Raw genomic sequence first — 70110 nt, 5'->3', positions numbered from 1 at the left:
TCTGTAATGAGATCTGGTGCCCTCTACTTGTCTGCACCATATATGTAGGGAAAATGCTGTATACATAATTAATAAATAAATCTTAAAAAAATATATAAAGCTAAGGAGGGGCTGGAGAGATGACTGACCTCTGGCTTCCACACGTGTGTGCATAGATGCATCCCCACATATGAACATGCAAACAATAAGCACATGAATTAATGAAATAAAATTCTGGTTGCTTATGGACTCACTTTTCTCAGTCTGTCCTTTCTGATGCTTTTTGTCTGTGCCTGACTTTGCCTGGTGCTCCTTGCTAGTTCCACAGAGCATCATTGTAGCTCACCAAGTCTCTCTTCCGCTGCCTTGAAGCCATCCATTCTGGGTTGGCGATTGTTGGTAAACTCCAGCAACTGTGTGTTTTCCTTTTTAAAATGTTTTTATTGTATTTATTATTAGTGCATATGCATGTGTGTGTGTGTGTGTGTGAGAGAGAGAGAGAGAGAGAGAGAGAGAGAGAGAGAGGCATATGTGAATGCAGTTGCATTCGTGCCACACAGCACGAGAACAACTCGTGGGAGTTGGTTATTTCCACCGTAGGTCGTCGGGTTTGCACAAGCACTTTACCCCAATGAACCACCTCATTGTCCCATATGGTTTTGTTTCTAGCATTTATAGCTGATTCTTTTTCAAATTGATTTTTAACTGCTCCTTGTCTGTTTTCAATTATTTCATCTCTTTTAAGTATTTCCAAAGTATATTATGTTCTGTGTCACTTAGATACCTATAAAACCTATACCAACACCCAGGCCCCCCCACCCCAAACAACAATTTCCCAACCTCTGTCCCTGGCTGAGGTCAGGTTGCGCATGTCTGTGTTGGGGTGACCTCATCCAGGTACAGAGACCTAGCTAATCATGTTCCCCTCCACGCGAAAGCACACAGGCTCTTGGGGCACTCGCTTAGAACTGGAGCACGCCACACCCTCGTTTTGTCCGCCAAAGCAGGCCACGTGGCACCTCTATGCCATATCTGAACTCCTCGGGGCTCTGCCCTTTGCTCTTCCTGATGTATGGACAACTTCTTTCACAAACACAAATTCACATTCATGTGGGCTTTGTCCTTGACCTTCTGTGTGATGTAAGTGGAGAGAGTTTCCCTCTGAGAACGTGTTTGTTTCCATTGGGTGTCTTGAGACATTTCCATTTGGGACGGCTTCATGTTGACTCTCAGGGCGAGTTTCCTTGGCCACACCACACTCATCCCCACATCTGCCTCTCCACCCACTTCAGCAGGTTACTCAACCTCAAGGAACATGAGTTTTCTCCATCGTTGCAGCGCTCTCTCTCTCGCTCTCTCTCTCTCTCTCTCTGGTGTATATGTGTGATGTGTGTGGTGTGTGATGTGTGTGTGTGTGTGCGTTCAGGTGTGGAAGCCAGAGATCAATGTGAGGTGACTTCTATCACGCTCCATTTTGTTGTTTAAGGATTTATTATGTGTTTATTTTTAGCTCTTTACACGCACGTATGTTTGTGTAGGGGCATGTGCACACAAGTGCAGTTTCCCTCTAGGCTGAGAAGAGGGAGCCAGAGACCCCAGAGCAGGGTCCTCTGCAAGAGTGGTCCATGCTTTAACCACTGAGCCATCTCTGCAGTCTCTTGAGACAGGGCTCTCACTGAACCTGGAGGTCACTGATTAACTAGGCTGGCTAGGTAGAAGGAGCTGCCCCCACCAAGCCCAGCTCCTTCTACAAGTGCTGAGGCTCTAAACTCAGTCCCTCACATGTCGGCACTTTACCGACTGGTTGGTTTTCCCAGACCCTCTGTAGTTGTTTCCCTAAGAGAGAAACTGAGGAGATGGGAAACACAGGTTATTTAAATTAAAGTCTTAGGGATGGGAGAGATGGTTCAGTGGTTAAGAGCACAGGCTGCTCTTCTGGGGGACCCAGGCTCACAATCACAACATCCAAATAGCATCTCACAGTCGGCTGTGACTTCAGACACAGAAGATCCAACTCTCTCTTCTGGTCTCCGTGGGCATGCTCATAGTGTACAGACACACACACAACACTCTCTTCTGGTCTCCGTGGGCATGCTCATAGTGTACAGACACACATACAAAGACATCCATATACACAAAAACTTGATTAGAAGTCAAGGAATTTTCAATTTCTTTAAACAAAATTTTAGGAAAATAAACTTTCAGAGGGATTGTGAAGACTATTTTTTGTGTATTTGTGCGGCATGCATGTGTGCACATATATGTTTGCATATGTGTAGGCACACATATGTGTGCAGGTGTTGGGGGGCTAAAGGTGAACATTTGAGTCTTCAATTGTTCTAAACCTTATGTGTTGAGGAAGAGGTTCAGTTAATCTCACTTGCCAGCTTGCCTCAGAGACCCCATGTCTCCACCTAGAAAGCACCGGGAGTGTAAGTGGGCCACCTACTTGTAGACAGGCTGCTTGTTTGTTTCCCAGCCGCCCAGACCCAAAATAATCACACAGAAATTATATTAATTAAAACACTGTTTAGGCTATTACCTCAGACTTCTTGTTAACTAACTTTTACCCCTAAAATTAACCCATTTCTATTATTTTGTATTTTGCCACGAGGCTTGTGGTTTTCTGGTAAGGTTCCCAGGCGTCTGTCTCTTTTGGCAGCTACATGGTGTCTCCTCAACTTCGCCTTCTTTTCTCCTCTATATCTGCTTGGAATTCCCACCTTGCTCTATTCTGTGCTGCCAAGGGACCAAAGCAACTTCTTTATTAACCAGTGGTAATAAAACCTATTCACAGCATACAGAGGGGAATCCCACATCACCTACTGGTCTTTACTTGGGTGCTGGGGAACTCCTGTTCTCACAATTGCTTGGCAAATGCTTGTCCACTGGCCATTGCCCAACTCTCAAAGCTGTTTATTGGCCTTGGCATACCATAGACATCACCTAAACAAACACCAGGGGATGTCCAGGGAATTTGATCTTCCTGGAATCCCATCCGCTCACGTCATTTGTTACCTGTGGCGTTAGCCCAGAGATTCTTGTGTTGTTTCCATCTCTTTTGAGGTCAGGTCTCACTATGTAGCCCAGGCCAGCCCCGAGCTTGCAATCTTTCTGTCTCTGTTTCCTGAACTCTTGAGACTACCATACTTGGCTCGCTCTAAGCTTGGGTAACTGTCCCCTCTATTTATTGATTTGCTTCCCTTGCCTTCGTGGTTGGGTTTGGTTTGAAAAGTCTTGCTGACTGGCATGTCCTGAAACTAATACTCCCTTTGTGGGGTTCAATGACCGTCACATCTGTGATGTGCTTTCCTTACATTTTTTTTTGAGACAGGGTCTCATGTACCCTTAAACTGGTTCTGTAGAGAGACTAGCCTTGAACTCCTGATCCTCCGTCCGTCTCCTGAGTGGTCCTGAGTATCCCCAACACTTTCGGTGACCTCACTTCTCTTCCAACATTTCCATCCTGCTCTTTCCTGTGATTTCCACTTGCCCGGTGAAGCACAGGGCATATCTGTAAGCTTCCCACCTCTCCTGATAGACTCTTTAGCTTAGTGACCACAGCCATTGCACAGACTGCCGCTACTAACAGTGGGGTCACCCCAGACTCCACTCCTTTTGATCATTTGGGGTTCCCTCTTGGTTTCTTTATTTGTCTTAGTTAGGGTTTGGGGTTTCCTTTTGTTTTTATTGTTTTGTTTGCTTTTTAAATATTTATTGTTCTGCCTGCATGTATGACTGCACACCAGAAGAGGGCACCAGATCTCATTATAAATGGTTGTGAGCCACCATGTGGTTGCTGGGAATTGAACTCAGGACCTCTGGAAGAGCAGCCAGTGCTCTTAACCTCTGAGACATCTCTCCAGACTTCTTTGGGGTTTTTTTGGTGAATGGCGTGGTTGCTGTTGTTTGCTTGTTTGTATGTGTTTGGTTTGTTTTGAGACAGGGTCTCGCTATGTATCCCAGGCTGGCCAGGAACTCATGCACCTACCCCTGCCTCCCAACTGCTAGGATTGAAGGTGTGTGTCACCACACCTAGCAATGATCTGAGTTTCATGTAGCTCAGGGGGCTGGCCTCAAACTCACTATATAACATTAAATTCCTAAATCTCCTGCCTCTACCTCCTAAATGCCACGCCGTGGTTCGTGTGGTGCTTGGGATGGAACCCAGGGCTCTGTGCATTGCTAGGCAAGCACTCTACCAACTGAGCCACACCCTGATTCCCAAGGTTCCTTCTTCATCGTCAACAATATTTAGCTGCTTCCCTGGGGGCTAGAAGTGGAAGGTTCTTCTCTGCTCTCCTTCTCTGTCAGTGGACACAACCTCAAACTCCTTGAAGGCTATGTGAGCAAGAATAGGTGGGAACTTAACACCCTCCACATCAGGGACTCCCCGAGACCCTGATTCCTCACAGCAGCCCACACGGGTGTACCCAACATTCTGTGGGTGGAAGCATACTTGGGATCGGCCCTGCAGCACGGCCTCCCTTCCTGGACTCTGGCCTGGTCACTCTTCTGTGGGAAGGAAAGGACTCATGTCTAGAATTCTGTTCTTTTTGTTTGTTTTTGTTTTGTTTTTCAAGACGGGGTTTCTCTGTGTAACTGCCCTGGCTGTCCTAGAACTCTCTCTGTTGATTAGGCTGACCTCAAACTCAGAGACCTGCCTGCCTCTGCCTCCCGAGTGCTAGGATTAAAGGTGTGTGCCGCCACCACCACCCAGCTAGAATCCTGTTCTTTTGTGCCTGTGTGTCCTTATCTTCCTTGAGATGTCCTAAACTTACCTGTGGTGGCTTCAAAGGTGTGCTGAGCCAGCAGATTCACGGTCCTCCTGGTCACACATCCTCTCTCTGGAGGTGTGGTATGACTCCATGGGATCCAAGGTTCAGTGTCTCACCTTCAGACTCTGCTTCTGAGATGGGCACATCCCCCACGGGGCAGCCAAAGCTCAGGGATCTTACCCCTTCCCTTGCAGACCTGAGGAGTCAACTTTCTTGTCCCCGGATCTCAGGTTGCCCCTTGAAAGTTTTCCCTCGACGGCTCCTTCAGATTGAGGATGAAAGGGTAGGGCTCTTCAGGGATAGAACCCACACTGGCATCATAGCCAAATCGGGTCTGGCTTTTAGCATCCTCATGTGTAGATCAAATGGCATTCTACATTGCCTAGTCCTAAGGAGCACCCAGTGTTGGCACCTCCAGCACTGTCTGTGCTGTCTGTGCCGGGAACCAAGCAGATGCACCCCTAAACCCTCCTCCCCCACCGTCTGTGTATCTGACTATAGGGAGCCTCAACACCACACACCAGGCCTGAAGATGGCCCAGGCCTGACTTGCTTTCTCCCAAACCTCACTCCAGGTCCTGAAGGCTTCCATGCTAAGCAGCTTCCCTCCCCACATGTAATGGAGAGACACGGACAAGGAGGGTAGCCTTAAACCTTCAGCAGGCAGTGAAAGTAGTTCCGGGGGAGGGGACGGTAAGGTTGCCATGACGGGGCTCCCTACAAGGGCCTGATCTCCCCAAATTAGCCTATGTATTCCCACAGTAAGACAGCAAGAGCAGCCTTCTCTAAATGCAGTCCAGGAAGACAGGCAGAGCCTGGGTAGTTTCAGACAGACTAAAAGATAGGAATAGCAAAATAAGGAACCTTTCCTTTCCCATTCAAACCTAGCAGGACCTATGAGGAGAGGGAAGAGGATAGAGGAGAGGATGCCTAAGTTGCATAGTCCCCCTGTCTCCGTTCCCTGGTATCCAGCCCTCACTGTGTGGTGAGCACTAGAGCCCACAGCACTGTACACAGACACCAGTGCAGACATAACCAGATCCCCAAGGCTCCACAGGGGGGCTAATGGAGGAGGCTGAGCCCTGTGTTTCTCCCCAGGGAAGCAGCTGCCCCTCTTAACTAGCCGACTACGCTTCTCCCAGGAAGAGAAGACGATTGTAAAACGAGGTAGCCTTTGCCTTCCCTGCCAGGCAGCCCTGAGGAGGTGGGCTTGGCATCTGGGCCTGTTGCGGGTAGAGTAACATAGATGGGCAGAGAGTCCAGGAGGGGACAGGGAAGAGAGGGACACCAGTCTCCAGTGCCTGTTGTATGTAGAATGTTTGGGCACAGTTGGGTACCACCCAGGAGGCCAGCCTGGTGTCACCTTTGGGTGTACTGACTCCAGGGTAAGGAGAGGGTGGGATAATGCATTCCGTTAGAGCTGGTGGGACAGCAGGGTAGTTATGAGCAGCCTCAGATATGAGGGTGCTGGGTCCCAATAGGGGTCAGCTGGAGGCAGAGAATTTAAAGGGGATCCCAGGTCACTGCTGTAAGGAAAAGTCACACTTGGGATCCAACTGGGGACCAGTGATGTGCTTCAGAGCTCTCCTGGGGGTGTCCACGGAGGGTGGGGGAGAATGGAGGCCCACCCCGTCTACTCTGCCACATCCACCCCAGCTTGCGCTTCACCAAGCCCTCCCAGGCCTTGGTCCTCTCACCAAGGCCTGTAAGCTGTGCAGCCAAGCCTCTGTACCAGTTCATCTGATGCTCTGCACCTCACATTCCTCCCTCTGCTCCTCCAGCCATCAGAGAGCCATCACAGCAGAATGACGTCTGCGTCACCCCAGGCTGCGTGATTGCAGGTGAGCCCCTCCCCTAGCTGCCTGGAGTCCAGCTGAGCAGCCCTGTGGGCTGGTCAGCTCCCACCTGCAGGCCCCAGGCAGGTTGGGTTGCAAAGACCCAAGAGCCCTCATCTATGTTTATAGAAAACAAAGTCAAATCAAAGGATTTCTTTTTTATTTCAAATTTTCTACCAAGACTTTGTCTTAAAATTGGGTGCCACAGACTGCCCTCTGCAGGAGGAAAAATGAAGTTTTGTGGGGTGAGGGTGGAACAGGTTGTTTTGTCTGAGTGAGTCCTGGAGCCCCACAGTGATGCTTCCTTTGAAATCTCCCACTACAAAAGCCCCAGACCAGGCGGTTCCCAGGCAGAGTGAGCAAAGCCAGTGAGCCCATAGCTCAGGCCCCTGTCACCAACATGCTCTGGATCCTAGGGTGGACACAGCTGCCCCTTGTGATAAAGAAAAACCTCAAGGCAATAGCCAGGGTGGGGGATCTTTTTCTCCCCCATAGGACAGAGGACCTGAGGACTGAGAGGTCACTAGGACTGCATGGGGCAGAAGGGCTATGGCGAGGAGGCCAGGAGGCAGGGCTGCCAGCTGGGCCTTTCTATAAGCAGGAACCATCTTCCAATATCAGGAGGGAGAAGACAGGGGTATTCAAGATCCTGTAGCTTATAAGTAGCTGCTGTAGCCCTTGAAGACACTTGGGTCATTCTTCCAATGTTACTAGCCTCCTCCCTCTGACTCAGGGAGAGTGAAGTGACTGACTTGCCCAAGAACAAGTTAGAAGCTGCCACCAAGTTAATAGTTGATATTAAATCTCAGACAAACTGTCCCCAAAGGGAGGATACCGTCTCTCAGACTCTGAGATAATATCAAGATGTCTTTTCTCCCCGCTCCCCTCTCCATCCCCTCTGGATAAACAGCTGCCAGAATCCTCCAGAACATGGACAACTCACAGGAGCCCTGTGACAACTTCTACCAGTATGCCTGCGGAGGCTGGCTGCGGCGTCACGTGATTCCCGAGACCAACTCCCGATACAGCGTCTTTGACATTCTCCGGGATGAGCTGGAGGTCATCCTTAAAGGTGAAGAGTAGCCACCACCTAGGGGCATAGAGGTGTCACTGAGCCTTGGGTTGGTCCCTGTCTGACCGCTAGGTATCAGAGTCAGAGTTGGAGTGGTCTATGACTGTGCTGAGTCTCAGGGCAGCTTGATGATGCTAGCCCAGGGCTAGACAGTAGACATCAGTTGTCCTGGGGCCCCAGCAGCCACCTCCACCTCTGTGAAGCTTTCTCCTCTGCCCACAGGGGTGCTGGAGGACTCCTCTCTCAAGGACCGGCCGGCTGTGGAGAAGGCCAAGACACTGTACCGCTCCTGCATGAACGAAAGTGAGTAGCGCCACCTGTTAGGGCCCAGTTAGCGCTAACGGTACACTACACGCGGAAGTATCTCGGGGCGGGGGTACATGAGAAGGAGCTGTGTGCTGTGCCTCACCTGGCCTAGCTCATTACCAGCTACCCTGGGTTTGGGGCTGTATAACCCTAGCCTGTAGTTACATTACCCAAAGGTACCACTCTGGCCGGCTGAGCTGCAAGTTGGGGCCACCTGCCTTCCCTGGACATCTCCTGAAGGTTTGAGGTTGATCCCTGTGTACCAACAATGCTACTTAGGGGGACTGTGATTTTATGAGATTATCTCTGTTGAAACCTGTACTTGGGCATGGCCAGGGCTATCTTATCTCCACAAACCATGTGACCAATATCCACAAGTCACAGACAACTTCCTTTAGATTCTCACATTTACTTAATTTCTTGCCTCAAGGGTTGGGTGCCCAAGGCAGGATGGCAGCAGTACGTGAATAGAACCCTGAGCCCCTTCCTCAGCTTCCAGCCCACTGACCACAGTAGCAGCCCAGCGGCTGCACAGAATCCTGCTCGCTTTGACCCAAGCAACCAGGACTTCATTTATAACTACCAGTTTCTCTAACTTTGTCCCTACTTCCAAATGAAGCCCAAGCAGAGAAAGCCAGAGAGACCACAGTCCAAACCCATGGGAGGCCTCCTCTTTTCACAAACCCACAGCATCTTGAGGCTAGCGTCCTCCATCAGACTCACCTGGTGCCTTCCTTACCATTTGTCCTTTCCCTGCGGCCCCTCAGCCCTGCCACACGCCGGGACAGTGGACATCAGCCCCATCTCGTTACCAGCTCTGGAGTCCTGCCCTGAAGTTCTCCCAAGTACCCCGTCAGAGAAGCACTTCCTTAGAGGGAAGCCTCTCTGGGCTTCAGCCTATGCCTTTAGACTGCCATCGTGTGCAGAAGCAAGTCACATGGCCCCTGTGTGACCCGACTCTTGCCCAAGCACATTCTGTGTCTGGGCCTCCCTCCTGGCCACCACTCTTCGCTAGGCTTGTCACCTGCTGCCGAGCCCCATCCTCTGTGTGCTTTATCAGCAAGCCCTGAGCTAAAGCTTAGCCCGTGGAGCAGCAGGCATGTTCCCGGTGGGTGCTGTGGCACCTGAGCCACTGGAGTCTGCGTAAGCACCCACTCCTTCCCTCCTCAGGTGTGATAGAGAAGAGAGACTCTCAGCCTCTGCTGGACATCTTAGATGTGGTAGGAGGCTGGCCTGTGGCCATGGACAAGTGGAGTGAGATGGTGGGTAAGTATAGACAAGTTTGCCGACTTCGGGGAGAGGCCGCTCAACCCCACAGCTGCCCACAGGTTGCCTGCTCTTAGGGAAGCCCCAAGAGGCTCATTCCTCCCAGAGATAACTTAGGGCCCCCAAATCTGGCTTAGGCTCCACACTAGGGAGTCAGTGGGATCTGTGATGGGTGCTCACGATGGCTGGTCCCCTGAAGTGCTGTACTGGATCATTCCTCCTATCATCCAAGATGCCAGTCTTCATATCCCCGTTCAGCCCTCAGACCGTGGCTCACTTCTGACTCAGGGGCAGGGATGATGCCTGGAATAGGGCATCTCCCATCCACAGCCACTCTTTCCCTGTGGACCTTTGAAGAACAGTCCCTAAGCCCCTTTTGGAGAATCGTTCCTCGGTCCCCAAAGTCTCACAATGAGTTCACTACCCGAGCCTGGCGGGGCTCCCTATACTCCCAGAATGCTGTGCTCAGGACGTACAGTTCCCTGTCTGGAGAGGGGCTAGCTGGTCTCCAGCGTGGGTACTGACTCCTCAGGCCCCAAGTGGGAGCTGGAACGGCAGCTGGCTGTGCTGAACTCACAGTTCAACAGGCGCGTCCTCATTGACCTCTTCATCTGGAATGACGACCAGAATTCCAGCCGGCATGTTATCTACGTATGCAATACCCTCAGTGGGTAGGGCGGGGATTGGGTTCCCTGAGTCGAGCAGGAGACAGACAGGGTGGTGGCTGGGGGATCTGGGAGCCTGACGTTTGTGTCCTGCAGTGTATGCTGTGCTAAGCAGGGCTCACAGGGGGCCTCGTGGCCCCTGCTGTGTTCTGAGAAGCTGGCCCTGTGCTTACCCTGCTTTTTTGGCCCCTGGCTGAAGGGTCCGAGAAGCACACAGATGCCACTTCGGGAAGGCTGTGGTGCAAGTCCCTCCTGTGGGGACTTGAACCCCAAACAGCCCCTCTCTATCAAGGAGAGGCTTGGGTTCGGAAGCATCTGACTTGCACAGGGAGCCAGTGTTGTTATCAGGCACAGTCTGGGGGCAGGGGACTGCTGCCCCCCTCAGCCAGGCTGCAGGGATTCCCCACCACCCGTAAGGAGTCACACACTCTGTGTTTCCAGATAGATCAGCCCACCTTGGGCATGCCATCCCGGGAGTACTATTTCAACGAAGGCAGTAGTCACAAGGTAAGCAGGGAGCCTCGGGGCCCATGTCAGATGCAGTTCCCTGCACATATACTGTCCCCCCTCCCCCAGAGCTCGGCTCTCCTGCTTGCCCACTAGCCTTGCTCCCCACAACCAGCCTCTGGAAGCACTTGTGGGGCTGTGGACAGGCACTGAGCACTGGGGACACAAACATGGACACCCAGTGTTCACACTGCCGGCCCTGAGGTGAGTGAGATCATCTGGTCAAGCAGTCCGTTCGGCTTGACCCATCCGTGCAGAGCCAGGCCCAGTGTCCTGAGCCTGCTCTGCGGAAAGAAGTCAGCTGTAGCCCAGGAAGGCCAGGGTAGCAGGAAGAGTTGGGATGGACAGAATGAAGGCAGGGACAACAAAGGCATCTGGCCAGGAACAGGGTAGGAATGACCCTCACAGCAGGGCTGGAAGTATTAGTGGGCACGTGGGTAGATCAAGAAGGAAGGATGGTAGCAGGAGATGGAAAATCAGGACCAGGATCATCCCAAAAGCTCATAGGTGTAGCCCCCAGTCCCACCTAGCAGCTGGCAGAGCAAGGTCTCGGTGGATGGAGCAGTCTGAAGCCTCCCCCTTCAAGAATAGACACAAGAAAGGGTGTTCAACTGAATGGACATAACCCACCCTATGGCTGAATCATGGCTGGGGCAGTCCTATCTCACCCTGGCTCCAATGGCTAAAGAGTTACTGAGCACCTGTGGAGGCCAGCGTGGCACTGGGCAGCCCTGAAAAACTGTCTCCACCCTCAGAGGCCTGTGCATGGGTCTTTCAGAGCAATGGATTTGGGACCAGAACTTGGTCCTGAGCTGTTTGGCATGGCCAGAGCCTTATGATTCCACACCAAGTTCAGGGAGTAGACCCAGACTACAGAATACGGAGGCCGTGGTGCAGGCTTGTCCCTAGAGAGTGAGATGGGGATGGTAGTCACAGCGGGGTGTGGTATGGACAGTCTCCACGCTCTATCCCGGGCTGTCTGTGCCAGAACTTGTTGGGGAAGCTAGAGGGGCAAGTTTCTAGGGGCCACTCCATGTCACATACCACCCCCACCCCACAGAGTGCTCCATGGTGGCCAAGGTGGCCAAAGCCGCCCAGCTCCATCCATCGTCCTTTGGCCCAGGTGCGGGAAGCCTACCTGCAGTTCATGGTATCAGTGGCCACCATGCTGAGGAAAGATATGAACCTGCCCAATGACAACTCTCTGGTGGAGAAGGAAATGGCGCAGGTGCTGGCGCTGGAGGCACATCTGGCCAATGTGAGGCAGGGCCACGCTGGGAGGCTCGGGCTAGGTGCTGAGTGCCACGCGGTGTGACCCCTGGTCCCCACGCAGGCCACAGTCCCCCAGGAGGAAAGGCATGATGTCACCACCCTGTACCACAGGATGGACCTGGTGGAGCTGCAGGACAGGTTTGGTCTGAAGGTGAGACCCGGGCACCGACCAGGAAGTAGCACGGGCTCAGCCCCAACCCACCTGGATACTCATTCCCCCTCCCCCGCCCACAAAGCTACTCCGACATTAAAGGGACAGTAGGGCTGGCATCCAGGCAGATAATGCCGTTAAATGAGCACAGTGAAAACATTCTAGGGGCGGCGTCCATTGTTGCCCTGCGACAGGCCTCCTCTGTAGGTCAGGCTGCAGCTGGTACAAAAGTAGGTGACTGGGCCTGCGGCCTCTTCCTCCCGACTAGAACATATAAATAAGCACTGGGATCCATAGCTCTGCACAAGGATAAGACAGACGAACCCCGAGAGAGCCCTGGTTCCAGCTTGTGTTCCACATGCCACCAGGTCCCTAGATTTGAAGGTCAGGGCTGGAGAAAAGGCTCAGCAACTAAGAACCTGCACTTTCAGAGGACCAGAGTTCAGTCCCCAGCACCCACAGCAGGCAGAAGCTCCAGGAATTCGGTGCCTTTATTCTGGCTTCAGAGGGTACCACAGACACACGTGCAACCACCACACCACCATCACACATTAGAAAAGTTAAAATAAACCTTTAATTAAGCAGTAAATTCAAGCCCGGCCTGGTGGTGCGTGCCTTTAATCCCAGCACGCAGGAGGCAGATTCAGGCAGGTGGAACACACACACACACACACTCAGAAAGAGAGAGAGAGAGAGAGAGAGAGAGAGAGAGGGGGGGGGGGGGGAGAGTATTGTCAGCTACATAAAGAAGTTCAAGGTCAGTCTGATTAGAGACCCTGTCTCAAGATATTTTTTTTTCAAAGTAGTTAAAGTACACCACTAATCTCAGCAGTGTGGCCGATTCACTGAGAGCAAACATGACTGTGGGACTAGGAGAGTTTAATGTAGTGCTTGGCCCTTGCATACATGAGGCTTATGTTAATTTTCACATAAATACTGAAAAAAGTTGTACACAAAATAGATAACTACCCAGCTTATGTAACATATACGACTATCATATTTTCTACTTTGATCATTTTTGCTAAATCGTGTTTGCCAGTGATTTCCCCAACTACACTTCATTTTCAGATATTCTGCATAGGTTCTTAGCAATCTCCTAGCCCACAGGCTCTGGGGAAATGTCACTCTTTGTCTTCTTCACATCCCTTTCTCACTCGTTTCTCAAATGTTCTTCGGTGGAAGCGGAGTTTCTCAGATGCGCAGAGGTCCACCCTCCCTTGTTTCTCGCCACCTCTCTCTCCACAGGGGTTTAACTGGACCCTCTTCATACAAAGTGTGCTATCCTCTGTCCAAATTGAACTGTTACCGGATGAGGAGGTAGTGGTCTATGGCATCCCCTACCTGCAGAACCTTGAGTCTATCATTGACATCTACTCCGCACGGTGAGGCCGGGAAGGGGAACCTTGTGCCTGCCCCACAACACCACACACACACACACACACACACACTTCCTGCTTTCGGGAGACGATACCACTGAGAACTTCTCAGGCGTGAGGGACACAGAGGTTCGATTCTAGTGCCCATGATGCCTCACGCTGGCAACAGGAATCCTATCAAGCATGAGGGATAAACAAGCCAGTTCTTAAGAGAATCTTGAATTCTGCTTGATGTAGCACCTGCTGGCTAACCTGCCCCTTACACCTCTGCTTCTTCCAGGACCATGCAGAACTACTTGATCTGGCGCCTGGTGCTGGATCGTATCAGCAGCCTGAGCCAGAGATTCAAAGAAGCGAGAGTGAGCTACCGCAAGGTGAGTGTGTTCTTCGCCCACCGAGCCGGACGTGCACTGTCATTCACCGGGATCTGAGAAAAGGTTCCTGCCCAATAGAAGCCAACAAAGCAGAAGATGGGGCTGTGGAAAACCAAGTGTGACCAGAGGAGGGACCAGGCAGGGTAGGGAGTTACTCAATAGAGGTCAGTTTGACTCTGAAGACATGAAGAGATGAGGAGAAGCTTTGGGTAGTGTCCAGGCAAACCACCAGGTCCAGGGGGTGAGGACAGGGTCTGAGTGGGACCCTAGCTTTTCCAGAGTAGTGGTCTTCTCATGTCCACAGCCAGCATCTGGTCTGAGTCATCCTCTGGGTACCCTGAAGCCTGTGGTGGGAGGATCTGCCTGCCTCACCTCACAAGCTCAGGGACCCACATATGACCGGGGAAAGTTAAACATTGGCACGTGGGATAGGATGCGTGACTGACTGAATGAATAAACACGCCAGGCACTGTATGGCACAACTGTGGAGGAGGTACGCTGGCGGGAGTGTGTCAGCTATGTCAATAGCAACATGGAGAGCGCCGTGGGCTCCCTCTACATCAAGGAGGCCTTCTCCAAGGACAGCAAGGACATGGTGTGTAACCTGGACTGCAAAAGGGCACTGTCCGTGGCAGCTCTCAAGCTCACCCTGGGACAGCTTCCTGGCAAGGATACCAAGCCCATCACCACCACCCTACCCAGTGATTCCCATGTGTGGCAGAGGGACATGCATTAATCCCAATGCCCACCAGAGCAGAGGAAGGCCAAGAGAAACCCTGCCCCCAGGTGCTCGTGACCATGAACTCCAGTCCTGGACCCTGTTAGGTCCCTGGGAAAGGCACAGATTGTATGTGTGGGTTCTGAGCCCTGGGCAAGCAAACCTCCAACCCACCCGTGAGGCTCCAATTCTGAGCCAGAATAGTTACCCCCTATCAATGCCACACCCCTCTAGGAAGTCAGGGACAGAGCAGCAGTGGTCTCATCCTAAAGGTGAGACCAAGCCTGGTGTTCTGGTCACGCCCCCTAAGCCAGCCCAGGACATGAGGATATGCATTCCCCCAGGTCAAAGAGCTGATTGACAAGGTAAGATCCGTGTTTGTGGATACCCTGGATGAGCTGAACTGGATGGATGAGGAATCTAAGAGGAAGGCCCAGGAAAAGGTGGGTGAGCTACAACCTGTGTGAAGACCTGAGGGAAAGCTCCCGCGGTCAGGACCCCATGCTGGAGAAACAGCCCTGGTGGGAGGGAAGTACCCTGGAAATCCCCAGGAATCAGGAGGCTCCGTGGTCTGGGGCTAGGATCTACCCAGGCTCCTCTAGCTCTGGTGACAAGCCACCGTCACTGGACTCCCGAGAACCCACACAGAGCCCCACCTACGTGTCTGGTTCTGCAAGACGATGGAGGGAACATGCCTGTTATCCCCTTACTGACACAGCAGGGAACAAAGCTAGCATGTAGGACAAGGGACCTCCCATGGTGTATGACCCTTGCTGCCCCTCTTCTGTGCAGGCCATGAATATCCGGGAACAGATCGGCTACCCTGACTATATCTTGGAGGAAAACAATAGGCACCTGGATGAGGAATACTCCAACGTGTGTACCCTTGGGCACTCTGCCTGGCCCCACCCCTCACCCTGAACCCCTGGAGAGTGGGTTCTCCATGTCAGGCATCTTTCTGTTCTTACAGTGCTCACTAAGACACACTTCTACACCCTAGAGGGACTCTAATCTCACTCTGCTAACAGACAAACTGAGGCCCAGGGAAACTAAACTTTGCCCTTAGCTGCTCCAGGAGCCTGAGCGCCACATGCCAGCTGAGGGTCTGGAGACCCTTCCCCAACCTTCAGCCCTTCCTCTTACACTCTTGGGGACTTAGCCTGAGTGCCAGTCATGTCAAGCTCTGTTCTCCTCATAGTTGATATTCTCAGAGGACCTGTATTTCGAGAATGGGCTTCAGAACCTCAAGGCCAGTGCCCAGCGGAGCCTCAAGAAGCTTCGGGAAAAAGTGGACCACAGCCTGTGAGTGGAATGCCTAAGAGACTTAGCCTGGCATGCAGGGGTGGCTACGGGAGTCTGGCCTGATGCCAGCTCAAGAGGACACTAGACCTAAGCCCTCCCCCTCCTCAGATTTGGGGGCTTCTTCAGGGCAGGATCTGGTCAGCCAGGGCAAAGGGAACCATAAGGGAGGGTTCTGGCAGATGTGGACTCCAAATGACCAGTATATTCACCACAGTTGGATCATCGGGGCTGCAGTGGTCAACGCCTTCTACTCCCCAAACAGAAACCAGATTGGTAAGCCCATCTCGCCTCTCTAATGCCAGAGGACAGCCCCTGCCCTTGCTTAGAAACTCCCTCAGTCTAACCTCAGAAAGGAGAGTGGGTTCCAATCTCTTTCATGTTGTCCCAAGGGTCACAGGTTGGAAGGAACACAGAGGAACCATCAGAGAACTTTCTTAAGAAGGCAGCGGTGGGCGGGAGGAAAGTGGGCACGGATCACCAATCCAGCATTCCCGTTTTAGCCTCCGAGCTCAGTGTCCCTGTCTGCACACTGGGCAGGGAGTCCTAACCTCCCTAGGCCACAGCATTAGATGGCAGGCCCAGTAGAGGTGCCCACCTGAGCCTGGCACCGTCACTCACAGCTTCTCCTTGTCACCCTTCCGGGACAGTGTTTCCTGCCGGTATTCTCCAGCCACCCTTCTTCAGCAAGGACCAACCACAGGCCTTGAACTTTGGGGGCATCGGGATGGTGATCGGGCATGAGATTACACACGGCTTTGACGACAATGGTAAAGGGGCATGGGGGAGTGCCCCAATCACAGGTACACTGTAAGTCACACGCACACACACACGCACGCACACACACCTCTACTGAGCGGCCAGGGATCCTCCATTCAGTCTCTCAGTAGATTAGTTGGACAGGAGCTTTGCCTGGTCTCCATCCCTGGAGCAGCTTCCCTGTTTGACTGTTAGGGCCTGCTATGGTGTCTGAGCTGGTTTTCCCATGTGGCTCAGCCAGGGGTATCATATGAGGTTAGCCATGTGCCCCCCCTTACCTGGGTTTAGACCCCCTGAATTTGAGACTCCTGGTCCTAATCAGGGGCAAGGATGGGAAAGATGGCATGGAAGCTCTCCTGAGCAGCCCTCAACATGGTGCTGTGTGCTCAGAACCCCTGAAATCTAGCACTGGCCTGGCCTTTGGAGAGGGGTGCAGGAGGGCAGTGAGAGCAGGGCCTTGGGGGACAGTGTGTGTGTCCTCTGCTGCCGCCCAGGTCGGAACTTCGACAAGAATGGCAACATGCTGGATTGGTGGAGTAACTTCTCGGCCCAGCACTTCCGCAAACAGTCGGAGTGCATGGTCTATCAGTACGGCAACTTTTCCTGGGAGCTGGCCGGCAACCAGAACGTAAGCATGTCACCAGGACTGCAGTGGCCCTACACTTGCACGCACACCAGCCAGCCCCGCGGGACAAGAGGAGGGCCAAGGCCAGGCTGCCCCCCCTCATTCTGTCTCTTTCATGCAGGTGAACGGATTCAGCACCCTTGGGGAGAACATCGCTGACAATGGTGGGGTGCGACAGGCGTACAAGGTGAGCCCTGGCGGAGCCCTCGGAGAAAGTTGAGGCAGTCACAGCATGGCAGGGCAATGCCCAAACTAGGGCTGTGTCCTAAAAACACTCCAATTGGACGGGGGGGAAGCAGAAATCCAAACCCCATGGTTGTAAACATGATATCTCACCTGTTTCCCACATGAGCAAGTGTAGGAACCTTTTTTGTCTCCTAAAGAGTATTTAGGGCAGAGACAACATGACCATGGGCTTGAGCAGCCCACATCTCCAGCCTTGGGAATAGAACACCGGGTACCAGGAGCCCAGATGGGTGGATTTCAGGTGGCAGCTATATGGCCAAGGGTCCCACAGCGCTCTGTTGGATCAGTCTTTTGAGGGCTGCAGAAGAATTATCTGGCTGCTACACAGCAGCCCTAAGCTAGGGAGGCAGGGGTCCCATCTAGGGAAGGTCCTGGAACCCGATTATTCTGCATGGGACTCTCCGAGAGCCTGGCTGAACCAATTTGGTACTCACAGGCTTACCTACAGTGGCTGTCTGAAGGTGGCAAGGATCAGCAACTGCCGGGATTGAACCTGACCTATGCCCAGCTTTTCTTTGTCAACTATGCCCAGGTAACTTCTAGTCCTGCTCCTCACACCCACAGCTTTGGAGGGCCCACTCTAGGGTATATCCAAGGGCACCATGAGCTTGCCACACTCCAAAACCAGAACCAGTAGGCTTGGCAGGCTTCCGAGAGAAAGACTGAAGCTGGGGACTGGGAGCCAGCTGTGGAGGAGGCAGCAGATACAGAAGGAAGGAAGGAATCTGTTGGTCTCTCTAAGCAGAGCGCACTGCTCCAGCCCTCAGGCCGTAACCAAGCCATTCATGCCCCTCTAGGTGTGGTGCGGGTCCTACAGGCCTGAGTTTGCCATCCAATCCATCAAGACGGATGTCCACAGTCCTCTTAAGTACAGGCAAGTGTACAGTCCCCAAGCAAGCACGCATGCCTGCCCCTGCCCTGGCCCCTTCCCTCATCTCAAACCTCCTTGGACTTGCTGGTCCACAGGGTACTGGGCTCACTACAAAACCTGGCCGCCTTCTCTGAGGCATTCCACTGCCCACGAGGCAGCCCCATGCACCCCAGGAAGCGGTGTCGCATCTGGTAGCCAAGGCTGAGCTACGCTCCAGCCCACGCCCACCCGCCACCCAGAGGCTTCGTGAAAGGTGCAGCTGGATGTGCAAGTCCTTGCCTGAAGGCCACTGGAGCCTCCAGCCAGCCCTCCGCACCGGCCTAGAGTGCAGCTGCCCGCCCACACCCGGGACGAGGGGTGCCTGGTCCTGCGCCCCTTCAGGCCAGTGAGGGTCATCAGTCCTGTAGGAGCTGTCCGCTGTCTTCCGCCCTCTCCATAGTGCGTGGCTAAATGTCCTCAAGCTTCAGACTTGAGCTAAGTAAATGCTTCAAAGACTTTGCGTTGCTCATGTAAGGGTCAGGAGGGTGGTCAGGTGGAAGCAGCAGGGTAAGCTGTGGCCAGGGCGAGAATTACAGCTGATGGGGACAAAGGGCGCCTGACCAGCCTCCCAGTTTTCTGTGCTAAGAACCCCAAAGAGACCGGGATGCCTCTAGAGGTGACCCTTTGGGTCTCCAATTCAGTGAGTTGGGCTTCCAGGACCGCACTGGACCTATACATATCCTGGTGACTCACATCAGTACCTGGCAGAGGGACCTCAAGACATGGGGAGCAACCGGTGGAATCTGGAAGCCAGGGATGGTCTAGATCGCAAAGGAGGCATTACCTGCTGTTTACAGATAGTCCCTGGATATAGGGAGGACATCGAGGTGGACATGGCAGTCACCCTGGCTTGGTCTTAGAAAGTGCTAAGCTGGTCATCAGAACCCACCTAAGGGAAGAACCGTTGAGAAGGGAAGACCCTGAAATGGTGGGGTGTCTGGAGTTCTGCTCAGACCTTAGGACCCCGGAGAAACAGACATGCTTAGCCAGACCCAGGCTTCTTCCAGGACAGCACCAGCCAATCAGAACCGGAAAGGGTTTCCAGCTCCGGAAATGGTCCCTCAGTCTTCGCCTGCCACCTCTTCCCTGAGTCCCATTAGCCTCCACCCTCCACCACAAACACAAGCAGACACCTGCCTCCCATTCCCCACAGCTGGGCTCCAGCTGGGAGCTGAGTCCAACAAACCCTCCTCTCTGCATCCTCCAACGGAGTGAGCCACAGTGTCAGGGTGACCTTGTAAGGAAATGACACTGCTGTCCCCAGGGTCCCACAACCAAAACCTGAAGTCTGTCCTCTGGAAGATCACACTTCGAGTCCCTCCTGCCCACAGGGACAACAGCAGGAACCAGAGGATGCAGAGTGTGGAAGCAGTGAGGACACTCACTGCCCGGGACCTGTACTTTAATGGCTCATTGCTGTTCGAGGAGGAGACAACGTCCAGTATCATGTCCCAAAGGCTCCACAGCGATTCCTTCTACTCCAGCTACACCCAAGGTTGCAGACGCCTCCAAGTCCTCAGAGGCCAGGCGTCACCTCCCACACACCTCTTCGTCACACTGTAGGGGAAACGGGGGCCTTGTCAGTCTGGTCACACTCCTCAGAGGCCAAGAAGGAGGCATGACTGGACACAGAACGCAGTCTAACCCATGCCCAACAGAGACACAGAGCCCAGCCCTCCTTAACCCGTAGCTCCTGCCCACAGCTCCTGCCCACAGTGGGACCCTGCTATGCCTGACCACAGTCCTCACTGCTCCTCTATCCCTTTCAGCTTATTCCCCTCTACAAGTAGAGTCATAGAGACACATCTACATCCCAAGGCTGCCAACACACACGAAATTAGGCAAATCTCAAGAGGCTGTAGCTCAGTTCCTAACCATGCCAACCACTGTCCCAAAGGGATAGATATGTGTGTGTCCCAAAGGGATGTACATACACATACATATACACACACACATATATACACACACATATATATACACATACACACACACACATATATACACACACATACATATATACACACACATATACATACACATACACACACACATATATACACACACATATACATACACATACACACACATACATATATACACACACATATACATACACATACACACACATACATATATACACACACATATATATACACATACACACACACATATATACACACACATATATATACACATACACACACATACATATATACACACACATATACATACACATACACACACACACATATATACACACACATATACATACACATACACACACATACATATATACACACACATATATATACACATACATATATACACACACATATATATACACATATACACACACACATATATACACACACATATATATACACATACACACACACATATATACACACACATATATATACACATATACACACACATATATACACACACATATATATACACATACACACACAAACATATACACACACATATATATATACATACATATATACACACACATATATATACACATATACACACACATATATACACACACATATATATACACATATACACACACATACATATATACACACACATATATATACACATACACACACATACATATATACACACACATATATATACACATATACACACACATATATACACACACATATATATACACATACACACACACATATATACACACACATATATATACACATATACACACACACATATATACACACACATATATATACACATACACACACATACATATATACACACACATATATATACACATACACACACATACATATATACACACACATATATATACACATACACACATATATACATACATACATTACACACACACGCTAGGGGCTGGACAACAAGCAGTGTCCCCCAAGGCCTCTACTCACCTGGGGTGGTTTGCTGGAGGAAACCTCTGCAGAGATACCCAAGGCCTGCAGGACGTCCTCCTGGGGAACATAGTCGCCTGGGGACTTCTGGGTGAAGTGTAGCAGTACTTTGTCACCACCTGCAGCCCAGACAGGCGGTCAAGTTGTATCTTACACCCATGTGACAGGAAGAAGAGGGAAATCCACCAACCTCCCACCCACGCACCCAAGACGGTTTAAGGGTTGGGCGCCATGAACACATGAACCACCAAGAAGGGCAGGATGGAGCCGTATGCCCTGCCCTGACCCACCCTTGCTGACCACCAGCAGGCCTCCACTCTGCAAGAGGTCACCAGACAGGTTCCCCTGGATGCCAACAGCCTTAGCCTAGAAAGACAGGAACAGGACCCGGGTCAGCCCCATAGCGAAGTCTCCAGGGACTCCCACCATGCTCTTGGCCGCCACAGACCTTGGAGACCACATCCCGCACAGGTTTCCCCAAGGCAGCCGGCAGGATGCTCAAGCTGTTGTACCTACAAAGACACAAGGTCCCGAGTTCAGATGCTGGATGAGCACAAGCACACACACCTGTCCCCAGTGTCCTGCATCACCCACTTCTCTTACCGGGGCCTCCACCTGAACCCAGAGCGTCTATAGAAGCATAGGGAGCCCCAGGTTGGATACCGCTGGCCTGAGGCCCCGGAGAGGGGCTGGAATGTGGGGACTGAACTCCAAGCTGGGTGTGCCCTGGGATCTGGCTTAGCTGGCACTGCGGATCACGACAGGCAGCCTGTGGCAACAGAGGACTGAACTGGGCCATTGCTAAGGCACTGGGCTCCAAGATTCCCTCCTGTTTATGACACTGCAGAGGGTAGGCCTGACTTGGGCCAACACCCTTAAGAAGACCCCAGAGAAGGACTTGACTGAAACTGGCCAGGCCACCAGAGTCCATTTCCACGGAACAAACTGAACAGCAGAGGGTGGTAGCAAGAAGATGCATAACAGAGCAGCAGTCACTCTATCCTCCTGTCCCTGGCTAGTCCCACACAGTCACACTTACCGCTTGAAGCCCAGCTCCTTGTAGAACTGCTTGCTCTCATCGAGATAGAGTTCTAAAAGGGAAAACCACAGGTATGTGCCTCAGGCCTCCGCCGTCTGTCCCCTCCACTCACAGTGTCCAGTTCAACCCAGCCAAGCCAAGAGGAGCAAGGTGGGATTGAATGTCAGCACTGCTTAAACGGGAAGGGCAAGTCCCTGGGACTTTGCCACTGGGCCTAGGCAGCCAGTGCATGGGAGAGTTGAAGTGCTGACACATGAGTATGTTCCTGCTTGGCCTGGAAAGGGGTGGACAGGGCTTGGTGGGGAGGCCAGCCAAGGTTCCGAGTCCGGGAAGAGTCGCACCTCCTGAGAAATAGCCACCATCCAGGAATTCCTGCAGGCCCAGGGCCTCAGGCCCCACGCCCACTAGGCGCACATCGTGTTGGTCCAGAAAGCTCCGGAGGTTGCTGAGGTCTTGAGCGATCCAACGGCACACCATGCAGCCAAAGCGTCGCAGACCGGCCACCACACAAGCTTTATCCTGCCAAAGGCTCCGCAGCTCCACAGCCTGCAGAATAAAGCTGTCAGGGGGCGTGGGCTCATCATAGCCGTAGGTCCTACAGCCCCGCACGTCCCGCAGCGTGCTGCTCCGTGATTCTCAGCCCCACCGTTCCTACTGCGGCAATACCCACGCCCAGCATGCGAACCCATGGGACCCCTCTGAACCTCCACTCTAGCCCATGTGAGTTGGCAGGGGACCGGGGCGGGTGCTGGGATACGTTCTCCGCCCTGCTCCTGGCAGGCCTCACCTCCCCGGTCACTGCATGCTTCAAGACACACGCGCCCACGCGACTAAGGTCCACCGCACTCATGGTTTCCTCGGTCCCCTTCTGCTCCGGGCTCCGGGAAGCCTCAGTCGGTAATAATGCTCAACCTCGTAACCCAGTCCGGGAGGGCAGCACTATCTCCTGAGTCAGGACTGCTAGGCCCCGCCCTTGCCCCGCCCAAGACTCCGCCCCGGATATTCTAGCGCGAACGCAAATCCTCGATGAAGATCCAACCTCCTAAGTGGAGAAAGGAATTGGGTTACTTTATTTGCACGTGCATAAACCCGTTGGCCAATGGAGTAGCAGGAGAAGCTCGACAAACTTCCGCAAGCGGTGCGCCTGCGCAAAATGTGCTAATGCCGGTCTCCGCTTCCATCAGGCGACTGGAAGTGTTGCAGGGCACATTGGAGTTGAAACAGCGATCCGAATTGCAGGGCAGCGGCACAAGAAAAGAACCCAGCCTTTCCAGAGCCTGGGTTCCTGCTTTGAAAAGTCCCAGAGTGTCGCGTTTTCGCGAAAAATCTTGATTTTCGTCATAACGTACCTTTCCTGCTGTACTTGTGTCAGCTTTGAAGCCATGAACTCGAGAGGAAAACAACCCGCAGGAGATAAACAGAAGCTCTCAGCGTTGTGCCCCTTGGAAGAGTAGAGGGTTCGGAAATCCGCTTGTCCTGGCCGTTTTTCACTAGCCCTGTGATGCTTTCTCGTTCAGGCCCTGCTTGACTGAAGTTGGGTACCACTTGGCAGCCTGACCGATCAAGCAGTACATCCCCCAGGCCCACAAATAGATGCAGAGGCTGGGAAAGGAAGAGAGGCACCACAACATATCCGTAAGTGGTGAGGCGGAGACTGAAGGTCCAGGCAGGAAGTCAGGAACCATGTCGCAATGTCAGAAGGAGTAGAGGTGAGGGGCTGAAGAGATAGCTCAGGGCTTAAGAGCGCTAGTGCTCTTCCAGAGGACCCAGGGTTGGGTTCCCAGCATCCCCACAGCCCTTTTAACTCCAGTTCCAGGGCATTTGATGCCCCTGTAGGGCTTCTTCGGACACCAAGCACGCACATGGTGCACAAACATACACACAAAAAGGAAAGAAAAAAAAAAAAAAACAGAGCCCAGAGGAGGAGCTGGCCTATAGAGAATGACCACTGGTTCTAGGGGCACCCCCAGAAGAAATCCAGAAGTGGGGCTCATCTGCCTGCTCTTCAGTGTTGAGAGGTACAGGAGTGGAGGCTCCCAGGAGGCTGGGAAGACATCTACAGAAAGGGCTGCGGGCTGAGCAAGAAGACCCAACAGGCGCAGTCCATGAAGTTGCTCACTCCCTCACATCTGCACAGTGTGGCAGAGCGCCACCTCTGTCCTCAGGGGGTCCTAGAATCACAGTATGGTATGGCAGACCAACAGGAGAAACACACTGCAGAGTCTTCACCCCGAGTTTACAGGATAGAGGTACTTAAACTGAGGAAATAAAGCCCTGGAAACATGAGGTCATTCTGTGTGTGTCACAGGACAAAGGTTAATAGTGAGCTGGAGCCAGGTGGTGGGGGCACACGCCTTTAATCATAGCACTCAGGAGGCAGAGGCAGGTGGATCTCTGTGTGTTCAAGGCCAGCCTGGTCTACAAGAGCTAGTTCCATAGCGTCTGTCTCCTCTCTCAACCACATGGCGTCTCCTTGAGTCTGCCTACTCTCTCTCTATCTCTGTCCAGATTTCCTGCCTGGATTTACTCTGCTAAGCCATTGGTTGAAACAGCTTTATTCATCAATCAATAAAAGCAACACATATACAGAAGGACATCCCACATCATGCTAGTGACTCCCCCACCTCTCAGATTCTTCCCCGAGTTCCTCTCTCTCCACAGAAGTTCTGCCTATCTCCTGCCCCACTATTGGTCTTCCAGCTCTTTATTAAACCAATCAGAAGGTCCTTAGGTAAGTGAGGTAAAACAGAAACATCTTTACAGTGTGATCAAATATCTTGCAGCATATATGTCCTTTCCTTTGAGAGGACAGTCCTAAATGCTTAACATTCCTTGTTTTCCCGGTGATCTGTGGGTGCAAGGACCTTCATACTCCCAACACTGATCCCCTGTGCAGCTGCGGAATGTAAGAGTATGACTCAGCACCCCCATACACACACACACACATACACACACACATAAAGATCTCACTTCACAGCCAGGAGTATTGGTGTACACCTTTAATCCCAACACACAGGAAGCAGATGCAGGTGAATCTCTGTGAGTTAAACCCCAAACTAGTCTGCATAGTGAGTTCTAAGGACAGCCAGGATTACAAAGAGAGAGAGAGAGACCTTGTCTCAAACAAACAAAAACAGGCAAAAAACATGTCACATTAGTCTTCAGCAGGCCAGGAGATGCTGGAGGAGCCACACGCACAGGAATGCCATTATGTAGCTTTTTATTCCCATTTGAAAATGTCCCTCTCTGAGGGGAGGGTTTCTTAAAGCTCTGAAAGTAAAGGAAATTTACAAGACTCAAAGGAAGTTCCTGAAACTGAAAGGATTAACAAGGTCCGTCCCCAAGATTAGAGAAATAGCAATGTCATCCAGGAAGTGGATTATCTCGACCTATTGAGCTACCATGAAAGCTTCACAATTAGCTCTAGAGATGAAGCTTTTGTGACTCATCACCCAGGCTGATGGATTTTTCTGTGGTGCAGAGCTGCCTTTGAGTTAATAGAAAGTCAAGAAACTCAGTGGTTCACTAAGATGGACTTCAGTGAAATCCTATCTTCAGCTATTGTCAGTGATTAGACCTTTGCTGACATCTCCCCCAGCAAATGTCACACAATCCATGAGGAATGAAAACTAGGGCTGAGAATCCAGCACTGTGGCCTAAAGCTTCCCGAACCTCTAGCCATCCACCAATAAGACAGCACACTCTTGTCCTGTGCCCCATCTCACAGTGCCAGTATTATTACCAAGATGCAGGCTGGCAAGGCCACAGACTGGGGGAATCACCATTGAGAAGCAGGCGTGTTAGATCCCTCCCCTATGCCACACTGGGCCACCTGGGGAAGCCCCAAAGTTGGTCAGCAAACACAAGGAACAAGGTACTTGTCTTAGGGTTTCTATTGCTATGAAGAGACACAAAGACCATGGCAACTCTTATAAAGGGAAACATTTAGCTGGGGCTGGCTTACAGCTCCAGAGGTTTATCCATTATGGTGATGTCATGAAGCATGGTGGCATACAGGCAGACATGGTGCTGGAGAAGGAACTGAGAATTCTACATCCAGATCTGCAGACAGCAGGAAGAGAATGCCACAGTGGGCCTGGATTGAGTATCTGAGACCTAGTGCCACTCCCTATGACCAAGCATTCAAACACACCAGTGTATTGGGGCCATACCTATTCATACCACCACCGAAGGTTTTTTACCCATAGGCTCATAGGGAGTAACACTACAAGGAATCAGACGTGGCCTTGTTGGAGGAAGCGTTCACTGTGCGGGCAGGCTTTGAGGTCTCATATATGCTCAAGCCATGCCCGTTGTGGAACAGTTCACTTCTTGTTGCCTGCAGATGAAGATGCAGAACTCTCAGCTCCTTCTTCAGCACGTCTACCTGCATGCTTCCATGCTTCTCGCCATGATGATAGTGGACCTAACCTATGAAACTGTAAGCTAGACCCAGTTAAATGTTTTCCTTCATAAGAATCGTCGTGGTCATCGTAAGCCCCTCAAGCCACATGAGTGACCAGGTCCCTCCCTCAAGGTCCTCTATCTGCCAGATTCCACCCACAGAACACTCTAATTGCCCTAACTGCTGGACCCTGCCCCCATCCTACAGAGCAAAAAGCCCAGTCTCTGGATGTGAAATTCCACCAATCTCCATCCTGGAAAGTTCCACCCTGAAAAGTTCTAACCACTTCCCAAGAAATTCTAGTTAAGCCCTGTATCCTGCTCGGTTTGCTGCTGTTTCTCTCCTGAGCAGAGGCAGCCACCCTCCTCATGTTTAACCTCCCACTAAGTCTCTTGTGCGAGGTTTGTTGTGTGGTGTGACATTGGGGTATTCCTTGACTCCCAGCTGCCAGGATACCTTTCTGTCTGAGTTGTAACATTTACATCTGGTGCAGAGACTCAGACAGACTCTCCTAGTGCCTGGATTTCCCCTCGCGATCTGAACTGCACTGGGACCCTAATCCTCCTCCCCATCACACCTGCAACAGACTCATCTCTTCTGGGTCACCACCCCGTCCATCAGCAGTAATTAGTTAAGTTTCCCTTTGGTCAGTGTAAGCATTTCCTTCAGTCTGAGGAAGTCACCGCTGAGTGTCTGGCACCCCTCAAGGAGTCAGAGATATCCTCAGCCATGGTCTTAAAGGCTAAACCTGGCCCTCTTCACCTGACACCATCCCCCACCCTTGGAGCTGCAATCCTGCAGTTTCCTTAGACCAAACTGAGCTATTGCGCCCCTTCCTGCCCTCTTCTCCCACCTTCCCCTTGGAGCTGCCGGTAACCCCACAGCTCCTCTAGGCGCACATGACTTTTGTGAACCCGTTCCCTGACCCTTTCCTGTGGATGAGAACCCCCTCTTCCTAGAGTTGGGTTTTCATTCTTGCCTTCTCACCTCTGCTAAAGCCCTGGTTCCAGGCCCCGAGTCTCTCCTCTGACTTAGCCAGGCTAAGCCCTGACCACAGTTGAGTGTGGTGATGACCCACTGGATGGCTTGGTCCTGGTTTGGTCCTCCCTGAGTCCTGGGGATGCCCACGACTACAGGATGCAGTGACATCTGCAGTGACATTTTTTCTTTTCCATCATCCACGGGGTTGTGTCTCCCATACCCTCTCATTCCCCCTTGAGATGCCTCTTAGAAAACCCGACCTGAAGGGCCCTAAATTTATTCACTTTTGCAATCAAGCTCGGTATTGAACTCCTTAGATAATGAATACAAAGGGTCACTTAACGGCACCTTAGATGCTAACATTATCTGGGACCTTTACAAATATTGTGTGATGGGGAAATGGAAAGAGATTCCACATTCCCTATTTCTCAGCTCCGAGTCTGGTTTGTTTTTGCCTTTTAAGTTACAATAGATGGATCTGTAAGTTTGTTGCAAGTAGAAGCCAGGAGTGAGACCTGGCAGGGGCGGGAGAAAGCAAAGTAGTAGGCCAGTTGCAACAGGCCCACACCGTGCACACACCCTGCACACACTCCTCACTGGCTGGTGCTTCTCTCAGCTCCCTCCTGCAGCTTCCTCTGTCTATAGTCAAGACTCAAAAGTCTCCTATCTCTGAACCTTCTTTGTTCTCAGCTTACTAAACTCAGCTTTACAAACATTCAGGAGTCTTTTAAGTATGAATGTCGTTATACTGTTTTGTTTTTTGTTGGTGATGTTTGTCTTGTTTTTTTCTGTCCCACTTGAACTAAAATCTGACTCTAGAGTTAGGGTAGGGCTGCTCCTCCTCTCGATCCAAGCATGCTTGTTTAATGGTTTCTTCCAAAAGTTCTGTCCCATATCAGGCAAGCCCCCTGCTGTATGACAAAGAAAAGAGCAAAACAAAATAAAGGGGCTGACTACTCCCAGTGGGGAGTATCGCCACTCGTCTCAGACCCTTGTGGTTTTGGTTTAACTCTGAAACTTTTGTTAAGGTGTTGTCTGAGGTTTTCAGTCTTACCATGTGACCTCACTCCTATCTTAATGAAAGTGATCACATGACATAAGCCATCTAAGGAAAAACAACTCCTCCTGGCTGTGAGGCCCAAACCAGATGATTCTTCCATGATTCTCACACTAACAGACCTCAACCCGCAGTCCCTTCTCTTCCTCTCCAGCCTCTCTGGTTTCTCTTTTCACTTTTCAGCGACAGTTGCCCACACCGTCAGAGCTGAAGCAATCCCTGACCAGGACCTTGAATGAAATTACTATACCCCAGGGGGCATCCTTGCTAGAGAGATCCATTTGCAACTGGTCTCCTGAATGGCCACCCTTAAAGAGGAAAATTATGAAAAACAATCCAACAGTCATCCAGGACAAACATGATAACCCATCTCAATTTCCAATGTACCAATCTGGATCCCGAGATCCCAGAATGAAAACACTCCTATGACCTACCACTTTCTGCAGTCTCCCTGGTATTAGACTCCTGACTCCATAGTCTTAACAGTGACTTTAAGGTGTACCCCAGGACACATAAAAAGCCCGAAAACAAAATTGCCTGATGATGGTGAAGGCCTTTCAACTGGCCATAGCAACTGCCCAGGCTCCCTGGCCTCCCAAAGCCTGAGACTGTTTCCCTGTTTCAAATGCAGTCTGAGGGTTACTGCACCCAGATCTGATTACTTATAAACCACCCAGACCATGTCCAAGGTGCCATCAAGAAGGGCATTTAGGTGTTGATTGCCCCATGTCCCTCATGGTGTGGAGGCCTCAAGCCCTGATGGTTGACCTAGATCTGGCCATGGAGAACTGAGTGATTCCAGGCTCCCTAGGCCTGACCACTGCCCATCTCTCACTGGGAGCCTCGGGTAGACATCACAGTATCAGGGTGACCTGTCCCTCTCCTTCTGGATGCTGGGGCCGTGTATTTAGTTCTGACAGAGGTTTAGGGACCCACATCTTCTTGTTCCCCTCTTATCAGGGTAGGGTTACAATTAAACCCCACTAAATATATCACCCAGGCTCAATATCCACTCTCTCTCCTTAGCCTCAGGGGAGTGAAGCCTCTTATCTCTGACCTTTTAAGAAAGAATCTTCTACAGCCTTTGGGCTGCCCTTCAGGTGGGCATACTCCCTGAGATGCCCTTGAGAACTCCACCACGCCTGCAATTCTGCTTTCTAAGGCACTAACACTCCAGCTACTTCCTCTCTGCTGCTCTAACCGCTGTCTTTCCCCTTCCACTGGGTGTCACTACCGAGCTCCCTGCTGTCTTTGCTTTTACTATGAAAGCCACACAGGGGTGCCAAGATAGCTTTCCCTTCACAGTTATAGGTATAGCCTGACTTCCTACAGCCAGGATACCTTCCTCTCCAGAGCTGTAACAAACGCAGTCATGGCGTCTCCTCACAGCAACAGAAACCTTAAGACAGAAGCTGGTTCCAGGGACTGGGGTATTGCTGTGATAGGTCTGTCTCTGCTTTTGTTTGAGGAATGTGGACTTTGGGTCAGGAGAGCAGTGGAGTATTTAGTGCAGACTAATGGACCATGCTAAGAGGGGCATGGAAGACCGTCGTACCGAGGGCGATTGGAGCTGTGGGGTCTGGCTCAAGAGGTTTCAAAGGAGAAGAATTTTAGTATGTGGCACAGAGACTGTTCTTGTGTCGCTTTGGTGAAGAATGTGGCTGCTTTCTGCCATTTTCTTTCAAACCACCATACTACCCACGGGTGAGAACCTACATATGATTTTCCTGGGAAAGGCCAGGCAAAGCCAGTGAGCAGGCCTAGGCTTGGCTGGTACAGATGGCTTCCCAGACTCCGGTACAGGGACCAATCCTGGCTGACTGGCATGGACCCTGGGGTCACAAGGTGAAGACAAGGCCTGGGTTGGTTGGTCCACATGCAGATTGCACACTCTGGCTCCTGGTATGTGTGTGTGTGTGTGTCTAGGATTTATTCTCCCTAGAAGCGTAGTCTCCTAGGTGAGTGAGGTTCCAGGTGTAAAACCATCAGATCATCAGAATAAATGCACATGCTTGGTACTGGCATTCTCTTGTGGAAGGCTGACTGCAAAAACAGAAGAGACCATGGAGTCCCAATGCTCTTTGCTGACAACTGAGGTGAGTGTGGCTTTGGGAAAAGTGTGCTGGATATCCCTAGGAAACACCAGTATGGCTCTATGCTGTGTGACCCCAGAGCCCACCAGAGCCTCGGGGAGTCTCCACACAAACATATCTGAACTCAGCCTCTGCCCAGTGGCGTGAGCTACTGGGAAGAGGGGTAGGAAGCGCTCGTAGATGGCAGGAAAGAAAATGGTGATATACAGGCCCTGCCTGCCACGCACCACGTCCCCGTGTCTGCGCTCTGTGCGCTGGCACCCAGTTACCAAGCTTCAGACAAGAGGCTGGAGGTTAAAATACACAAACACACACAGACAGAGAGACAATGACACGGGTCATCCTTGAATTCCCCAAGAATGTCCCTTTATTGTGTTCAGGGGCGGATTATATAGAGATAGCCACGTCCCAGCCAAACCCACCAGAAACCCTGAAGGTCTCGTGCTCAGAGCAGCTGTAGGCACACAGATCAGGGGATTACAAGAAATTCAGGATCTGGGGTCTCACTGCTCCCAACACCTGCCCAAACTTGTTCCAAGGTCTTTAGTCTGCCCCTCTGTCAGCGTTCAAGCGGTGCACAGACCTCTGTGTGTGCACTGGGGCCTCCATTTCCTGCTTATTCAGTTGTTTATTTCATTCATCCGAGGTTCGTTACTAGGTGCTCTCCCAAACCAACATAGGAACAGGGTCTATGGCCCAACCTGTTGGGTACCCTCAGAGTGACAGCAGAGGGAGAGAGACCTAGGACTGCAGAGTAGGCATTTGCTAGGTGTAAAAGGAGAATGAGCTTTCGTTTCCTGGCCGCCCAGACCCAAAGAATCACACAGAAACTATATTAATTACAACACTGTTTGGCCAATAACTCAGATGTATTCCTAGCTAGCTCTTACATCTTAAATTAACCCTTTTCTATTAATCTATGTATCGCTGCAAGGCTGTGGCTTACCCGTTATGTTCTGGCATCTTTCTCCTTCCGCAGCTACATAGCATCTCTTCAATTCCTCCTACTTTCTCTCTCACTATCCATTCGGATTTCCTGCCTGGCTTTACTCTGCTAAGCCGTTGGCTGAAACAGCTTTACTCATCAACACATACACAGAAGGACCTCCCACATCAACTAGGACTTTAGGAACAGAACATGGTCCTGGGTTACAGAAGACCAAGTGATTTCCACAATTTGTGTCAGAAAGAGGGACTTGGAAAAATGGTCAGGAACAAAGGGACTTTATTCAAACAAGGTTCACTTGGTTGATCACAAGCAAGCCACTGTACTGACACCACCAAGTCCACCCATTGGATTCTTACTGCATTCTAATGATTTTACCTCTACATTTTCTTATTTTTGTGTTTTGAGACAGGGTCTCTCTATGGAGCCTTGGCTGTCCTAGAATTCACTACATAGACCAAGCTGGCCTTGAACTCATAGAGATTCTCCTGCCTCTGCCATCGGGTTGCTATTTTCAAAGGCTGTGCCACCATGCTCAGCTCCCTGCCTCTACATTTTGCTGGGAAAGTATTAGGAAAAACAGGTGGGCCAGGGTGTATTACATTAAGCTAGATCCAGGCAGGGTAAATGCACAAGACTGGATTGGGTGCCGTTGATACTAGGGGGGTTGAGTAACCACCTCCCAGGATGTGGAGGGAGGGTCCCATAGGAACAGATGAAAAAATGTAGAGGTCCCTGAATTAGATTATACACTAAGAATGGCAAGGCAGCTCCATTACCCTGAGTCATGATGACACCTCAGTTGCCATCTGGTGCTGGAACAGCCCAGGGCAGCAGCCATGCTCCACAGCATATGGAAGTTTCCATCCAGGGTCTCCAAGGTTCTCATCACCCAGAATTCACATGGTTGAAAGCTGTCTCCTCCTCAATTGCAGCAAGCCCAACCTCAAGGACAGGAAGCTTGACAGTGTTGTCTTTTTCCTGCCTCTGCCAGAGAAACCCAGGGTGAAGTCCCGCCTCTCAGGCACAAAGCCAGGGGCTTCATAGTTCTGGGGCACAGATAAAGCTCAGCATAGACAAAGAAGTTGGGTTCTTCATGCTGTTGGGACCTCCTCCCCCAACCCAAACACTTCTAGCAATGATACCTGCAAGGGCTCCACTTCCCTGGCTGTTGGTCCTGTAACACAAAGACATCAGGTCATGGGAAATGGTGAAACAAGACTGGCCCAGGGAGATGGGTACACAGCAATGCAGAACCCACATTCTGGGCTCCCATATGTGTAATTCCCCCAATTCCAGTAGGGTAGAGAGCCCCAAAATCTGTGACTCCTGGATCTAACAATCATAGGTAGGAACTGGCCACAGCCTGTGACCTCCCGCCTAAGGCCCAATGATCTCTGAGAGCACAGGCTCCCCATGCTGTTCTGACTGCTGCCTATCAAGGGTGCAGCTCTGCAGGCTTTGGGTGCTCCTCTCCCCGGGGAACAGAACAGCTCCTTCCCCAGGGTACAGGTCACCTACTTGGTCCAGGGCAGACATTCCTCCTGAGCCCCTCCAGGTGAGAAGGTCCCTGTCGGGCAGTCAGCACAGACAGTGTCCTGGAAGTAATTACCTGAGGGTCAGAGAGAGACAAGCAGAAAACTCTGGGCTCACGTTGGCAGGAAGCTGGGTTTCCCTGGGGTGAGACCTGGGTCTGTCTGCTCTGGAACCTTCCAGCACATAGTTCTCTGAGAGCTGCAGTGGTAGATGACACCCTGAGAATGTATGAGAGGGCTTGGGTAATTCTAGGACATCCTGGGCAAGGAAAGGACCTGATTTAATAATCCAGGGGTCCTTTGGGTGTCCTGGCCAGATTCCAGATGAAAAGCAAAGACTGGCCTCACACTCACATCTGGTGAGTAGCAAGGTTGCCCTAGGTTACCCTACAAGTCAGGCTCCCTGCTAAGCATCAGAGTTGAGGCTGGATAGCTGAGGTTAGACCAGAAGTGAGAGACATTGGTGCTGCTCCAGGTCCCCTTCCCTCCTCTGCCCTCGGTCCTCTTCCTGACTCTCACCAGAAAGCCTTTTGTGTGCCCCGAATCTCCCAGATTCCCTGCCCTCTCCTGCCTGTCCCTGCCTGTCCCTGCCTTGTGTGTCTCCTGTCATCCCTGCCTCCTGCCCTCTCCTGCCCTCTGTGCCCTTTCTGCCCCTTCTCTCACCCTCCCCATCTTCTGCTTCTCCCCCTCCCTTCCCCTGTCTGCCTGTAGCTCTCCTGCCTCTCCTGCCAGCAGGACTCCTCTGGGGTGAGTGGCCTGGAGTGGTCAAGGTTTCGGCTCCTTCTGCAATCCCTGAGCTGGACAGGTTCTGGACACCAGGCAGCAGGGGAACTGGGACAAGAACGGCCTCAGAGGAGGAACCTACAGTCAGCCAGCTCACCTCTCTCCAGTACCCTCTGTCCCAGAGGGCAGATGGTATGTGGCAGGAACCTACAGTCAGCCAGCTAACCAGTATCCTCTGTCCCACAGAGCAATTGGTGTGTGGCAAACACGTGGAACAGTGGTCTCCCTCCTGGGTCTCGGATGCAGCGGCACATGGTGTCCTCCCAGCTGGAGCACTCCCGCCAGGTCACTAGGCCCATGTCTGCCGTCAGAGATAGGGCGATGAGAGCACCCGTCCTCCGGCTGTCCCAGTGCACAAGGGCTGGGCCTGCCTTCTGCCAGGCGCTCCCACCACCTGCCCCTCTACTCAAGGCTCCTCACATGTGATACCAACTTCGTCCTGCAGGGGGAGCCAGACATTGCACAACTGTTCTGAGCTCTGGCCTGGGTCAAGGACTGATTGGAGGCCCAGGGCCTGGGTTTTAACTCAGTCTGAATCCTCCTTGTGTCTGTTTTTTCCTACTCCAGGAAGCAGAAGTTCCCCAACTATGTTCTCGCTACCCGGGAAGTGTGGAGTCTGTAGGCTCTGCCGTTTCTCAGAGTGGCGTGGTGGCTCTTAGAATCTCAGACCTGGGACTCTCATCGACAGGAAAGAGCAATCTTTTACCTCTCTCTAGGCCGGAGCCAACGCTTCATGGGAACCGTGTGGATAGATCCAGGGTCACTGTAGGAGTGAGGCTGGCCCCGTGAAGGCTCTGTGTGTGGGCATAGAGGTTCAACTGTAAGGGTGAGGCAATCTACAGTGTACACTGACAGGCACGGGGTCATCCTCCCTAGGAGTGAGGCCAACTCCCGGCATATACTATGTGTAAGCACGAGATCTTGGTGGGGATGAGGACAGGCCCCCCACATACACAGGGCTCAAAAGGAAGACACACAGCGCCTAGGAGAGGGGATGAGCATTGGAGAGGACAATCTTCCCTCCATCTCCCTGGCTCCCTCCCTCCCCCAGCAGGGCAGGGGTGGGGACAGTTCTTCAGGATCCAGGGGAGAGCAGCTGTGTCTGTGGTCAGTCGCATACTTGAGCAAACAGGAGAGACATCCTGGCTCCTGCTGGCCTGGCCTGATGTCTACCTCCACGGTAGGAAGGTGCTTGCTCTCAGGGGCAGAGCTGCATAGTGCTGACCTCTTTCTGCAGGGCCTACCAAGTGCCGCCATGCCCAGGGCACCACCACCTGCTCTTGAATGAGAGCCACAGCAGGTGTCTGTGAGTGGAGCCCCTTGGGGCCAGCCTGCCTGTAGGCTCCCAACATGGGGTTGTCCTCAATCGCCTCCAGAGATCTGGACATCCAGGAACAAAGAGCCCCGGGAGCTTGTGTTCCGGACAGAACCTAGGAGACCTCTCTGTGGACAGGAAATGGCTGGAGCTCGGCTGGGGAGGACAGAGCTTGGGGACAGGAAAAAGCTCAAGGACTCACCAGCCTGAAGTGTTGGCTGAGGTTGTGCCCAGTTACAGGCAGAGCAGCAGGTGCCTAGGGCAAGGTGGTGCACGCAGCCTGGAACTCGCACAGGTCCTGTTCCCGGACACAGTCACATGATCACCCCGACTCTAAGCAACAAGAATATATCCAAGATCAAGAATGGTCCATTTTCTAGGTTAAGTCTTCTCAAAAGACTTCCATGACCCATGCTGCACCAGGAGCCTTGTTGGTGTCTGTGACCCATGCTGCTGCCAGCTGCTATGGACAAGGGAGCTCCCTTTGCAGTGGTACTGATGACTACAGATTCATCACTGAGAAAGAGAGGCAGTGAAGCTTTCTACGACAACCTCTGCCTGACCCCCAAAAGAAACAGTTCAGAAATAAAGCTACGGAAGAGAGCTCTAAAATCTGTGATAAAGACGCGGAAGTGTAGCTCTTCACAGTTGATGGCCTCTGACGGGGAGGGTCGAGCTGGGGAAGGACTCGGTTTTCCTTAAGGGGCTGACATTAGGAGTTCGACCATGCTCCAGTGAGTATATGGGCAACACAAATTGGACTTGGTTTTTATTTTATTATTTTCATTTTTTTTTTTTTTGGTGGAGGGACTGGGTGGAAGAGTGGACCTGAGAGGAATGGGAAGTGTGATCAGGGTGCATTGTATGAAATTCCCAAATAATTAATGAAAATATTATGCTGGGAAAAAAGAAAAATAGATATTCCAGAGAACACACACACACACATTTGTCTGGTCTCCAGTTCCTCCTCTCTCTTTCGTTATGGCCATGGAGTGGGCAGTTTTCTGTTTCTCAGCCCCTAACCAGGTTCTGAAACTATAAAACAAAGTAAACCTTCTCTCTGCTGAGTTTTTCTCAGATATTTTCTCACAGTTTCACAAAGCTGTCTTAACACTGGGCCTTCTGGATCACTTTACTGTAAACCAAAAGTTTTACTAAAAGAGCTAAAGAGATGGCTTGTGTTTAAGAGCACTGGCTGCTCTCAGAATCCATGTGGTAGCTCACAGCCCCCTCATGCTCCAGTTTAGGGGATCCAAGGCCCTCTTCCGCCTCCACAGCTACCAGGCTTATACGTGATACACAGACATACATGTAGGCAAGCATTCTTACCTATAAAGCAGGTGGTTCCAAAGACTATGCCCTGCCAAGGAGCAAGAAAGTTTGCACAGTGACTTCCTAACATTTGCACGGTTTTATGTCCAGGGTCTCCTCCTTCTGTGTCTCTTCTCTGCACCCCCAAATCTTGTTAACCTGATGACGAGCAGAGCAGTTCTCCAAGGATTTGGGAATGGCTGAGCATTCCAAGGGAGCGTGTATGTACAACAGTAAACAGTATCCAACTTCAAGATGGAATCCAGGTGGCAGGCTGCAGGCCTCTCTCCGTCCCCATGCCTCCCAACCACCACCTCAGACTTCTCCTAGGTCCTATAGCAGTGCCTGGCTTCTCAGCTCATTGGGTAAAGGCCCATGCCCAGCTATCGAGAGCTATGCCTGGCCCTTCTGCACTGTCCTCGCCCCAAAGGAGAGGGGTTCAGGAAAGCCAGACCCACCTAAAAGGCCCCTGCCACGACCCTCGTTCAGGAAATGTGATGGTGGACTTTACCACAGTGACCAGGAATTTTGGCATCCCTAGCAGAATAAGGCACTGAACACCTGCAGCCGCTCCCTGCTAATAAGGCTGTCTGTAGGGTAGAGATGAGGTCGGGGTCGGGCTAGGTGGGGCTGGGCATAGTGATATCACAACTTTCACATCTGCCCAGGCAGATCTCCCTCCAGGGGCACTCCGCCCCCACTTCCCATGGTGAAGACCCTTGCCTTTCACCCTTGCTGCTCAGCTGTTTCTTCTTATTCTATCTTTCAGACATCCCCTTAGCAGAAGGCCCCTGACTGTGCCTCCCAGACACTTCCATGGGAGAGGATCAGACTCTGTAAAGGCCAGCTGTGGCATTCCTGAGCTGTCTCTCATGTGGGGGTAAACTTTTCACTGATGCAGCTGACTTTGAGTATTCATGCTCTGTAAGTAACAACAACAACAATGCATAAGTTCTCTAACCTAGGTAGTATATTTTTTTGATCTGTCTTGAGTGTCTGATCTGGGATAACTAGACATTTTCTCACATCTCCTGGGCAAAAGTCACATGATACATGGCCAAGAGAAGCTGGGCTGACAACCCAGCACTGGGAGCTGAGGTTGCCCTGTCCACTAGCCATCCACTGGAAGAGACAGCACAGTCTCATCCTGTGGCCTGTCTCAGTGCAGGAATTGCACTGGTGCAGACTGGTCAGATTGCAGATTGGGGAAACCACCACTGAGAAGCAGGCATGTTACAGCCTCTCCCCCATGCCACACAGGGCCACCTGGGGAAGCCCCAGGGCTGATCAGCAAGCAGAAGAAGTAAGGTACCAACAGGTGAGAGCCTTCATGTGGAAAGGCCAGACAAGGTCACTCAGGAGGCCTAGGCTTGGTTGGCTGTAGGGCCAGTCTTAGTTCTCGGGCTCTGGGGATCAGTGGCCTGGGGTATAAGTGTCTCCTAGAGGAGGCGAAGGGTGCTGTGGCTGTAACTAACCAGGCAGAGGGGAAGCTATTCTAAGGACTCATCTTGTTCTTCACGCTGGCCCTCAGACTGTTGAAGCAGGGATCCCAGGGGACTGGAATGGCCCAGAACTCATTCTGTGAGAAAATGAAGCCTAAAGCTTGAGCCAGTCAGAAGTGAAACTTCTGGAAAGAGATTTCCAGTTTGCCAGACCACTTTACAGGAGATGCAACAGTGGTTCTGGTTGGGTGAGACTAGGGCTTGACAGGACTGCTTAAATGCATAGCTCTGGCCTCTGCCTTGTCTCCACCTCAGGTCAGGAGCAGAAAGGTGGACACGGAGACGGCACTGAATCTCTGTCCCTTTTCCCAGCGTGGCCCTCTGCAGACTCCATCCACTCTGGTGATTCCTGCCCTGACCACTTCCCAGGCCTCAGCTGAACTTTGTCCCTTTTCCTTCCCACCAGCCTCTGTGCCGCCCTGCGGGCGCTCGCTCGGTGCCTTCCCTTCCCCCAGCCCTGCCAGCGGATCATACCTCCTTCCCGGAACTGTTCCAGGGCAGCAAATGTGAGGCCACACGACAACAGGGGCGGGACCTACAGGGCTAAGGTCTTTAGTGTCCTATCTGGGGTAACAGGGGCAGGACCTGCAGGGCTAAGGTCTTTAGTATCCTATCTGGAGTAACTAGACACCTGCTCATATCTCCTGGGAAAAAATCACACAATGATGGAGAAGAGAAGCTGGGCTGACAACCCAACACTGTGATGATCTAAGGTTGCCCTGTCCTCCAGGCACACACCAGAAGAGACAGCACAGCCTCGTCCTGCGCCCTCTCTCACAGTGCAGACACCACCATGATGGAAGCTGGTAGGGCCTTCTCTGCTTCTCACTATGAATTTAGCTTTTAAAGTGTCTTCTCAAGGACAAACCTGGCTTTTTGGGACAGAGGCTGTGACTCTAAATCCAGCAGTGTAATGGTTAACAGTGATTATCATCATTTAGAATCACCATGGATGTAGGGACATAGCCCCACCCATTGGGGGCGTGTTCGCCTCGGGCTAATGTTTACGGATAAATCTGCCGGGCGTGAGCCCAGCAGCCCTTTTTTCTTTTGCTCCGCTTTTCCGGTACACCGCGGGAACCTGTGGTCCTGTAAGTTTATTTCCTTATTAAAGCTGTATATATCTATATAATCTGTCTACATTCATTTGCGCCACCACATTTGGCGCCCAACAAAAAAAAATAAAAAAAAAGAAGAAGAAGAAGAGGAAGAAGAAGGGGGTAACTGGTTTTTTGGGATGATTGGTATTTGTGAATTACTGTTTATAGAAAATTGTACTGGTACTGTTTCTTGTATATTGATATGTTGAATATTGAATATGAGTGTTCCTACCTCTATTTTTGTATGAGTATGCTTATAACTTTGTCTATATTGTATTGATACATCTACCATATTACATTGTACATTTCTACCTCTGATACTATGACATTGTTTACAGTTGAAGATCATTGTCTTCATATATTGCACAGTTGTTTATTCTTTTAGTCTTCAAAGTTAGATAGGTATTGAGAATTATATGTTTGTCATATTTATTTTTAAGTTTATCAGGTCTTTTAGTTACATAGAGATTATATTTAGTATAGATAGTATGATCTTCAGCCTCTTCGAAGAGCTGTAGAAAATGGCCTTTAATCTAACCTAAAATTTCTGTGCCAAAGAGACACAATTACTCCTGGCAACACCACTCTACTCCCGAGAGAACGTTGAGCACCAAAGACACTCCACTGGGAGCTTGTCTTCTTGGCAGAACTGGCCTTTGGGTTAAGAAAAGCCCATACCTCAACTTCTGACAAAGATACAAAATATCCCTAAGTGGATAAAACAGGATTGTCTTATCTTGCCAAGACAGGGTAGGATAGTCCTAAGAAAGTTCCTTGCCTTTAATAATGGTATGCCAGTTATGTTAGGCCTTAGCCAAAGTTGGTTGACTCAACACTGCAAACGAGACTTTGGGTGATTGCCCAGGTAGTCAGTTGTCTCTGTCAATTGTTGCACATTTTGGATATCTCTCGATTGTTAAGTGATATTTATTCCCTTCTCAGATCTTTGACGGAGTTGAAGATTATATAATTGTAGTTACTCTCTATGTTATTTAGACTCCTTGAGATAGAATGTTTAGCAAAAGTTTTGTTCTCAATATTGTTTGTTATATTTATTATTTGTTATTATTGTATATAGTTGTATTTGGTTTGGTTCTATCTTATTTAGACAAAAGGGGGAGATGTAGGGACATAGCCCCACCCATTGGGGGCGTGTTCGCCTCGGGCTAATGTTTACGGATAAATCTGCCGGGCGTGAGCCCAGCAGCCCTTTTTTCTTTTGCTCCGCTTTTCCGGTACACCGCGGGAACCTGTGGTCCTGTAAGTTTATTTCCTTATTAAAGCTGTATATATCTATATAATCTGTCTACATTCATTTGCGCCACCACACATGGAAACAGACCTCTATGTATCTTTCAAAGGAGTTTCTAGACTGGGTTGATTGAGGGTTGGTTACCCCCTTAGCAGTGGTTGGGGGGGACACCATTCCACCAGCAAGGGTCTTGAATAAAGAGAGTCAAACTACACATCAGCATCCACCACTCTGCTTCCAGAGGGATACGGTGTGACCGACACCTCAGGCTGCTGCCTTCCATAACGGATGAGGCTCTCAATCTAGGGCCCTTAGGTTGTTTCTTTCAGGTATTTGCTCACAGGTGGGCTTCCGCTTAGTCAGTCTGAGAAGAAACTGCAAACTCCCCGGCTTCTATTTCCTGGATTCAGGAGTTGGCACTTCTCATAAGGAGAAGCGATCCTCCGGATGCTAAACCATCAGAAGAAAACCACGTTTGGAGCAGGCATCTTGTGTGGACAGCTGGATACAGAAACCAAGAGACCCTTTGGGGTCCTACTGCACCTCTCATGGAGTAGGAGTAAATGTGGCTTGGAGATACTGGTTCTGGGGACCCCAAGCTCCAAGTGGATCCAGACTGGGCATCTCCAAAACTCTCCACAGCCTCAGACAGCCAGCACGAGGAACACAAGGAACACGGTGCCACACAGCTTCCCCAGGCCTCCATTTATTTGAGTGGGTATGAACTCTGCCTCTGATTGGTTGATCACGCATGCCCTGTCCTTCTGTAGGAGGGCAGAGGGCAGAGAAGAGGGCCCTGCAAGAGCAGAAGAGGGCAGTGGTCTCTGGGCCCTGCTCGTGTCTCTGTCCATCCATTTTGACAACAGCAGAGAGAACAGTGCTCAGGCTCTGCGGGGGGGCCCCAGCCTTGCTTCACAACCGTTCCCCACCTCCTATGTCTCTTCTGTTCATCCAGAGTCCACAGTTGCTGTTCTAGGGCAACCTGGGGCCTGTGTTCACAGACCAGGTAGGCCCTAGATGCAGTCAGAGCAAAGCCAGAGGTTAACAGATCTAGAACAATACAAGGAGCACTCTGCTGGGAACCTAAACAGACAGAATATGGGCCTGAGCGGCAGAACGCTGATCCCTGCAACTTAGATCAGAATTAAGAGTTTAGAAATTGGTCAGGAGAAAAGTGCCTCACGCAAGCCTGGTCTCCCTGGTTCATTTCAAGCTTACACCAGGGGCATCAAGCACATCCGGGTGCTGACAGCACAGTCTGCACAAAAGGCTCCATGCTGCGCCCCGACAGTTCTGTCTCCTTTGCTTTGCTGGGAGACTATTGCTGAACACAGACCAGGCAGGTCAGCGGCTACCATGGACAAGCTGCATCCTTGCACACACTTAAAGTTGGCAGGAGTCTTTGGTGAACAGAGTTACCGGAGGCTCTCCTCGTGATCACCGGGTTCCTCTTTGTGAGACATTATTGTAGGCTCATTCTACAGTCTGATTGCAATCCAGCTGTATCTCAGCAAATGACAGGCACTTGTGCAACCTGCCCTTCTCTTCCTCCTAACTCAACTCCCTTAACTACTAGTAACAACATACACACTCTTCTAGTCACCTAGTGAGTAGGTGAGCAGCCACATTCTACGAGATAAAGAAGAAAGATACACGAAAGATAAGAAAAGGCAGGTGATAAAGAGAGGAGATAGATGGGTGATAGATACAGAGATGAGAGAGGGCGGAGGAAGCTCACCAGCTGGGCCACGGGAAAGGTCTGGAAAATAGATGCAGAGATTGTGGCTGTTAGAATGAGAATGGTCCTATAGGCTCGTATTTGTGAATGGTTGGGCCACAGTTAGTGGAACTGTTTGAGAAAAATTAGAAAGTGTGTCTCTGAAGGTGGACTTTAAAAAAGCCCATATCAAGACTCCCCGCCTCTCTCTCTCTCCCTCTCTCTCTCTCCCTTCCCCCTCTCTCCCTCTCTCTCTCTCTCTCTCTCTCTCTCTCTCCCTTCTCCCTCTCTCCCTCTCTCTCTCTCTCTCTCTCCTGCCTGTGGACGAGGATATGAAGCTCTCAGTTACCGCTCCAGTGCCAGGCCTGTCTGCTTCCTGTCATGATGATAATGCACTAACCCTTTGATCAAGCCCCCAGTTAAATGCTTCCTTTTATGAGCTGCCTTTTTCACAGTGTCTCTTCACAACAACAGAACAGGAACTAGGACAGAGATGAAAAGATAGATCCACAGAGCTGGGACGTGGAGAGTCAGTGAGACTCTCCATCACCGTGGCAAATCCCTGAGGGAAATTCTTCCAGGAGGAAGGATGTGTTTCAGCTCACCGTTTTGGCAGTGTCCATGGTCACTGGCTCCGTTGCTGCTGTGGTTTGGCAGTATCCACAACAGATATGCATGGCAGAGCAGAACCGCTCACTCCACAGCGGCCAGGGAGCAAAAGGGGAAGGCTGTGCTCCTGGGTTTCTGTCTGCCTTTCCTCCCACCTGGACACGCCCCCTCAGATGGTTGTACCCATGCTCAGGATGAGAACCTCCCCTCAGCAAACCCTCTCTAGATGCTCCACAAGTGCACCCCGAATATTTCTCGCTAACCTCAAAGGCACCCCTGAACTCACTCAAACTGACAACCAAAGCTGGGCCTGTGCACCTCAGAACGAGGACACTTCGCCGCGGTCTCAACCTCAACAGTTTTTATGAATACAAACAGTCATTTGGAGAACTGATGTCAGGACTGGCGCATGGAGACCAGGGAGCCCAGAGCACAGTGCTTGGCTTGACAGGCAATCACTCTCATGGAGTGATGTGAGACGTTCATAGACACCTATTGGTACAGGGCCAGAAATCAAGGCAGCGACGGAATGAATGCCAGCGAGCAGGATGAAAAACCCAAGGATGCCCGTAGATGCCCCTCACCAAGAGACCGCCTGACACAGGAACTCTGGAGCAGCCACCGTCGCAATCACAAACAAATGTTTGAGGAGACACAGATGTCTACAAAGAAACAGGGCATGTAACAAAATTATTTATTTCTTATAACAAGTAGAAAAATAAGAGAAGATACAAATGTAATTTAGAAAATCGTTCTGAGGACGAAGGAATGGTTCAGTCACTAAACTGACCCACAAGCGTAAGGTCGTGACTTCGTGAACCTGAGTTCATTCCCAGAACCCACTTAAAAAGTTTGGTGTAGTGCTGTGTGCCTGTCCTCCCAGCACTGAGGAGACAGAGATGGGTTCAGGGGCAGACTAGTCTTGCTGAATTGGTGAGCCCCAGGCTGGCTCAAGATAGTTAGCCACTAAGGAATATTACACAAAGGACCTCTAGCCTGCATACGCACACGCACGCACACACACACACACACACACACACACGCGCACCAGAAAGAGAAGAAAAGAACAGAAAAGAATCTTGTCCCAGCCTGGAGGCCCACTGAGGTAATCGCTGAAAGGCTGAGGTAGTGAGGTCAAGTTTGAGGCTTGCCCAAAGTACAGAATGAGTCCAAAGTGATCCCAGACAATTTCATATAATTCTGCCTCAAAACAGAAATGAAGAGAGAGCTTGGAATATAGCTCAGGGGCAAAGCCTTGCATGGTCAAGGTCTGGGATTGCAGCCCCAGACCCTCAAAATAAATGAATCCCCTGGTTCACGTCTCACGGGATGTTCCCCAGACCCGGGAGGCCGCGCTCACCAGCCCGCCTGTTCAGGGCAGGCAGCAGCCTAGGGTTTAGACCGATGCTGTGAGCTGACAGGAATAGCCAGGCAGTAGGGTCAGTCGTAGCTGTCACTGATACTGGAGGCTTTGGGTCACCACCTCCCAGGATTTTAGATGGAAAATGTAGAGGCTCCTGGACCCCATTTGACAGTTAGAATGGCAAAGCAACTCCTCGACTCTGAGCCAAACCACATCTCCCCTGCAGTGCGGTGCCGGAGCAGCCCAGGGCAGCAGCCATGCTCCACAGCATATGGAAGTTTCCATCCAGGGTCTCCAAGGTTCTCATCACCCAGAATTCACATGGTTGAAAGCTGTCTCCTCCTCAATTGCAGCAGACCCAACCTCAAGGACAGGAAGCTTGACAGTGTTGTCTTTTTCCTGCCTCTGCCAGAGAAACCCAGGGTGAAGTCCCGCCTCTCAGGCACAAAGCCAGGGGCTGCATAGTTCTGGGGGACAGATAATGCTCAGCATAGACCAAAGGGTTGGGTTCTTCATGCTGTTGGGACCTCCTCCCCCAACCCAAACACCTCTAGCAATGATACCTGCAAGGGCTCCACTTCCCTGGCTGTTGGTCCTGTAACACAAAGACATCAGGTCATGAGAGAGGGTGAAACAAGACTGGCCCAGGGAGATGGGTACACAGCAATGCAGAACCCACATTCTGGGCTCCCAGCTGTGTGGTCTACCCCCATAGTCTGACCTTCTCAAAGAGAGGAAGTGAGTGTGGACATGTGTCACCACCCACAGGAGGCCCACCTTCCTGGAAGCCAAAGTCAACTTGACAGAGTTGGGGTTCACTCACTCCCATGAGTTAGGGGGTGGGGATGAGCTGTCTGACCCACCTCGGAGACTAGGAAGAGGCCACCTATACTGGGAACATCCAGAGGTGAGCACACAGGAGTATGCTTCCTCACTGCCAAGAGTGTGGCCTGTTTGGCCCTTAGTGGTTTTTTTTTACTTCCCTGAACCATGAAGAGCTTCCCAGGCCTGAGTTGGTCTGCAAGCAGGCTCTGGTACCCAGCTCAGCACAGCATGGCTGAGACAGAGGAAGGAGAAAAGGAAGGGAGGGAGAAGGTGGAGGAGGGAAAGAGGAGAGGGCCTCAGAGAGGTCACCTGACAGCTGGGTTCTGGGGAAAGCCTCCACCGCTAGCCATTGCACAAAGAGGGACTCAAATCCTGCAAGGACCCTTGGGATCCCTCCTGGGGTTGTAAGACTTGAAAGGACGCTCACTGGTATGTGATGTCTTTCTTCTAAAGTAGATGACTTTTGTGACAACCACCAAAATAACGCCCAAAGGGCAGAAACAAATAAAGTAGAACAGCCCGGAGAAGGAGCAGGTGGCATCTGTGCTGCTGGTCCCATGTTCTGCTTTCAGATACCATGCATCGCACCTAGGAGAGAGCAGCCAAGGGACTCAGTGGGGACCTATGCTGGGGAACAGGTCAGCTGACTGGGCGCTGTCAGCGGGGTAGGGCTAAGGCAGGCTCCATGAAGCTCAGAGCCACTCGGGTGGTCAACAGCTCTGAGGTAGGGCTCGGGTCGGCCACAGTCATCAAGCCCCTTTATGGGGAAACAGAGAAAGGAAGAAATAAGAGAAAAGGAAGACCAGTGCAGGAGCAGGGTGGAAAAAGCAGCAAAGCGTGGTGGCACCTTGTCTGTACCCTAACGAATAAAGCTTGCCTGAAGATCAGAGGCCAGAGCCAGCCACTAGTTAGCCATAGAGGTCCGGAGGTATGTACAGACAGACAGGAAGTGACAGACTGGGCAGAGAGAGGAATAGCAGGCAGGAGGAGACAGGAGCTCACGCTCTTTCCAGTCTGGGGGGCTGCTCTGCTTCTCTGGTCTTTCAGTTTTCAGCCCCTAGAATCTAACTCTGGATTTTTATTATTAATACTAATTAGAACTCGTACTACAGCAAAAAGCGAGGGATGGATGGAGGGAGGAAGGGAGGAAAGGAGGGAGGGAGTGAGGGAGAAAGAGAAGGAGGGAATGAGAGTGAGGGGGTTGATGAGGCAAAGCTGGGAACTGAACTGACAGCAGCGAAGAGAGACAAGGAGAGAAGGAGGGACCACTGGGCCCTTCCCTAGGGAAGCCACACCTGAAAACCCAATGACATGTAGCAACCCTCAGAGACCCTGCATTCTCAGGTGAGCTTCAGGCTCTCAGGCCGTCATTTAAAGAGGTCCTGGCTCAGGTGGAGATGGGACCTCACCTGAGGTCATTATTGTGGTGGTTTGAACGAAAAGGCCGCCATAGGCTCATGGTGGCACTATTGGGAGGTGTGGCCTCTGGCTTTGTTGGAGGAACTCTGTCACTGGGGGCCAACTTTGGGTTTCCAGATGCTCAAGCTGGGCCCAGTGTCACCCTCTTCTTCATTCTTCTTGCTGATCCAGATGTAGAACTCTCAGCTACCTCTCCAGCACCATATGCATGAAGCCCTGCTGCCTGCCAGGATGATAATGAACTAACCTCTGAACTCTAAGCCAGCCCCAATTAAACGTTTTCCTTTATAAGAGTTGCTGGGTTGATGGTGTCTCTTCACAGCAATAGAAACCCTAACTAAAACGGTAATGCCCATATCCATGACTCCCGGGCACCACATTCATAGGTGGGAACTGGCCACAGCCTGTGACCTCCCGCCTAAGGCCCAATGATCTCTGAGAGCACAGGCTCCCCATGCTGTTCTGACTGCTGCCTATCAAGGGTGCAGCTCTGCAGGCTTTGGGTGCTCCTCTCCCCGGGGAACAGAACAGCTCCTTCCCCAGGGTACAGGTCACCTACTTGGTCCAGGGCAGACATTCCTCCTGAGCCCCTCCAGGTGAGAAGGTCCCTGTCGGGCAGTCAGCACAGACAGTGTCCTGGAAGTAATTACCTGAGGGTCAGAGAGAGACAAGCAGAAAACTCTGGGCTCACGTTGGCAGGAAGCTGGGTTTCCCTGGGGTGAGACCTGGGTCTGTCTGCTCTGGAACCTTCCAGCACATAGTTCTCTGAGAGCTGCAGTGGTAGATGACACCCTGAGAATGTATGAGAGGGCTTGGGTAATTCTAGGACATCCTGGGCAAGGAAAGGACCTGATTTAATAATCCAGGGGTCCTTTGGGTGTCCTGGCCAGATTCCAGATGAAAAGCAAAGACTGGCCTCACACTCACATCTGGTGAGTAGCAAGGTTGCCCTAGGTTACCTACAAGTCAGGCTCCCTGCTAAGCATCAGAGTTGAGGCTGGATAGCTGAGGTTAGACCAGAAGTGAGAGACATTGGTGCTGCTCCAGGTCCCCTTCCCTCCTCTGCCCTCGGTCCTCTTCCTGACTCTCACCAGAAAGCCTTTTGTGTGCCCCGAATCTCCCAGATTCCCTGCCCTCTCCTGCCTGTCCCTGCCTGTCCCTGCCTTGTGTGTCTCCTGTCATCCCTGCCTCCTGCCCTCTCCTGCCCTCTGTGCCCTTTCTGCCCCTTCTCTCACCCTCCCCATCTTCTGCTTCTCCCCCTCCCTTCCCCTGTCTGCCTGTAGCTCTCCTGCCTCTCCTGCCAGCAGGACTCCTCTGGGGTGAGTGGCCTGGAGTGGTCAAGGTTTCGGCTCCTTCTGCAATCCCTGAGCTGGACAGGTTCTGGACACCAGGCAGCAGGGGAACTGGGACAAGAACGGCCTCAGAGGAGGAACCTACAGTCAGCCAGCTCACCTCTCTCCAGTACCCTCTGTCCCACAGAGCAGTTGGTGTGTGGTGAGCACGTGGAACAGTGGTCTCCCTCCTGGGTCTCACAGAAGTAGCCTGGGATGCAGCGGCACACGGTGTCCTCCCGGCTGGAGCACTCCCGCCAGGTCACTAGGCCCATGTCTGCCGTCAGAGACAGGGCGATGAGAGCACCCGTCCTCCGGCTGTCCCAGTGCACCAGGGCCTGCCTTCCGCACATCCCACCTCCACAGAGCTCCTACCTGGATCACAGACTCCACAGGATAGGCATTCGCTCAGACCATTTGCATGGGCAGTATATGTCTGTGGGGGACAGGGGGCACACACTATGCCTGTCCGATCACTGCAGGCTTGCTTCACATAGTAACCTGCAGTCACAGACCACAGTTCCTCAGTGCTGGGGGTAGCCTGCAGAAGCCTACCCTGTACCCTCACCCGGAACTCCGGAAGCTACAGCATTGACCAAAACAATGGCCCCACAGGACCCATTGGCCCATCTGCCTTCTGTGTATCCTCTATGGGTGATTCAGAAGTTCACAGTGTGGGGCCTCCTAATTCACCCAGGACTGCCTCTGACCGCAGCCCATTTTCACTCTCAGCCTCCCATTAAGCTGGGCCTTCTCTATGTCCCAGGCCCACCCTACAGGGTGCCACCACAAAGGTCCCAGCAGCTGAGGAATCCAAACCACCAGGGGATATCCCCGGCCTGAACATTGTACAGCCTGGACCCACTGGGCCACTGGACTGAGCACCTAGAGGCCAAGAGACTCAGTCCAGGAGTTTCCCTGGCATAGCTCTGCTCCTGGAGCTGCTCCTACCTGGGTGGCACATGGGGCAGCACTGGTCCCCCACAGAATACTCCTCCTCTTTGCATAAGGGCTCAACAGCGACACAGGACAGGAAGTTCAAAAGGAAGACACACAGCCCCTGGGAGAGGGGATGAGCATTGGAGAGGTCAATCTTCCCTCCATCTCCCTGGCTCCCTCCCTCCCCCAGCAGGGCAGGGGTGGGGACAGTTCTTCAGGATCCAGGGGAGAGCAGCTGTGTCTGTGGTCAGTCGCATACTTGAGCAAACAGGAGAGACATCCTGGCTCCTGCTGGCCTGGCCTGATGTCTACCTCCACGGTAGGAAGGTGCTTGTTCTCAGAGGCAGAGCTGCATAGTGCTGACCTCTTTCTGCAGGGCCTACCAAGTGCCACCATGCCCAGGGCACTACCACCTGCTCTTGAATGAGAGGCACAGCAGGTGTCTGTGAGTGGAGCCCCTTGGGGCCAGCCTGCCTGTAGGCTCCCAACATGGTGTTGTCCTCAATCGCCTCCAGAGATCTGAACATCTAGGAACAAAGAGCCCCGGGAGCTTGTGTTCCGGACAGAACCTAGGAGACCTCTCTGTGGACAGGAAATGGCTGGGGTGATCAGTGCTTGCTGGAGCTCGGCTGGGGAGGACAGAGGTTGGGGACAGGAAAAGGCTCAAGGACTCACCAGCCTGAAGGTGTTGGCTGTGGGGGCCTGGCTCCAGGGTGAAGACTCCCATCCTGGCAGAGGTTCCATGCTCCTGACCAAGACACTGAAGGCCTGGAGCCCCATGGGCCTGGGCTGCACACAGACACCTTCTCAGCCCATTAGCAAGAAGGGAAAATGAAAGAGAAACCCAGTCAGCCTGGGGGAGGTACCGAGAGTAATGAAGAGGGTGATCTGGGAGGGCCAGTCCCAGAACAGCACAGGAAGCCTCAGCCACAGCAATATGAGAACACTAGCAAGTCCCCCTTCGTACAGTCCCAGCCTGCAGGGACACCCTGTGGAAGCTTGTCTGCCCACCAGGGCACTTCAAATACTTTGGCGCTGGTCTTGAGTTTCTGACAAAAGAACCTCAGCCTCAAGCAACTGGGAACTTTGCTGACCCACCTCCCAACACACCCCTCTCACAGGACCCTTCCCCAGAAGCTTCTAGTCACTTCCCAGTCACCATGTGAGGGTTCTTCCCCAATGCCGCTTACCACGGCCCAGTTCCTCAGCCTACACACTTCTGAGTACATGGGGCCCTAAGAATAGGATCCAACCTTTATCCCTTGAAGGGGTGAAGTGGGACTTCTTATCACCGTCCCCCCAGGCAGAACAGTCCTTCTGCATTGTGGGTGGGGCTTCTCCCTACAGAGTAGTGTGCTGGGCCCAGATCCACCCTCTTTGAGCATGGACCTCAGTAAGCCTGGAGGTGGGGGCCTATTACAGACCTAGGCTCCAAAGAGGACTGAGCAACCCCAACAGAACGCAGGAAACCAAGTTCCTCAGGATCCTTCAACCTGCGCTGTTGGCTCTGTCCCCTCTGTTGTCCATTAGTTAACCACAGATCAATGTTCCGGCCTCACAGGCTTGCCTGGCACCCAGCCCTGGGCTTGCCCACACCTAACACACCCTGTTCAGGAAACACTGTGAGCCAGGACAACACTGTGCAGCTTCCCATCGCTGAGGAGGAGACAGCTTTCAACCGTGTGAATTCTGGGTGATGAGAACCTTGGAGACCCTGGATGGAAACCTCCATACGCTGCGGAGCACAGCTGCTGCCCTGGGCTGCTCCGGCACCGCACTGCAGTGGATGTGGTTTTGGCTCAGAGTCGAGGAGCTGCTTTGCCATACTTACTGTCAAATGGGGTCCAGGAGCCTCTACATTTTCCATCTAAACTCCTGGGAGGCGGACCCACCCATAACAATTTCTGGGTCCTAGTTTGGATTACCACTGCTGCTGCGATGAAACACCGTGACCAAAAGCACGTTGGGAAGGAGAGGGTTTATTTGACTTGAACTTCCACAGTATCGTTCAGCACTGGAGGAAGTCAGGATAGGAACTCAGCAGGGCGGGACCCTGGAGGCTGGAGCTGATGCAGAGGCCATGGAGGGTGCTGCTTACCAGCCTGCTGTCCATTGATTGCTCAGCCCGCCTTTTTAGAGAACCCATGACCACTAACCCAGGGATGGCACCACCCACAATGGGCTGGTCCCTCCACCATCAATAATTAATGAAGAAAATGCTTTTTGGCCAGATCTTACGGAAGTATGTTCTCAGTTGAGATTCCCTCCTTTCAGATGACTCCAGCTTGTGTCAAGCTGACATTAAACTATCCAGAACACTAGCCCACAGCCCCCCAGAATCCCACCCCAGAGGGACACCAAAGAGTCTTCTGTATGTTACAGGGGTTGTTCCATCCATACAGCCCCTCGTGTGCTCTGTCTGTAGCAGACAGTTCAGGGTGACAAACCACAGAAAGTAAAAGCAGGACACGAGAACAGGGACACGCCACTACAAACTACAGGCACTGGGGTCAGACAGCATTGCTCAGATATCTCCTGCAAGGCTGTCCACTGGTAAGGGTCACACTGGCTACAGCCACCAGTGTCCTCAGGTCACAACTGGAGACCCAGAGAGGAAAAACTAGGTGCTAGGGCAGGAGGACTGTTTCTATATGGGCATGAACAGAAGTGCCCTGTCAGGCCGAAGCTTCTCCGACCTGCGGTCAGAGGCTTTTTGCTGACCTCCACGGGTAAAGAGGTTGGCACTCCCAGTTCCTGAGGAACTGAAGTGGGGGACCAGACAGGGGTCAGGTTATGAGTGCCTTCATGAGATTCTCATCACTCATTTTCTTTCTTTTTTTAATATTTATTTATTTATTTATTTATTTATTATGTATACAATGTTCTGTCTGTGTGTATGCCTGCAGGCCAGAAGAGGGCACCAGACCTCATTACAGATGGTTGTGAGACACCATGTGGTTGCTGGGAATTGAACTCAGGACCTTTGGAAGAGCAAGCAGTGCTCTTAACTTCTGAGCCATCTCTCCAGGCCCTCATCACTCATATTCTAACCTTGTAGTCTGAGGGCCTGTGGAAGGGTCACCTCCTCCTGTGGTGGCATTTCAGTTGTATTTTAATAAATAAAGCCTGCCTGAAGATCAGAGAGTAAAACAGCCCCACTGGTCAGCCTTACAGACCAGGTAATGGTAACACGCACCTTTCATCCCAGTAGCCACACTAGTTGCCATAGAAACCAGGCAGTGCAAGCCTTTAATCCCAGTGGCTCACGCCTTTAATCCCAGCCCTAGAGAGAATTATTAAAATGGGAGGAAACAACTCTCAACAGGCAGTCTCATTCTGAGATTCTGGAGGCAGGATCGCCATTTCAGACTGAGGTCGGGGTAAAAGCCAGTGACTGGCTGCTTTGCTTTTGGATCTTCAGGTATTTCTCTCTCTGAGTTTTTATTAATTGTGCTTCATCTTCCAACTCTTGTTCTGGCAGCCCAACATAGCACTGTAGGAGTTTCCAAGGAAGAGAAGGACAGCCCCTGTACCCCATCGCACAAGTGAGCCTACAGTTCACGGTGCCTCAGAACACACGGAAGGCTCTGGTCTGCTAGAATGTCTCCATGTCTTCTGACTAGGAGACCAAAGGATTCTGATGAGATCCCTGAACCCAGTACAGCACCTCAAAGACCCTTCACACACACACCATTAGGTTCCCGAGCCACCATTCCCAGAAGATACACAATCAGAGATCATCCATCAGTCAGGAACCTAGGACACAGCAAGAGACAGGAGCTACTGATACCGTGGAGCACCTAGCTGAAGGAGGAATGCCCAGTTGCTCAGCCCCTCCACCAGAGGTCAGCATAAAGGCCATGTTATCTATGTACGGATCATAGCCTAAACAGAAGGACTCTGTGAGATCCATTCCTATGCCTTATAACTCTCCACCCTGTGTAGGATTACCTCGCCACCTCTTGAATGAAAGCTAGGGGTGACTGTGGTGTTATCAAAGAGGAAAAAGAACGAGCAGTCCCCGTTTACAGGTGCCCAGCCACTCATCCAACCCCGGCCATCCCATGCCCATCGCCAGATAAGCTCTGCTCGAGTGCCCAGTGACAAACCAGACAGCAGAAGCCGGATCCAGGTCTTACCCACCTACAAAGCATTCGCTAGTGGCTGCCACCTGCTGGTTTTGCCCCTTGACTTCAGTCACTGACAGATGGACAGGTACCAACATCCCTGGGCTCTTGCCTCCTGTCCCCATGTGCTCTGAGACCCCCAAGATCTCTTTGGCTATCCTAGTCAGATGCCGTGAGGCCAGGCTCCTGCTGGGTGCCCACCTGATCCAGGGGAGGCTGAGAGGTTGGGGAGGGGACCATAACAGCCCTTCCCCCGAATGAAGATGGGAAACTAAGGCAGAAGGAGATCCTCCGATCACAGACACAGACACCCCTGCCAAGATTCTGATCTCCACAGGGCAGAAGACCCAAGCCAAAAGCCTGTCTCTATCATCTAGACATCCTCTGGAGGATATCCCCTAATCAGTGTGATCTCCGCAGGGGCTGCCCATCCCTGCCGTCCCCCTGGTACATTGACCCCATCAGGGAAGTCTCCAGCATCTGGAATTTCCCCTATGCTATTTCTTCTTTCTCTTGTCAGGATGGTGGGAAGCGAAATGCAGAAAACATCTGATCTCAGTTCTGGGAAAGGAAGGTGAGGTCCTGACTCACCCTAGTGTTCTTGTTCATTCACCTTGAAGTCCAGCACCAAGATTCCCTAGTGAGGGGGACCATATTCTAAAACGGTTCCTTCCCATGGTCCAGTGCTCAAGACTGCTCTGGGCTGTACCTGGCAGATGAGCTGCTGCAGGATGACGATGGCATAGAAGAAAAGACAGTCTCTGTTAGGGCACATGTTGAACCGTCAGGTCCACGGCTGGTGAGGCTCATGCCAGCCATGAGCACAGACACACTCCGCACTGAGAGAGCTATGTATTGTGTGGGGAATGGGAAGAGTAGCTCTAAGGAACAGACCCTGAGGTCATCCAGGAGAGAACTACTGAGAAGTCAGGCGTGATAGGGAGGCTAACCACGGAGATGGAGCTGAGCTGGGCTGGGTGAGAGCAGGGGGGCTCCACTCCAGCTGTCATGGTGGAGGCAGACTGGACAGGGAGGCTCTGCACAGCAGCAGCACAGAGAGCAGAGGTGCAGGGTGTGTGTGCAGTCAGGAAGATGCTGGCAGAGAGAGAAGCCCTGGGGGTTTCCAGGACTCAGACGCTGAGGCAGAAGCGTGTGACACCAGGGCTTGGTCTTTGGTTCAGCTCCAAGCTCCAGCTGCTGCCTCACCCACCACTGTCACACCTCAGTGGCCCTCTTATCTCCCCCGTCCCTGCCTACCTTTGGCCACCTTCCTCTGGGACTACAGGATCAGGAACCAGGATAGAAGCCAACTGTCTGCACCTCACCTTCCTGGCTGCCTGGTACCAGTCCTGAGCTCCAGGGATGTCCTTGAATCTCCTCCCTCCAGCCCCACTGTCCTGCCCTGAGCCCATAAACGCACCTCTCTCCACACTGTGTCCAGGCAGTGCTTAGGGACACTTCAGGCTACCAGAGCACCCCCCCAGTCTCCCCTCTCCTTCTCCCTTGGGTGCCTCTTGCCAGTGCCTGCTCTTTGCCCATCCACAATCTGTGCCCACTTCTACAGTGCCTTTTCGGGTTCGGTTCCTTGAATCCCTGTTCATCTTGTTTGCTTGCTAACCCAGAGACTCCACCTTCCTCTCTAGCCTGTGCATTCATCACCAGAGCTTCCCTGTGGCAAGGACACCCACAGCCCTCACATTAAGCCTGGCCCTTCCACCTTGCACAGAGGCACCCTGAGCCAGGGTCGCAGCCCTGAAGGAGCTAAGAGCTTCAGACATGACAGGGTGCCAGAGCTGAGCCTCTACCCTGTACCACTCCTAGACAACTCAAGGAGACAGCCACAGAGGACCAGCGGGGAGGGTCCTCCTGTCTCCTGGATCATTGGACTCCCTGACCTTCTGGGGGGAACTGGACCTAGGAAAGAGCCACGGCCATTGCTCCATGAAGGTTTCCAGGAGCTACAGGAGACCCTGGGCTCCAGATTGGGCAGGCATGGGCAGCAGCTGCCTTCTGCAGAGAGGGAACGGGGCATCTGTGAAAGGCAAGGGTGCTCATCTTGGGAAGGAGACTGAACACTCCCTGGTGGAAACATCCTGAGGACCAGCACTGGACACCCCATGAAGGCTAAGAAGACAGTGTGTGAACTCAGTGGACCTCCCACCTTTGTTAGAACTGCCCGCCAGGGAAACCTATTTGGAAAACCGTTTGTAAGTCGGAAGTATGTTTACATCAACTCCCAGTTTGATTCAGAAATAGCCAAGCATGAGGAATGTATACAAGGAGGCACATGGCTACCCTGAGAATAAAGGGGACGCTGGAAACAGTCCGTGTAAGGGGGTGGGCCCTCAGGCTACCCTGAGAATAATGGGGATACTGGAAACAGTCGTGTAAGGGGGGTAGCCCCTCAGAGGGTACAGGGCTCATCCAGACACCAAGTTCTCAGCTCTAAAGACGTTTATTACCCTAGAGGGGCAAGAGGATTAGGGAGGGGGCTGCCTCTGGGCTGGACCAAGGCAGACAGGCAGCAGGCAGCAAGCAGGTGTGTTTTGCAGGAATGGATTTTTATGGAGAGTGACTTGGTAAGTCCTGATTGGACAGGTTAACCAGAATAGTTGTGTAATTAATTTTTATTGCTGGACTTTGGTGTTTAGTCTCAGGAGTGAGTCAGCAGCCATGCAGACTAGCTTTGGGGATGTATTGAGCTGTTTTTAGCACGGCCGAGAGAAGAGTATAAAGCAAAGCCTGTCAGCACCATGTTTGCTGTGCTCGGGACTGTTAGATCTTCAGTGAACATGCTCACCAAAACAGACCTGATAGAGCCTGGCTTGTTGGCACATACCTGTCCCAGCACTCTGGGTGCAGACAGGAGGTCTGGGCTACAAAGAGAACCCACCACCACTGACACAAACACAAAGAGATCCTGTCTCCAAAAAGGAAACAAAGAAAGTGGGGGAAAGAGAAGTGGTTAGTTTGAAACTGAAAATGCATGAATCAACTGTTTTTAAAGATTGGGCAACATGAAAAAGCAAAGGAGAAGTCACAGGAGTCGTGGGTCAGCATTTGTAGAGCTTTGTGGTGTCTGCACGGAGGCCTGGACATGTTGCCTTGCAGGACTCAGAGATGCTTAAATCATGCTCAGAAGGGAGGAAGCAGGAATGAGCAGGTGGTCAGCTGTGCGTGCTGAGCGCTCCCCAACCCTGAACAGCAAGCTGCTGGAGAGCTAGGGGATGTAGGTCCAAATTGGAGAGCTCCCAAGAGCCGGTGTGGAACTACTCTGGGAGTAAGTCGGGCAGCCAGTGAGCCCTGGGAAGGCCAGGATTTGAGTCCTCGAGGAGAACCACGGGAACGCTGCCATAACATTGAGAGCAGCTGCAGGGAGGACAAAGTGAGACCACGCTGGCTGCACGATTGCACAGGGCACAGCATCCCTCAGAGGAGGTGCCTCCCCGCCCTGCAGAATCCAGGTCAAGTGGTTAAATGGTGTCTAGCATTTGACTAGAAATTACTAGTCATCATAGTAGAAAAATGTGGCTGGACCTGGGATATTAGACCTCATACTGCCTGTTATGAAAGAGGCCAATGGTAGAGACAACTTTATTAGAGAACTGGCTACCAGTGGGCAGAGACAGTACTTGATCAGGGAACTGGCTATCTGAGAAGGCAGACTTTCAACACTGGAAAGGTGGCTCAGGGGTTGAGAGCACTTGCTGTTCTCGCAGTGGACCAGAGGTCAGTTCCCAGCAGCCACAATGGACACCCCACACTACCTTCAGCTCCAGAGGATCTGATGCTCTCGTCTGGCTTCCATAGGCACCTGTACTCATGTGCACATGCCCACACACATACTCATAAATAAATGATAAATCTTTAAAAAGAAAAAGAATAGCAAAGGGGGTTTATAATCCCAACACTGGGGTGGGGAGGGGCGTATAAAAGGAGGTTCCAGGCTAGCCTGAACGCCACAGTGAGACGTCATGTCAAAATAACAGTAATAAAACAGCAATGAAAGCAGAGACGTCGATGGTGTGTTCCGACATCTCTAGCACTGTAGTGGATTCCACTCTGGATAGACCATAGGCCTGACCGGAAATGTCCAACCTGCAAGGCCAAGAGGAAACGCAGGAAAACATGTTTGTGACCTTGAGCAGGTAAGGGTATCTTTGAGTGGAGAGAAATCACACAAGCAGTAAACAAGCAAAGCTGGGCTTTGTGAAGACAGAGGACGTCTGTCTGTCAGCACTTCAGAGTCTGTTGTTAAGGAAATGAGAGGCAAGCCACACACCGGGAAAAACCCTCGCAGCACATAAATCACAAAGCCAAAACATGTTTTGAGTTCATATAATTTAATGAGAAGACAAACATGTTATTCAATTTTTCTGTGATGGCAACAAAATGCCTCAGATAATCAACTTTTAAAGACGAAAACTTCTGTCCACTACCAAAGTCCCTAGGGCTTTGAAATGGTAGAGACTGAGCACCAAAGCTGAATTAATTGTGGAGGAGGCTGTTCACCTGACACAGATGAGAAGCAGAGAGAGAATCACAGGTCCCATGGTTGGTTACCTTTGAGGGCATGTTTCCAGGAACCTAACTTCTTCCCACTTGGCTCCACCTCCTGCAGGTTCCACCACTACCCAGTACTGTCCCAAGCTGGGCCTTTGGGTAGCATGTTAACCTGTAGCAAAAAACAGCGTAGCTGGGTTTTTTTAAGAGTTTTTTTAGGGAAGGGAATTTTGTTTGTTTTTATTTCATGTGTATGGGAGTTTTGTCTGCATGTACGAGTCTGCAGCACATGAGTTCCCTAATGTCCACAGAAGCCAAAAGAGTACATCAATGCCCCTGGGAGGGCTACATCATCATGAGCCATCACGTGGGCTCTGGAACTTGAAGCCTAGTCCTCTATAAAAGCGGTCAGTACTCTTAACACCTTGAGCCATCTCTCCAGCCCCAACAATCTAGGTTTCCTCCCTCCCTTCTTTCCTCCCTCTCTTCCTTTCTTCCTTCCTTCTTTCCTTTCTTTTTCCTGTCCTGGAATTTGTTCTGTAAACCAGGCTGGCCTGAAACTCAGAGACCCACCTACCTCTCCCTCCTGAGTGTTGTGATCAAAGGTCTATGCTACCATGACTCACCTAATTTTTCTTAACATAAAAAAGAAAAAGAAAATCTAGTCAAGTGTGGTGGCGCACACCTTTAATCCCAGCACTCAGGAGACAGAGGCAGGCAGATCTCTGTGAGTTCAGGCCAGCCTCATCTACAAAGAGAGTTCTAGGACAGCCAAGACTGTTATACAAAGAAACCCTGTCTCTCAAAATTAAAAAAAAAAAATCTAGCTGGGTGGTGGTGGCACACACTTTTAATCCCAGCACTCGGAAGGCAAAGGCAGACAGATCTCTGTGAGTTCAAGGGCAGCCTGGTCACAAAAGTTCCAGGACATCCGGGGCTACACAGAGAAACCCTGTGTCAAAAAACCAAGAAAAAAAAAAAAACTGATTGCACCAAAGAATACAAAAGACACTCTATACATCATTAGCCATTAGGAAAATTCAAGTTAAAACCACAAGAGGGGCCTTTCCACCGTTAGAAGGCTCTGGCCCAATCAAGCATCACAAGGACGTGAAGCAACGAGAACTCTCACACACTGTTAGTGAGACGTTAGATGGTGCAACCACATTGGACAACAGAGTCTCACACATACTATCTGTGTGGCCAGCATTTCAGTTCCCAGGGACATAACCAAGTTACACACAGCTATGTACACAGACATTCCCAGACATCAGAAGAAACCAAAAAGATGACTCAGTGGGTCAAGTGCTAACTTTAGTTAAAGTGCTGATTTCAGATCACAAGCACTCACTTGAAAACTGGGCATGGTGGCATATGTCTGGAATTCCAGTACTGAAGGGTCAGAAGTTAGACAGATCCAGGGAGCTCAATGACCAGCCGTTCTAGCTATAACAGCAACCTCCAGGTTCAGAGAGAAACCTTGTCTCAAAAGAATAGTGTAGAGAGTGATGGAGAAAAACATTCAGTGTCACCCTCTGCCCTCCACACGTACACACACAGGCACTTGCACACAGACACACACACACTGTGGAATATTATTTTAAGATGTGTTACATTTGTTTACACTGTGGAACATTTGTTTAATGATGCAAAGATGTGTTGCATTCTTTTATTTTGTATTTGTTAACTTTGTAAAGCTGTGTTACTTTGCCTGTCTAAAACACCTGATTGGTCTAATAAAGAGCTGAACAGCCAATAGTGAGGCAGGAGAAAAGATAGGCGGGTCTGGCACACCAAAAGAATAAATAGTAGGAGAACTCTGGGAGAAGAAGAAACAAGAACGGGAGGAGGACATCAGGGCCACCCCGCCACCCAGCCACCCCGCCATCCAGTCACCCAGCCACCCCGCCACCCAGCCAGACATGGAAAAAGAAGCAAAGAAAAGAAATTACAGGCATAGAGAAAGTTAAAAGCCCAGAGGCAAAGGGTAGAGACAGAATTTGAGTTAAGAAAAGTTGGTTAGAAACAAGCCAAGCTAAGGCCGGGTATTCATAAGTACAAATAAGATTCTGTGTATATTTATTTGGGAGCTGGGTGGCGAGCCCCCAAAGAGTCAAAGAGTAAAACAACCAACGACAACAACACAAACACATGCACACGTGCACACACACACATGCACACGCGTACACACACACATGTGCATGCACGCACACACAAATAAATACATAGGTAAGTTCTAGAGAAAAGTTGGTAATGACTCACTTCAGACCACTTGAGAATGAAATGGTTTCAGTTTCTTCCTCCCAGCAGAGGGACACCAAGCTGAGGTCCGACTTTGCAACTAGGGCAGGATAAACTGTGGACACATATCACATGTGCTGAGCCCAAGCTGTGTGGAGGAGGCAGACACAGAGGACCACATTATGTGACTGCACTTGAGCAAAGCTCTGGAACAAGCAGAGCAGCCGGGGGGGGGGGGGGGGGGCAGAAAGATCCAGAAAGCACGTGATGAGGTGGGGTCACCTGAGCTGGTCTGGTGGCCGTGACAAGACAGCACAGATGGGACGAAAAGACAAGCATTTAAGCTGGGTGTTGTGGCTATGCCAGCCCTTGCAGGTAGAGGCAGAAGGATTGGAGTTCAAGGTAACTCTGCAAGCAGAAACAAGCAAATGTCTGAGTTGAGGTCAGGCTGGTCTCCAGAGGGAGTTCTAGGACAGCCAGGCTCAACATGAGACCCCTGTCTCAAAAGGAAAAAAAAATTGTTCAAGGTCGTCTTTGCCTACATAGCAAGCTTGAGGCCAGTCTGGTCTATATGAGACTTGGACTCAAACATCTACTTCAACAGCAGAAAGAAGAAATAGTCACACCTTCACGGTTCTACGGGGCGTGAACTCGGCTCAAGGAGGCGGCACGGCTGGCCCCTCAACCGCATTCTTCTCAGCCACAGACAGCACCTTCTGTCTGTTCACTTTCTGTATGTTCACCGACACCCCTGGTTCCTCTAGCATGTTTTCAAGGTCACTCTAATGACCCCTACTTAATCACCTAAAGTCCCACCCTCAGACAGTCGAGGCATTGGGCTCAGAGTATGAACTCAGAAGCTCCGTCCCCAGGAGTCAAGGAGATATCTCTGTCAGTAAAAGTAACATGCTTGTCGCAGAAGTGTGAGGGCCAGTGGGATTCCCAGAAACATCTACACCCACACCCCACACACAAGAATATGAATCTCCATGTTCAATGTCTGTAAGAGATTGTGTCTGTAAGATGTGTCTTCTCACCTGTGTCCTGAAAAAACTGCCAGGCATGTCCCCCAGGGGGTTGATGGAGACCATTGCAGTCCATTTTGTTTCTGCTTTCACTTCTGCCTGGCTTGAACGTCTCTGCCAGACATTGCCCCTTTACCAGAAAAGCATTTGCAAGTGATGGATGAACACGCATAGCCCTGTGAAGCCTGGACCACCAGGCAGACTCAAGAGGCCATGATTTCCCCAGCAATGACCCAGTCGAGCATTAGGGTCAGGTGCATAGCCGACTCCCACAGTCAGGCTTCTCCCCATGCCTCACCCTTCAGCCCTGGACTTGGGAATTTGGGTCTAGCCTTTATCTCCAGAGGCCACCTCCAGGGCAGGACCATGGACCTTCATAGCTCCTTGATCCCCAACAGAAGAAAAGTGGAAGCAACCAAGCATCTGTGCTCTGGTAAGTAGATAACAAAATCCTACTGTGAAAAGTTATCCGGCCATCCACACACACACACATACACACACACACACACACACACACACACACAAATGGAGCACTGACGTGTGATACAATATTGATGAATCTTGAGGATACCGTGCTGAGAGACAGAAGACACTGAACAGTAGATACTGAACGATCCATGCAGGGGAAGACACAGCGGGAAGAAAACAGGAGCAAGGCAGTGCAGATATACGGGGGCTGGGAGAAGTCCACAGGATACTGAAAAAGTCCTGGATGTGAACAGTGCTGATCGCTATACACAAATGAGGAGTCTGGGGACTGAAGAGAAGGCTCAGAGGTTGAGAGCACACAATGCTCTTGAAAAGGACTTGAGTTTGTTTCCCAACCCTTCTGTTGGGCAACTTACAACTACCTGTAGCTCCAGCTCCAGAGGATCTGATGCTCTCCTCCAGCTTCCAGTGTACGTGCATATACACAGACACACACACACAGACACACAGGCACACACACACATAGACACACACACAGAGACACACAAACACACAGACACACACAGACACACAGGCATACACACACATAGACACACACAGAGGCACACACACAGAGACACACACACAGAGACACACACAGACACAGACACACAGGCACACACACACAGAGGCACACACACAGACACACACAGAGAGACACACACACAGACACACACAGAGAGACACACAAACACACAGACACACACACAGACACACAGGCATACACACACATAGACACACACACAGAGGCACACACACAGAGACACACAGACACACACACAGACACACACACACAAACACACAGTCACACACACAGAGACACACAGACACACACACAGAGGCACATAGACACACACACACAGACACACATACACCCACAGAGAGACACACAGACACACATACACCCACAGAGAGACACACAGACACACCCAGAGGCACAGACACACACACACACAAATAGGAGTTGCAGAGATGGCTCAGGACTTAGTTTCAGCTTTCACACCCACTTGGGAGCTCACCACCATCTGCAAGTCCAGTTCCAAGGGGAACCAATACCCACTTTTGGTTTCATCAGACATTGCAGGCATGTGACGCACATGCAAGCATATATATAGGCAAACATTTATACACAAAATAAAACTAAATCTTTTAAAAATTAAAAAATTAGTCTTTTTTAAAAGAATCAGGCACATGCTTTGCACTAGTGTTTAAAAATCTTATTGATTGCTGTGAGATAATGCTCTTGTACACTGTAAAGATTTGTCATTCATATTGGTTTAATAAAACACTGATCGGCCAGTAGCCAGGCAGGAAGTATAGGTGGGGAAACCAGACTAGGAGAATTCTGGGAAGAGGAAAAGTCAGACACAGTCACCAGCCAGACACAGAGGAAGCAAGGTGAGAATGCCTTACTGAGAAAAGGCACCAAGCCACATGGCTAAACATAGATAAGAATTATGGGTTAATTTAATTGTAAGAGTTAGTTAATAATAAGCCTGAGCTAACAAGCCAACAGTTTATAATTAAAATACGCCTCTGTGTGTTTCTTTGGGACCGAACAGCTGTGGGACCAGGCGGAACAGAAACCCTGCCACAATGGATGGTTAAAATATTTGACTTTATGTTGTGCATGTTTTATGTGGCCCTGGTTGCTCTGGAACTCACTGAGTAAAGCAGGCTGGCCTCAGATTCACAAAGATCCACCTGCCTCTGCCTCCCAATAGATAGGATTAAAAGACATATACTACTATGCCTGGCTCACTAGATTTCTTAAAAAGTCACATCTATGATCCAATCCCTCTGAGGCAGGAGGACAAAAAATTCTAGGCCAGGCTGAGCTGTATAGTAAGACTCCATCTCAAAATATCAAAACAGCAACTCTACGTTTCTTAAAGATTTATTATTTCATTTTCTGTTATGTATATTGTGTGTTTCTGTGTGAAGATGTGTACATGTGACGGTGGTGCCCTCACAGACCAGAAGAGGGTGTTGCATTTCCCACAGCTGGAGTCTCAGGTGGCTGCGGGCCGTCCAGTATGGTGCTGCGAGCCCAGCTCGGGTCCCTTGAAAGAGCGGTATGCACTCTTAACATCTGAGCTGTACCTCCTGCACCCAGATTTTAAAGGAAAAGGAAACCAGGACAGAGTCTGGTGGGACTGAAGATCTCATGTCTTCACTGTGACCGGGTCAACGCGGGCGAGACGACCGTCACGGGAGTTTCTGACATTTGTCCTGTCTCACAATTTACCAGCAGAGAAGAAAGAGGGAAGAAGGAGAGAGGAAGAGAGGACCCATGGGAGAGCAAGAATTTGCACTTTGCCTAGGAAATTATTGAGCATAACCCAAGCAAGAGCTGGGCCTCCTGGCTCAACTTAGCTCACAGGCTGGTTTCCTCAGGCACAATAGGAAGCCAGGGGGTGGGGAAGGTCAAAACCTCCAACAGCTGCACTTCCTGCCGCCTGCTAGGCTCAGGATTCTTCTTAAAAGAAAAAAACACATGAATTTATTTTCCACCAACTCGTTATAGTGGAAAACAAGAGGTTCTCGATATGATCTCTCTTTTTTACATAAACGAGATCACAGAACATAATTTTACAGAGAAAAGGTTGAATATGTAAAGTATCGATGTGTAGCAAGACCCTAGCCTTGACTTGGTCTGGGACTTTCCCGGGTCTGAAGGGAAGCACCCCCTCCCTTACTTATGAACTGCACCCCACACAATACTAACTCATTTAGTCAATCATCCAATCATCTTCTCATGCTTGGATTCACTTTGTTGGGACCTTATTCATTCGCTCTGCCTCCTCCCGAGCATTCGGTCGGGATTTATGGGGCAGCCCAAAGGTCTGACAACATGCCAGGAAGTCCAATATTGTCCAGATCTCCCTGATCTGGGAGCAGCAAAATCTAAGGTCAACATGTTGATAGAAGAGTCACGGACTTAGGGCAATGCAGGGATAGAAGGCATGGCAACCAGTGTCCCAAGGAAGGAATCCTGAGGGAGTCAGTAAAGTGGTAACCAAGGTCCCGCAGCAGGCAGGCTCCCGGAAGCCGGGCGTTCAGTCCAGCTGCAGGGCAGCCTCCGAGCTCTCTCAGCAAACTTCTCTCACAGAGTGGGCCCTGTCAGGATGGCCTACCTCCCGTGGACGGAGATCGTGGATCGAGAGACATGTGAAGCTCCTAATTGGAGGCTGTGGAATGTGACACCTGCTCACCTGGCCCTGTCAGCTCTTTGTCCAGTCCACCTGTGCCCTGAGAGAATGAACCCTGTGAGCATGGCCACCATCTCCAGAACAAGGGACAGCAGCTCCAGGCAGAGGCATCTGAGCACAAAGGCCTGGGCAGGGTGGACTTCAGATCAAAGGCCTGGACCACCAAGAAGATATGGGCTTGCTGATGTGGGTTGTTCCCTCCTGGCTACCCCTCAGTGATCAGTGATGGGACTCTAGGCCTGAATTCTGTGGCACCCCAAAGTATTCGAATTCCAGTCCTCAGACTGTGCCCAAAGAAGTGCTGTCAAGTTCTACACCCAACACACATACCACACATACACACAGACACACACCTCACACAGACACACACACCACATATGCACAGACACACACCTCACACAGACACACACACCACATACACACAGACACACACCTCACACAGATACACACCTCACACAGACACACACACCACACACACAGAGACACACACCACACACAGACACACCACACACACAGACACACACCACATACACCACACACACAGACACATACACACAGACACACACCACACAAACACACACCACACACACACACCACACACACATACACACACCATACACAGACACACAGACGCATACACACAGACACACACATAGACACAGACACACACACCACACACAGACACACCCCACACATAGACACACACCCCACACACACATACAGACACACACCACACACAGACACACACATCACAGATACACACCACACAGACATACCACACAACCATACACCACACACACACACGCCACACACACACGCCACTAACAGGCAGGCTCTGGAGACCATGAAACAGACATCCAATCTGTGTTCAGCTGGATAGAGACTGCTTCTCTATCTGTCTGCATAGCTAAGAAAGCCCCTGCCTCCAGACAGAAGCCCCAGCTAAGTCTGAATACGGCCCTTGTCCCAGACACTGCCCCTTGTGACCCAAGAGTCTTACTCTATAACCCATTTACGAAGCGCCTACTGAAGCTGGGCAGTGGGGCACAGGGGGGCTCAGGTTATCCTATCCCTGAAAACAGGCTAGCAGGTGGAGTAACTGGAACGTGGGAATGAAGTGGGGGCACCCGGGGGAGCATCTCAGACCACATGGACACAGAAGGCTCAAGGTCACTAAGGATGTATCCAGAGGCTAGTCGAGGTCACTGCCCACAGAGGATCTGTCTCTCTATGGGAAGGGACAGGCTTCCTCCACTCCTCCGGAGACTCTGGCTGTCCTGGAACTCGCTTTGTATACCAGACTGGCCACGAACCCACAGAGGTCCACCTCCCTCTGCCTCCTAAGTGCTGGGATTAAAGTTGTACACCACCACCACAACCAGCTCTAAGACAAGACTTCCATTCCCTGCTGGTCCCATGGGCCTCTGTCAGGTTGTGCTGGCTACTCTGGGGTTCTTCACAGGACCAGGGAATTCCCCTGACAGGTGACTTCTCATCTAAGTCTCCACCCACCCGTCGACTTTCCCAGAACCTGGGAAAGAACCCTTCAGGTCTCCTCCCTGGTCAGCCCAGTGCTGAAGTGTGACCTCTGGTGGCAGATAGGAACTCCAGGATATCCACTTGGGAGCCTGGAGCCCCGCTCTTGTGTGGGAAAACCTACCCACTTTCCTTCCTTTGGGTTATAAACGTTTCAGAGCAGGGGCCACTAGAGGGCAGCAAAACCCAGGCCTGGCGGACCCCTGTGTCAGCCTCACCACCAGGCATCCCCTGGCTGAAGGAGGTTTGGGGGCTATAGTGGTTGTATTTACTTAAGAATGCCACATCCCCACCCTCACCAAGGGAAAAAGGGGAAACACAAGGGCTCCCCGCTCGGATACTGGTTTTTATGGATCATGAATGCTGGGCAGGGTCAGGGAATTTAGAGGAATTAGTACTTATCAAGGAATAAAGAGGAGGCAGGGAGTCAAAGCGCAGCTCTGGCAGAGGCAGAAAACCCTATTGTCACCTCTACTTGAAGTCCTAATGCTCCTCATGTGGTTCCACGGATGGATGAACGCTCCTGTCTGAAATGAGGGCGACATGCCCTGTCCCTGGGGCTGTGAAGAGATGTCGGCATGGACAGGTAATACCCGCCATCGCTCCTGGGGCCCTGGGTGAGTCAGCCTCCTCAGATCACACTAGGAAGAGGAGCTAAGCTAGCTGGAAACACTCTCGGGGGGTCTCCCCAGTCATTTGGACCAAGTAAGTGGACTGTCGTTAACCACAGACCCAGGGACAAAGCCAGCGAGAGAAGGGTCCGGCCCAGGAAGCCCTCAGCACAGGGACATCCTGGACAGTAGCAAGGTCTCTGGCCAAAGTGAGTGCCCAGGACCTCAGGGTTACAGCCAGTCTAAGACAGGTGACAGACTCGGATTCTGAAGACTGTTGACCAACGCCTTTATTCAAAGTCTGCTGCTCTCACTCTGAAGTATGCACTGTGAGCACCCACACACATGCCCGCCACCACTCAAGGAATACGCAGCTGCAGCCGCATGCTACAGTACCCAGTGCATAGCACTGAGGTACAGCATGGATCCACCCAACCTATTTTAACATAAAACATGGAGCCCTTCCACAGACTGGCAGGAACAGGATTCAGCTCTGGTCTGGCATGAAGATGCTCCCCATACATCCACCCCCATGGAATGCTGGCCCAGATCCCCTGTGTACAGCCTTTGAAACCGTAAACCCCGTGCCTGGTCTCTAATATGAAGACAGGTGTTGGTTCAGGGCCCCTGTTGGGGCAGCTAACCAACCCCTCACCCGTCCACTGGAGCCAGTCAGAAAAGTAGAAGGGGACGCAGAGTCCCAACTGTAGGAAGAGCCCTGACAGTAACCTTGACCATCACCTCTGATTCCCAGGGCCTTACACCACGGCCATGAGGTCTCCTCCGTCCTGTACAGCATACTGCGCTTGAATGGCCACAGGGATCGCTCTTCACCTAGGTTAGCACTTGGGGCTCTGACCTTTCCTTTCCCCATTCCCTCTGCGGAGTAAAGGGAACAGGCCCAGAGGTGCTTGAACCAAGGCGGGGCAGTAAGCCAGCCACCATCCCCCACCAGGCCAAGGTATCACCAAAGATGCTGCCTCCACATCCCCAGCGCTGGCAGGGCTACTGCCCATCTCACCCCCACAAACCTCCAACGGGAGCCTCCAGGCTGCCTCCGGGTCTGCTGGACCCACACTGATAGCACTGGGCTCTTTCTTCGCTCCTAGAGCTGGGAACCCTGTAAACAGCAGCCAGACCAGAGGTCACTGTGTCTTTATGCTACTGGGGGCGGAGGTGCTGGTGTGGTCTCTAGCACTTTCTCACATCCAGCAGCCAATGGAGAGCCAGGATCGGACAACAGAGCATGAGCCCTCCCACAGAGGGGCTGGACCATTCTCCCTCAGGGGTGAGGGGTGGGGATCCTGGACACTTGCCTGGTAGGCTCTTTGCCCTTGGATCTCACCCTGAGAGAGCTGTGACTGCTTTGCACACTGCAGCCAGGATCGGTGTCACTGACAGCTTCCGCCCTGGCCTCAGTTTCCTACAGGACAAGTGTCCCCTGTCCCTCCGTCTATCCATCCGACTTGTCTGAGGGGACACACACACACACCCCTGGCTCATCTCCACCCTCCGTCTGCAGAGTCTAGCCCAGCTCAAGGACACACTGGGACTTGGTGGTTTCGGTGAGATTTAACAACAGCATGGTCAGTGTCAGCGAGACGGTTAAGTCCGTAAAGGGGCTTGCTGCCAAGCCTGATGCTGACCTGAGTTCAATTCCAGAAATCCACATTATAGGAGAGAACCTGTTCCAACAAGTTGTCCCATGTGTACACACACATGTGCATGCGTGCACACACATGCATATGCTCTCTCTCTCTCTCTCTCTCTCTCTCTCTCTCTCTCTCTCACACACACACACACACACACACACACACAGAGTCGATTTTTTAATGACTTCAGAAGTCATTGTGTCAAAACCATCACTCCCAGAGGACCCAGCCTCCATCAACAGGATACTCAATGTTCCAGCAGTCAGCTTCTCCAGGAAGTCATCACAGTGCTGGTCCCAGTAGTTAATTCCTAGGGGAAGGGCACCCCTTCCATCAATCCCCTCACATCTATGTGATTTAGTGGGTTCCATCCCCCCCCCCTTTTTTGGTTTTGCTTTTGGCTTTTGGTCACATCAGCCCAGCTAGTTTTGAACTCACTGCCAGAGATGACATTAGCCTCCTGATAACCCTGCTTGGGCTTACTTCCCAAATGCTGGGGTTACAGGTGCACCACCATACCCAGTCTGGGATTTCTAAACAGCTAAGCTTGAGAGTCTCTCCCGCTTGCCCAGAGAAGGGGCACTGCTGCTCCTCATCAGATAAGGTGACGAGGTGTTCCGAGAAGGCCTTGTCTGGCTGTGTGCCCACCATACCCCACTTTGTCCCTCAGATTGAGTGGCAGGCAGGGCTGCTGGGAGGGTGGGGTGGAAGTGAGAATAACACGGGCACACCTGAGAGCAAGGAAGTGTGCCAGCCAGTGTGACTCTGGGCAGGACGTGTGGCGGGAGGAGAGGAGATGGGACGGCCCAGTGATGGCAGAGGCATTGCGCCAGGCATAATGGCAAGAGTGTGCACTGTCTTCCTGGGAGTCCTTTCCCCGGGCATTGAGGATGAGTGATAGTGCCAGGAATGGTGCCAGCGTTGGGCAAAAGGGAGGGGTAGCTGCCCTGTGTGGCTCTATGAAACTGCACCTAGGTCCCCAACCCTGGGGACATCTCGGCCTCTCACTGGTCAACAGAGAGGAGCCTCCTTGGGCACTTGTTCTGGCTCAAGGGTGGCCAGGTAGCTGTGGTAGCTGCTCTGCTGGCCCCGCCTGCCTGGAGGCCCTGAATGGCCAGGCGTCTTTTGTGGGAGAGCAGCTGGCGCCCGGCCCTTTATGTGGGGCTGTGGGAAAGTCCCTGGGCCAGCCTCTCACAGTCTCTCAAAAGCCGGGATTATCTCTCAGCCTGTAGGACACCCTCTCAAGGACCCCCTCCCCAGTAAGGTTGGGGGCAGGGACACCCCCACAGAGGGTCTGTCCACCAGGCGCTGGCCCCAGAAGCCCTCTGGCCAGGAAGTGTCCTTGAGTGGAAAGACCCTGGAACACTTTGCCCGCCCACCCCCCACCAGCCCAGCTGCCCAGACTTAGAAATGCCCACTATAAGGCAGAGCTGCCAGGCACAGCAGAAGGGCTGGCACCCATCTGAGTCCTCTCCACCCTGTGTGCCCAAGGCAGGCCCAGGGCGAGAAACTTGGCAGAGAGATGTGCACTTACTTAACACCTACAGCATACAGAGTGGAGTAGAATGTCCCTCTCCTAGCTCAGAGTTGGGGACATGGGAGGACCACACCTCGCTATCTGTCTGTCACTCTGGCCTTTCCCCTATCTATCAGTCAGATACGTGCAGTCCAGAGCACAGCTATGGGTCACCCACCAGGAAACCGAAGGAAGAGCCTGACAGTACTGGGGCTCAGGAATTTTGAGCTCCAGCAGCTCTGATTCCAAGGACACTATGAAGTCTCCTCTGTACACCCTGCTCTTCAGGGCACATCTGGGCTGGGGCCATCAGCCCCATTCCATAGATAAGAAAACCGAGGCCCAGACAGTTCAGCTTCTTTATAGTAGCAGTTCATGGGTTTGAACCCTGTGCTCACAGCTCTGTTACATGCGTGGGTAGGGCAAGAGGCAAGCTTCCCTAGACTGCCCTCCTCACACATAATGGGACACAAGAGGCTGTGAGAACTCCAGGGCACTTGAGGCCAGATGTGCTGACATCCAAGGAGGTTGCCAGGGAGCTGCTGCCGCTGCCCAGGGCCTCAAAGGCAGCCTAGAGGGAGCCCCCACCCTGCCCGCCCTGAGGACTGCTCCCCAGATGGCCTCTGGGGCCGG

General features: G+C 51.6%; 3 protein-coding genes across 3 annotated transcripts in view; 1 reads left to right on the top strand and 2 right to left on the bottom strand.

Annotated features, from left to right (window-relative positions):
* Positions 1 to 18507, top strand: part of Mmel1 (membrane metalloendopeptidase like 1) — a 25003-nt gene extending 6496 nt beyond the window's left edge. Inside the window, exons 2-24 of the mRNA XM_057784688.1 lie at positions 5855 to 5923; positions 6255 to 6275; positions 6547 to 6597; positions 7502 to 7663; positions 7886 to 7966; positions 9140 to 9235; positions 9768 to 9886; positions 10342 to 10407; positions 11531 to 11665; positions 11741 to 11830; positions 13076 to 13212; positions 13487 to 13580; positions 14047 to 14175; positions 14643 to 14741; positions 15091 to 15174; positions 15497 to 15600; positions 15815 to 15873; positions 16248 to 16367; positions 16851 to 16984; positions 17103 to 17168; positions 17664 to 17759; positions 18025 to 18101; positions 18194 to 18507. Of these exons, the coding sequence (XP_057640671.1) occupies positions 5855 to 5923; positions 6255 to 6275; positions 6547 to 6597; positions 7502 to 7663; positions 7886 to 7966; positions 9140 to 9235; positions 9768 to 9886; positions 10342 to 10407; positions 11531 to 11665; positions 11741 to 11830; positions 13076 to 13212; positions 13487 to 13580; positions 14047 to 14175; positions 14643 to 14741; positions 15091 to 15174; positions 15497 to 15600; positions 15815 to 15873; positions 16248 to 16367; positions 16851 to 16984; positions 17103 to 17168; positions 17664 to 17759; positions 18025 to 18101; positions 18194 to 18293 (2189 nt within the window). The 3' untranslated portion in view covers positions 18294 to 18507. The remainder of the gene's footprint in view (positions 1 to 5854; positions 5924 to 6254; positions 6276 to 6546; positions 6598 to 7501; positions 7664 to 7885; positions 7967 to 9139; positions 9236 to 9767; positions 9887 to 10341; positions 10408 to 11530; positions 11666 to 11740; positions 11831 to 13075; positions 13213 to 13486; positions 13581 to 14046; positions 14176 to 14642; positions 14742 to 15090; positions 15175 to 15496; positions 15601 to 15814; positions 15874 to 16247; positions 16368 to 16850; positions 16985 to 17102; positions 17169 to 17663; positions 17760 to 18024; positions 18102 to 18193) is intronic.
* A 996-nt stretch (positions 18508 to 19503) lies between these two features.
* Prxl2b (peroxiredoxin like 2B) lies at positions 19504 to 23070 on the bottom strand. The gene is made up of 7 exons (XM_057784857.1): positions 22891 to 23070; positions 22445 to 22649; positions 22104 to 22155; positions 21513 to 21576; positions 21355 to 21430; positions 21065 to 21183; positions 19504 to 19694 (listed from the first exon to the last, which is right to left on the bottom strand). Exons 1-7 carry the CDS (start codon positions 22951 to 22953, stop codon positions 19668 to 19670), a joined length of 606 nt encoding a protein of 201 aa, XP_057640840.1. The 5' UTR covers positions 22954 to 23070; the 3' UTR covers positions 19504 to 19667.
* A 20330-nt stretch (positions 23071 to 43400) lies between these two features.
* On the bottom strand, positions 43401 to 49390 carry Tnfrsf14 (TNF receptor superfamily member 14). Its single transcript, XM_057784703.1, has 8 exons — positions 49262 to 49390; positions 48599 to 48707; positions 48023 to 48148; positions 47769 to 47924; positions 46876 to 46966; positions 45325 to 45485; positions 44636 to 44667; positions 43401 to 44477 (listed from the first exon to the last, which is right to left on the bottom strand). The coding sequence occupies exons 1-8, from the start codon at positions 49364 to 49366 to the stop codon at positions 44379 to 44381; spliced, it is 879 nt and encodes a 292-aa protein (XP_057640686.1). The 5' UTR covers positions 49367 to 49390; the 3' UTR covers positions 43401 to 44378.
* Between the last annotated feature and the right edge of the window lie 20720 nt (positions 49391 to 70110).

Source organism: Chionomys nivalis, chromosome 11 (genome assembly GCF_950005125.1).
Source record: "Chionomys nivalis chromosome 11, mChiNiv1.1, whole genome shotgun sequence".
NCBI lineage: Eukaryota > Metazoa > Chordata > Mammalia > Rodentia > Cricetidae > Chionomys > Chionomys nivalis.
Note: the sequence above shows the minus strand (reverse complement) of the source record. Positions and strands in the feature narration are given on the sequence as shown.

Bases quoted from the DNA above. Each gene is read 5' to 3' on its own strand.
- Prxl2b (XM_057784857.1), bottom strand. From the start codon at position 22,953: ATGAGTGCGGTGGACCTTAGTCGCGTGGGCGCGTGTGTCTTGAAGCAT. The intron at 22,650-22,890 runs GTGAGGCCTGCC...TTTATTCTGCAG, and splicing joins AGCATGCAGTGACCGGGGAG to GCTGTGGAGCTGCGGAGCCT. The intron at 21,184-21,354 runs GTGGGTCAGGGC...TCTGGGCTGCAG, and splicing joins CCTGCTGGTGGTCAGCAAGG to GTGGTGACAAAGTACTGCTA.
- Tnfrsf14 (XM_057784703.1), bottom strand. From the start codon at position 49,366: ATGGGGCTCCAGGCCTTCAGTGTCTTGGTCAGGAGCATGGAACCTCTG. The intron at 46,967-47,768 runs GTGAGCTGGCTG...TCTGACCCTCAG, and splicing joins ACAGAGGGTACTGGAGAGAG to GTAATTACTTCCAGGACACT. The intron at 45,486-46,875 runs GTAGGTGACCTG...GCTCTCTCCTAG, and splicing joins GAATGTCTGCCCTGGACCAA to GTGCGATGCATGGTATCTGA.